The sequence below is a fragment of the Lissotriton vulgaris genome, chromosome 1_1 (assembly GCF_964263255.1).
Source record: "Lissotriton vulgaris chromosome 1_1, aLisVul1.2, whole genome shotgun sequence".
Taxonomy (NCBI): Eukaryota; Metazoa; Chordata; class Amphibia; order Caudata; family Salamandridae; genus Lissotriton; species Lissotriton vulgaris.
The window spans coordinates 1,771,581,525-1,771,653,613 of NC_141685.1; positions in this window are offsets into that span (position 1 = coordinate 1,771,581,525).

Sequence of the window (72,089 nt, forward strand, 5' to 3'; positions counted from 1 at the left end):
CCTTTGTGGCCCCTGGACTCAGAGGGGGCAAACCTTTTCCATTCTCTGTATCCACCCACATTCTCCTTACTCCCAGTTTCTGGGGTCCCCTTTTCGTGTTCTATTTGATTTCTTTCATACTTCCTAGTGTAAGATTTAAGAGCCAGCTCTCTCTGTTGCTATTCTCTGTAAAGCACTCTAACTGTACTGTCATAGAAAAATGTAAACTAAATAAATAAGATGTAGATTTAAGGTTCATGTACATAATGTAGACACATTTTAAATGCATTCGAACATCCAAGACAAGACAATGCAGTTTCATAAAGAATGGGGGTATCATGATAAAACCTTATGTAATTTTCTGAAGGGAGCAGACAGCCCAATGCACTACTAAATGATTATGTCTGAACATAAAGCAGGCCACACAAATCCTCCTTTCACGATTCAAGTTTCACTTTACATCTCGTACAAGAAAAGCATAGGAGGGCAAATGCCCTGCCGATGTATGAAAAGTAAAACACATTAAAACAACAAGGAGTCCATGACTTTTACTCTCTTTCTCTCTCTCTCTTTTCTCTTTCTCTCTCTCTCTCATTATGATGACCGGCCATTGGCCATAATGAAGTTTGTATTTACTGTTCTAACTTCACACGCGCTTTGATAGTAGGGTATTTTGTTTTTCAATTCTTTATTGTTTCTTTAGTTACAAAAGCCTTTACAAATACCGTGCAACAATAAAAAAGGGAAGGACAGCAAGGATTCAAAGTTCGTAATAAAATATACAGTTACAAAGGTTAGTACACTAAACAAAGAAAAACAAACAAGCAAACCAGCTGTTGCACCGCTGACCTCGGGGAATTCAAATGCTACTGTAAACAAATGGAGAGGAAATGAAGAACCATCCAGAAAGCCACCACCAGAAACGTACTAAGGCATTACCACCACCAAATGAGAAAAACAAAATTAGGGGGCCTACTGCTGCAAGTCAAAGCCCTCTCCAACAACTGCTGAGAATTATTCGGAATTGTCAAAAAATTCTCCAACCCCACAGCAGCAACCAACACCATCACCCCTTTGCAAGAACTCTGAAACAACCTCTCTTACTTCTTCTACATCAGAATACCTAAGATTTACAACAACTTTGATCCCTAGCCCCCAACCAGAGGACCTCATCAGCCAGCTGATCATTAAATCCAGCGAATACGAACACCTAACCAACTGGCGCCCACTGATCAACAATGACATAGCCTCTATCATGAAGTCAGTTCTCTCAGGGGCTCTCACTGACTCATGCCCCCACTAAATATACAACGTAGGAGGAACCTCAATTAGCCAAGAACTCTCATCCATCATCAGCTCCTTCATCCAAACCTCAGCCTTCTCAAACAGCTCTGAAAAAGCAGAACTCAACTCCCTCCTTAAGAAACCAACCACTTACCCAAGATAGCTCAGCAACTATCAACCCATCTTGCTGCTACCGTTCATAGGCAAATTCATTGAGAAAGCAATTAACAAGCAACTCTCTATTGTGCAGTGGACAAAGATATATCAAGGTATTGATGTCAGCCTATGAGTGGGGCTACAAGTTTTTCAAAAAAACTGAATGAATATTCACTTCATAGTGAGAAGGATTAGTGGAACACTTTCACCTACGAAAAGCGCTATATAGGTGCAAGTGAACCTGTTGATAAACGAGAGGTCTTTATCTGATACAGAAGAAATACCAGAATTTGGGCAACAGCTAGGAACAGTGTTGGAAGAAATTCTTTCATACTGTATAATATTGTACCCATACCACTTGTTGAAAAGTCAATACTTTGGAAGTTCCTGAGGAAGGTGGTCATCATAAGGCTTATTCCACCAAAACGTGCGTCGACCTACTAGTATGCACCCAGCCCACAACACGGTCATGGAGACCCAGAACTTCTTTGTCCCCTTCTAACCAGGATGTGTATGTGCTTCATGGTTGATTGTTAGTGTGTGTGGTTCTGAGTGAGTACGAATGAGGAGTGGATAGAGTGGATTGAAAATGTGGTACAACATAAAGGGGTTTAGTAAAGACAATCACAATTCATCTATAAAGAAATATAGAAATGTTTGTCTATTAATGAAATTATAAAATATGAAAAAAAGCTTTTTACTTGATGTGTATGGTTTAAAAATTCATTTTTGATATCACAAATGAAAATAAGTATAAATCTTTAAAACAAATCAATAAAAATGTTGTTGAATAAAAAGATGGTGTTGAATATATAATGTCTCATAATATAAATAGACCAGTGGAGCAGATTTAGCCCATGTGGTAAAGAAATAGAGGTCAAGTGGGAGGTTTATACAAAATAAAGTTTGGTGCGCTCATCCCCCTTTTCTTCTACACCTATTGATTGTAGAGGGGGCTCGCTTTTCTAGGACTAACATCACACCTTTTTTTATTTTTTATTTTTTTAAATAATTTTTTATTGAGAATTCATGTAACATAATAACAAAGCAATATGAATAAATTTGACTGAAAAAGACTTGATACAGTATAGGTAAACCACAAAAATTGACAATAAGGAATAAATAAAACATGGTATGTAGAGGTCGGTTAACGAATTACATTGCTAGTATCCGATTGAAGTTGATGGTTGTAAATCATGAAATGTTATTGATATAGATATTGATATTGATATGTGTATGAAAAACATAGTGCTGGCTAACATATACAGAAAAGGAAAAAGTAAATATAGCAAGTAAGAGCATTAAGAACATTGCCGTAGACATAATCCTGAAGATCAATGAATTTGCTACAATCTACTAGTGAACCAAGCAGCCACTGGTGCCCATATCTTCATCCCCAATTCTCTTAATTTTTTACCCTTGAGTTGATTCAAAGCCGCCTCCACATTATGTATACCCAATAATCTGGATAACCACATTTGAAAGGTTGGGGCCTCAGTATCTTTCCAAGCTGCTGAAATTAGAATTCTGAGTACAGCTGTGGAGATAAAAATTGAAGCTTCAGTCTCAGTATTTAATTTCAATTGACTTTGGCATCCTATAATCATGAGTGTCGGAGACAAGGTTATTTGAGCATCCAGCAGTCCTGACCAGAATGATTCAATCTCTATTTTGATTGATTCTAGTTTCTTGCACTGATAAAACATATGGATAATGTCAGCTGGGCCTTTGCAGCATCTGGGACAATTACTGTTCTCCCTCTTGCCCCAATCATAAAGTTTAGAAGGGGTATATTAAAGATAGAATAATATTTTAAAGTGTTGAGCTCTTAAATTGGGCTTAGGAATCTTCTATCCATTTCAAGGGCTCTGTCCAGGTCAATATCCGGATCCTCCAGCTTTGAAGCCCAGCTGCCTCGGTTTTGCCCATGTCGTCCTGGGATTCCTCCAAAAACAGCCTGTAAACACCATTAATTCTAGGTTCACCCACCTTCAGATAGTCCAATATCTTACACCTCTCCCTTAAGATAATTCGGGGCCTTATTGATCTGATTGTACTGACCACCTGAGCATATTTATAATCTTGTATACCCTGGAGGGAGTACCTTTGTCTTAATTCTTCCAGAGTTCTGCACTCATCCCTGACAATAACTTGTCCCAGTGTCAGGATACCTTTTCCCACCCAGTGTCTCCAGGACCCATCATTACTTAAATTAGGAAAGAGACCAGAGTTCCAGAGTGGGGTGTGGTGATTATATTTGGAGATTGCCAGTGCTTTCTGAGCAGCTGCCCAGACCCCCCATATTCCTTCGAGTGTCTTAAATCTCGACTTGCTATAATATTTCCTTTCTGTTCTCCTTAATAATACCCCGGTAGCCTCGCTGCCAAGTAGTAATTCAAAGATAGATGAAATCGCGTCTTGTCTTCTCGGGGAGTTTAAGCTGCTTCCCACTGGTTTAAATAAGATAGCCATCTGCGCAGGTAAACAGGACCAATGATAGTATCTGACGTTTGGCGCTCCCAGACCACCCCTTTCCTGAGGCAGAGACATATATTTCATGGATCTTCTAACCTTACCGTATTGCCACAAGAAGTTCATAAAGATGGATTCTATTTCTTTAATGATTTTCCCCTCTATTTTAAAGGGGATCGACCGAAATTTATATAACACCTTGGGGAACATAGTCATTTTGATAACATTGGTGCAACCAATTATTGAGTTGTAGCGTGTCCATTCTTTTCAGATTCTCCCTCATGGATTTCATGAGAGGAATGAAATTGTCTCTAATTATCAACTCCAGTTGTGCATTACACCACAGAGTCAAAAAATCTGGAGTCTTACTTGCTTATGTTCTTGGAGCAGAGCACCTGTGTCTTACCCACATTTAGGCGATAGCCGGACTAACATCACACCTCACCTCAGGAAACTCTACTGGCTCCCCATCCATACTCACTGCTTTATGAACTGTAAATCCACTTGCCTCTATTCTGAACCTTTCGTTATCTTGCTACATTGTGTTCTTTGCCTCCCTGTTATTAGGGGTACCCAGGCCCATGTAACATGAGATCCACATGCTGACCACACCTAAGTACCCTAGTGTACAGACAGTCGGAATAGGAGGTCGACAAGAGATTTGAATGCTTCTTGTCAAATTGTGATTTACCTATTTGACTGGGAAGAATATAAGAATAATGACTTTTTTTGCTATCTTAGATTTGCTGTATATGCACAAAGCTAGCCAAAGGTATTTTTACTGCTTTTCATTTGTGTCTTTCCCTGACAGTTGAATGGGGATTATTTTTTAGGGCTGCATCTCTTAAAGGTCTTATTACTAACCCTGGGCGTAGTTCATGTAGAGTATCGCTACACGTAGCTACGGGAAGTGCACTTCGCACTACGTGACGTACGTGAACTGCTTAGTGCACTATGCAAAATGCTGTACGCACTGATTGAACAGTGCCGGATTCTTGTCCGCACTGTGCAATCAGTGCAAACTGCATCTTGCACAGTGCAAGTGGACGTTTTCTGCCGCTTGAGTAGATTTCTACTCGAGAGGCAGCTTTCTCAACACGGACTGGTAGTTTATCATCATGAGCGGTCGCAAGCATATGCTACCACTCGCAATGAGAAACCTGACCTCCTCGCGTTGAGAATCTCACCGGGAGGTTTATTTTTCACGTTCGCGATCGGCAACTTGATGTTGCTAATCGCGACCAAGGAAAAAGTCTCACCGGGATGTCATTTTTCTCGCTCGCGGTCGTCAACTTAATGATGAGGACCGGGAGCAAGCAAAAAATGACCGCTACGCGTGTTTGCACTGTGCTACATGCAATTTGCGTAGTGCGAAGTAGCGCAAACTTTGCAAACTACGCAAGCGTAGCGTATTACTTTGCCCAGGGTTATTTATTACTACAGTCAAAGTCTTGTTCCTCTAAAGACACTGCCATATGAGTGACTTCTCTGTTGTCAGTGATCTAGAGTATATAACCAAGTGTTTAGCATTGCCTGTGTATGAAATTGGGTTATTAGTTGAGAGGGGTGAGAGGCCTACTCAAACAATAAAACACAATCCTTGAAAGGGTGAACCACAAAAGTCACTAAATAAACCTGTGCTTAACCCTCTAGAAGCTTGCCACAAAAGCAGTGAGGCTAAACCTAGAGGCAATGTGTAAAGTATTTGTGCAGGACCCAAACAGTGAAAAATTGAAAACACAACAAAAGAAAAATCCCAGACTAATTTAGAAAATTAGACAAAAAGGTAATAAATAAACTGACACTAAACCAGCAAAAATCCAATCAGTAGAACTGAAGTTATCAGTTTTTTAAGTATTAGGTGAAAATGGCATCAAAAACCGCAAAGGACCACTCACGGGTATCTGGTCGTAATGTACCTGGTCAAAGTCACAAGTTCAGTTCGACCATGAATGCATGTGGTCAGATGCAGGGACCAGGTTTATCCCATTTGTAGGGTTGTGTGAGTTTGCAATGACAAAACCCTTTTGGTTCCTGATGGCCTTCGTAGGACTGTGACACAAGTGCTAGAGGGTAGTCTAGTAAATGTAGGTTCGGAACGTTGAGTTTGTGGCTACACGCAGATGAATAAAGACATGTAATACTAAGCTCTGTGTGTAGTGTAGTCATTGGCGGGTACCCAGGCTGGGGAAGACGCTACAACTGGCGTCAAGGTAGGGTATAAGTAACCCGAAGATTGACAGTGCTCTCCCAGGGCATTTGCAGGGCCTCCATCGAAATACGGAATTGCCGTTTGGCATACGTGGAATCTAAGCACAATTCCAGCTGGTGTAAAGCATTTTGCAGCTATTGTAAGCATAATTTCGAAATGTACACATCATTGGCCAAAAACCTGCTGGCAAGGCTGCAAAGGGAGGTACTGCATTACTACGAATCATAGAGCTATACATCATTAAAAGAAATAACTCTAAAGGGCGAATGCGAACAGATACAGAAGGAAGCGCTAGCTGACAGAAAATTTAATGCTAAGGCATACTGTAGTTGCACTTACCAGAGCAACACAACCTCAGCGGTGAGTGAAGAGCACCAAGCAGAAGCACAGGTGTTCTGCTTACTGAGCTGTCCATCACCTGAAGCTGCACAACACCAAAGCTGCTGGGTGGCCGCTCAGCACAGCACCACAAGTCTTCAGAAAGATGAAGGAATCCAAGGTAGACCAATAAAGAGGTCACAGTTCTGCAGACTATCCAAGATGACCCAGAGGCCAGCACATCACCAGACCTTACTAATTGTATGGATGAAGCAGGTCCTAATGGTGAGAACTCCACCCTCAATGTCAGCCACTCGCATATATGGTTACAATGCTGCCGCCTTCTTGAAATCACCACCACCATTCGATACCGCCATTAAGCAGAATATTGGCGACAGATGGACTGCTTGGGTATAGACATTTAAATACTTCATTGATGTCCTTGAAGAACTTGATAACAAGAAGACGATCATATACCTTAAAAATCTTGCAGGTGAAGGTGTAGAATAAAGCCATAACGAAAATGCCACAAGCTGACAAAATTATAGGCCATCAGATCAAAGGCGGTTTGAATTTCAAGTTTAATCCAATGCCAAATGTAGGTTACAAAAGGTACATTTTCAGTCAAGAATGACAGAAAGTTAGTGAAACCATTGAAAAATATGTTGAGAGACTGGATACGCTCATCAAAAACTGTAAGTTCAATGAGTTCAATGATGAGGAAGCAATACATATTATTATTGACGGATGCTTGTCAGATTTATTCAGACGATGAATGCTGAGAGAAACTCCTAGTCTGGAGTGAGTTCTCATGGCTGCCAGAGCTAAAGAGAGCACCGTCCAATAACCTGCTGACATGGAGGATGGAGGTGCCCAGAGGGAGTCAGTGATGAACATTAAAAGTAAGCAGAGGCACAAGGCTGAAGGACACAAAGGGATATGTTCACACGCTTCAGGTGTGGATTTTTGTTTCCACATGAAGGTTATTGTCCCCCCATTGGGCAGACATGCAAAGGCTGTGGGAAAGAGGACCATTTTGTTACGGTTTGTAATGTGAAGGAAAATGTAAGTGCGTCACATTGTGAAGACAAAATGGCTGCCCCAACATTCTAGAAGAGACATTCAACGCTCACTCACGGGCGAAGGGACAACACCAGTTGGGACAAATTGACACCAAATGAAGTTGATCATCATCTAAATCATTGTCAAAGACTTAGTCAGTATCCATATCAAGTGAATTGGAAAAAGATGGTTGCGTGATGTTGATGTTTACCTTAGAAAAATATGCGCACGTCAAACTAGCCTTGTGTGAAGAGAAACATCAGTGACTGACACTGAAAATAAATGGTTTTTCCATACCTTTCATTATTAACAGTGGTGCCTTGATAAAGATAATGACTGAGGAGAAATACTATGAACTGTCTCCATTGCCACAAATTGTGTCATCACAAATTAAGGTGTATACTTGGGCTGCATTGTTGCCAGTAAAAAGTCAAGGTTTTTTCGTAGCAATGATGAAACCGAAGAAAACAAAAGTACAAGCACCCATACATGTGCTTCAAGGTACAGCATCAAGTGTATAGCTACTCAGTTCAGGACAGCTGCAGATATGGCACTGATATCAGTGAACTACAACATGAATGCTCACCACGAAAAAGTAAGTCAGTTTCCTTTGTTGTTTCATGGGTTAGGAAAATTTAAGACTATTAAAGTGCAACTGCAGATTAATACGGATGCCCGTCCTGTAGCTCAAGACACAGACAAGTTGCCTTTCATTTACAAGAGGATGTTGACAAAGAACTCAAATAGTTACTAAAACATGATATGTGAGTATTCTACTGGTCCAACGATATGGGTTTTACCTATAGTGGTAGTACCTAAAAAGGACAGTAAATGAGCTGTACAAATCTGTCTTGACATGTGTCAAGTGAACAAAGCAATTGAAAGAGAATGACATCCAGACCTGCACATTGCCTACATGAAAACACAATCATGAATGAATAAAGGATATCATGAGTTGGAACTCGAAGAGAATTGAAGGCACATTACAACCTTTTCTAAACAGATTGACCTGTTCCAATATAACAGACTAAGTATTGTTGTGTCATCAGCTGCAGAGCTGTTTCAAAATGTCATTTGACGTATCATACAACCTATCATGAATGCTATCAGTTATAGTGGTGAAATTATTGGTTTTCCAGAGCTACCCAGAAGGAGCACGAAAAAGCTCTCAAGAAAGTGTGTCATTTACTTGCTGATGCATAACTTTGAATGCTGTGAAATGTGAATTCCATAAGAACAAGTTGGAATTCATTGGGCATATATTTTCTGATGGGAGTATGACAGCCAATCCAGATAAAGTGCAAGTGTTGCCAACTACCAGCCCCCCACAAGCTGTTTCCATGTTATATTCATTCCTTGGCATGGCCACCTATTTATTTATTTATTTATTTATTTTCTGACACTTATAGAGCGCGAACAATTACCCTTGGGTGTCTCGGCGCTAGACTGCAGTAATGTCATTCCTTAAAGGTGAGGTATACGGTGGGTGTACTAAATTATTGGTTGAATAACCACGTCTTCAAATTTTTTCTAAACTGTAAGAGTGATGGACTGGCTTTGATGTGGTATGGTAGGGTATTCCAGATTTTGGGGGCCGCAACTAGGAAGCGGCGGTCACCCCATGTGACTGTTCTGCTACGTGGGACCACTAATTGATTAAGTGATGAAGATCGTAGCTTTCTGGCTGGACTGTAAGGTATTAGATGATCTTTTAGGAAGCGAGGCCCCTGACCCTGCATTACCTTATAGACTATGCACATAGCTTTAAACTTTATCCTGTTTTGGATAGACAACCAATGGTAGGTCCTCAGAGTATCTGAGAAGGGTGCGAATTTTGTTTTTTTTGGACAGCAGGCGTGCGGCCGCATTCTGTACCGTCTGCAACTTTTTTGTGACTCTGGATTGTGCATTCAGAAAGAGTCCGTTGCAGTAATCTAGTGAACTTAAAACCAATGACGTGACCAGGGTCTTAGCGGCCGTGTCAGGCAGAAAAGGCAAGATTTTCCTTATCATTCTGAGTTTAAAATGGGCCGTGGACGCTACCTTATTGGCTTGAGCCATAAAGTTGAGCTGGTTGTCAAAGGTAACTCCTAGATTTCTCACCTTGGGGGTAGAACAAGGTGGAGTGCCAAATGCTGATGGCCACCAAGTAGTCGGCCAAGATGGCGAGATATTGCCAAAAATGACAACCTCCGTTTTCTCGGAATTGAGCTTCAGGCAGTTTCCTGCCATCCACTCACCGATAGCTGTCATGCCTCTTTGGAACCGTTCTGCCACCTCCTGTCCGTCACCCTTAATGGCTAACACCAACTGTGTGTCATCTGCATATGAGGTTAGGCTCATCCCATGTGCTTTGATTACACTAGCAAGGTCCGATACATAGATGTTAAATAGTGTCGGACTAAGGGATGAGCCTTGAGGAACCCCACACGGCAACGACAGTTTGGCAGATTGGAATGGTCCAAGAGTGACCGCCTGAGTTCTATTAGCCAAGAAGGAGGCAAGCAGGTTTCTCGCAGTGGAGTGGATACCCATTTTTTCGACACGGTCGACAAGGTCTTATGGTCAACCGTGTCGAATGCTGCAGAGAGGTCCAAGAGTACCAGCAAGGCTGTCCCTCCTTGGTCCCGGATGAGTCTAATATCATCCACTGCTTTGATGAGAGCAGTTTCGGCTCCATGGTATTTACGGAACCCAAACTGGGTATCATCAAGCAGATTGTTTCTCTCTATATATTCCGACAGCTGCTGGTTCATGGCTTTCTCTGTCACTTTGGCTAAAAAAGGAAGATTTGCTATAGGCCGGTAGTTTTTCAGATCATTCCTGTCAAGATTTGGTTTTTTAAGCAAAGGCTTAATCAACGTGTTTTTTAAGGAGTCTGGATAGGTCCCAGAGCTCAGTATTATATTGCAAACGTGAGTGATAATGGGAGTAGTTGTGTCTGAAGCCATGGCTAACACCGAAGTGGGGCAAGGGTCCAATGCAGAGCCTGATTTAATGGACCTCAATATGGTTTTTGTTTGATCGGTCGTTAAAGGTTTAAAACTCGTCATGGTATTACTCAGGACTGTCTGCGAGGGAGGGGCAGCATTAGTATTAGGTTCCAAGGTGAAAGCTTGGTATATTTTATTCACCTTCGTGAAGAAGAACTCAGACAGAGCATCACATAGTGATTGTGATGGGGGGGGGGTTTAAGTCTGGTGTGTTACCCGATAGGGTTTTAGCTATGTTATACAGCTGTTTGCTGGAATTTTTAGCTTGTTCTATATGCAGAGAGAAGAAGTGCTTCTTTGCTGTCGTGATCATACTTTTATAGGTGGCTAGAGCTTCTTTATATTTATTCTTACTTTCACTGTCGTAAGTTCGTCGCCAATACCTTTCCCTGTTTCTCGTTAATTGTTTCTGTATTTTTAGCTCTTCTGTGTACCATTGAGCAGTCGCCGTACTTCTATTTCTTGAGTGGGACTTAGTGGGTGCCAGTTGAGACGTGGCGTCACTCAGCCATTCATGAAATTTGGAAGTAGAAATACAGGGATCGTTAGATAGTTCAGGTTTAGTGTTATTTAAAAGTATATTTAGGTTATTGTAATTTATGTCCTTCCACGCCTTGAAAGTGCCTGGCTTGGGGTGGGAAGTCTTCTTCCTGAACGGATCTTTAATGGTCAGCCTACTGAAAATGGCTGAGTGGTCGGTCCACGTCATGGGAAGGATTTCGGTCACCTGAAGGTCTTCCACGTTCGTAAACATGCCATCTAGTGCATGTCCTGCCTGATGGGTTGGGTCCGTGACCAATTGCTTAAGACCTATAGTTTCTAAGTCTGATGTAAGGGTGATAGTATCTTTATCATTATTTTGTTCAAGATAAAAATTTAAATCGCCCATTACAGTAATGGACTCATCTGTGGCTATTGATTCTATTAAGGTGCTTAAGTTTGTTAGGAAAGCTGCTCTAGCCCCAGGAGGTCGATAGAGGAGCACTCCCTTGAAACTAAAAGAAGGTGTGAATTTTATATTAAAATGTAGAGCTTCGCATGGCATGGCAGGGATAGGGGATGTGCGGACCTCAAATTGGTCTCTCACTATGATAGCCAGGCCACCGCCTCTGTTTTTGTCTGTATCCTGCCTATAAATATTATAGCCAGGTGGAACTGCCGTGACCAAGTCGGGTGCAGATGCCTCGTCCATCCACGTTTCCGTAATATACAGGGCATCTAATTTGTAGTCGATGATGAGGTCCGCTATCTCTTGGCAGTGTTTGCCCAGAGAACGCGCATTGATTAGGGCCATGGTGATGTGCTTCTCCTTAACCTGCTTAGAGACCTGAGTGTGGGAGATGCCGTTGTTAAAGGGGACGATGGTATCACAATGAGAGCACTTTACATTGGCGCCCATGGGAGTATGTGTCAGGGCAAATTTGGTACAACGGGAGGTATGGGTTGGGCGAAGCCTCAGCAAAGTACTCCGTTTATACAGGATGGGCCGAGCAGGGGTTGTGGCCCTGGGCCCGGTCCCGGCGCAGACGGGCGCAGACGGGCTCGCCTTTGGCGCGCCTTCGGCGCGCCGCCGCCGCGCCCGCTGCACCCGCCCGCTGCGCGGACGGGTGGGCCTGCTGCTTTTATCCATTACAGAGCAAGGTGGGAGGAGGGTGGGAGGAGCGATCACCTGGGCAGGCAGCCTTGCCCTACCCAAGATGGCGGCCAAAGTGGCTGTGCTCGATCTGAGCGCCTAAAGACAGCAGCGCTAAGAGGGGAGATCCAAAAAGGTCTTGGGCGAAGCTATCTCGCTCCAAGAAAGGTACTTAACAAATTAAAATCGGACAATTAAAATTTATACAAGTTTTTAAAAACGGGTTATTTCACAATCACCTACTGTTCTAGATACATATAAGACTTTGTCAATGTAAGTGCTCCATTGAGAGACCTGACCAAAATGAATGTTTCATTTCATTGGTCACATGAATGCGAGCACAACTTTAAGAGAATCAAATAAGTTATTAAAAGGGTCAGTGAAATGGTATGTTTTAATCCAAAGCTTCATATAGAGGTTGATGTTGATGCTAGCCCAGTTGGGTTAGGCACAATCCTTACACAACATAGTGGACAGTCAAATACCTAAAGGCATACTGTGGCATATACAAGCAGAAGTTTGTCCCAAACAGACCGTTCCAATTCACAATCTGAGAAAGAAAGTTTAGCAGTGGTGTGGACTTGTGAACACTTCCACGTAGTTCTATATGGAAAGCCTTTTACACTTGTAATTGATCATCAAGCTTTATTGACCAAATTTGGCAATCCAAATGCCAAGATGCCTCCTTGCATTGAACACTGGGGTCTGCGGTTACAAGAATACAATTATGCAATTGTGCACCGTCCAGGAAAAGATCATAACCATGCAGACTTCTTTTCAAGAGTACCTTTAACAGGCGGCTGAGGCCTACATACATTTAATTGTGAAATCAAACACATCAGCTGCCATTTTGATAGAATAAATTGTCATTGCAACGAGTCAAGATAGCGACTTTCTAAAGTTAAAATATATTATCACACATCAGTCTTGGAACCAACATGCTCGACCTCTTGCCAATGACAGTGAATACCAAAAAAATTTCAAAACGTTAAAGATAAACTGCCTGTTACACAATAAGTCATTATCCTGAGAGGTTTGAGAATTGTCATTCTGGAAAGTTTATGACAAAAGATAATTGAAGTGACCCATGAAGGACATTATAGAATATTGCCACAAAACGAGTTCTACAAGACCGAGTCTAGTTTCCTCATCTCGGTGAAAGAGTTGAAAGCCTGACACATCTTCAACTGCTTATTACCCAAAACTACTCAACACACCTTAAACATGTCAGAGTTGCCGAAGCATGCATGGAAAAGTATTGCTGTTGACTTCTTTGGTCCTCTTGACAATGAACATCACCTGATGGTGATTCTTGAGGAATACTGCTGTTCATAATTAGTAATAATAATAATAATCCATATCTGTAAAGCGCACAATCACCCGCAAAGGTCTCTAGGCGCTGGGGGCCTTCAGGAAGATTAAGCAAGCTATTGCCGAGAGTCACATGGTGCTGAGCTAATCTACCGCCAGTGCCGGGGATCGAACCGTGATCCCCAGATTCCAGAGTCAGTCGCCCTAGCCGCGACGCCACACCTCTTCCCTAGTAGAAGATCTCTGGTCTATTACTCAGGAAAGGGTCATCAAGAGATTAGATGGCATCTTTGCGACATAAGGTGTTCCTACGATTTAAAAAAATCTGGCAATGGACCACGATACAACAGTAGAGAGTTCAAAGACTTTTTCTATCATCTTTAAGTGAAGCATCACAAAAGCTCACCTCTATGCCCACCAGCCAAGGGCTTGTTGAACGTTTTATGAGTACCTTAAAGAGAACTCTTCTGCGTGCTATACTGGAAAAACTCAACCTTAAAACCATGTTAAATTCTACCTTGCCAGGTTATCGATTCACCCCTCACTCGCCCACAGGTAAAAGCCTGCAACCTTGATGTTCAGGAGAGCAAAGACAACCAAGTTACCTCAATGGATCCACAGAAGTTCAACTACCAAGGAAGAAACCTGCATAAAGGACTTGGTTTGTAAAAGAAAAATGAATGTCTATGCAGATAAGTTATGACATGCGCAAGACATTGTCTTTGATAGAGGAAAACAAGTACTTGCTCTTCAGTTGAGAAAGCGATAGTCTGATGCTCCAATCAATGCTGAGACATTTTATGTAGTGACCACCAAAGGACACATGGTGACTGCCCAACATCCCGGGAAGTCCATTATGCGAGACTCCTTGCATTTCAGACATGTGGCTCAACACTCATCAACTACTGCTGTCAATGTAGAGACTGGTTCTGAATGGAGAAATGATAACTTTTTGGCAGCTGTTGCTCCTCCATTGCCAAAGCAGACCATAGACACTTCTACTGCCTGTTCCCAGTTTCTGAAGACTCGATCAGGACAAGTAATCAGACCACCATGAAGGCTTATCAAAGAGCTATGATTATGTATATGTTTATAATTTGATTTACTTTTTTTATTTAACAGAGTGAGATATATAGTGTCATGTGACTTAACAGTGACAGAAACCATTAGGCTCCCAATAGACTCCATAGGACTGTGATGTAAGTGTTAAGAGTGTTGTCTAGTGAATCCAAGTTTAGAATGTTGAGTTCACTGTTACACGCAAATGAATAAAGACGTGTAATATATAGTCATTGGAGGGTACCAAGGCTGGGGAGGACATTACACCGGTGAAGAGGCTAACTTCTCAAAGTCCAAGTGTACAAGACGAGCCACAGCCAAATATTATTGGGGGATGAAAGGAGATCGTCATTCACATGAAGAGCATGTCATAGGTGGAGCTTCACATTGGTGGGAGAAGCAGGAGGTTGCTGTTTGACACAAGAGCTGGTCGCCATCAGGAATTTGAATTGGTAGGGGACACGGGGACCGGTCCTGACTTGAGAATCCGAGTCACAGTTACAAAGAGCCACACACTTCTTGATTTTCACTTGGAATGAAGATATTTGTAAATTTGAAGCATGAGGCCTACACGCTGATTCCAGCGATGGGTCAAGGACCAGGGGGCACTTCTTAGAGATCAGGACTCATTCCAGCAGAGGCCAGCAGCAGAGCTCAGGTAGGTTAGGTGGTGCTGGTCAGCTGGCAAGTTGACGGAAGGACTTTGGAAGCTAGTTGTGTCCCTGCAGCTCAAAGGATTCAGCAAACTGACCCTTGGAGTCATTTCTGGAGATTCTGGGTTCAAGGCAAGAAGGTCTAATCTTTCATTTTCATACAGCAGGGCAGTCCTTCTTCTAAAACTTCCACAGGACCAGCATTGTTCCGATGGTGCCACAAATTATACCTGTTGCCAGCCTTTGTGCAGGGGGAAATTCCTGGCCTACTTCCAAGCTGTGTATAATCAGTTTGTCTCCTTATTCTGGATTTGACTCCAAACTGTCTAGGGTAACAAAGGCAAGGGAAGGTCTGGTGCCAAGTTCCTTGGTGTGTGCTGCAAGCAGGTTCCTCTCACGGGAGCGGTAGCCTTGCACAATGAAAACCGACGTTAGCAGCTTTTCCTTGTCAGGACATGTCCTACCCGTTAAATGACCTGTACCCTATTCTATGAGTCTTTAGGGCCAATGTTAGGGATAACTTATAAGTCTTAAAAAGGAATGCTTACGCCTAGCAAGTTGATATAGCAGTTTACAACTGTACTACAGGCTGCAATGATAGGTTTAAGATGTGTTTTATAGGGCTACCTAAGTGGGTGGCATAAAGAGTCCTGCTGCTGCCCACGTTCTGGGAAGGACATGGCTTTTGTAGTTCGGACTGGACTGTTCCCATGGGGCACAGGGTCAGAGCTGATTTGCATATCGCCATTGTCTAACCCAGGGTGGTGTGGAGTGCAAAAAAACGATGGATTTGGGCCCAGATCTTTGGACTGGGGTGAGTGTGTGACATTGATCCACATTCGGTCCATCACCTGTTGTGTTTGCATATTCCGCCCTAAGTGCGCTGGGGATGCCCAGACGTGGGTCCCAGGCACTCCACACCAGTGGAGTCAAGCTAGCCGGGCTGATGAGAGGTGTTACCTTGAAACCGGTCCGGTCCATGGATGCTTGATTCCGTTCTGGGAAGGACATGGCTTTTGTAGTTCGGACTGGACTGTTCCCATGGGGCACAGGGTCAGAGCTGATTTGCATATCGCCATTGTCTAACCCAGAGTGGTGTGGAGTGCAAAAAAACGATGGATTTGGGCCCAGATCTTTGGACTGGGGTGAGTGTGTGACATTGATCCACATTCGGTCCATCACCTGTTGTGTTTGCATATTCCGCCCTAAGTGCGCTGGGGATGCCCAGACGTGGGTCCCAGGCACTCCACACCACTGGAGTCAAGCTAGCCGGGCTGATGAGAGGTGTTACCTCGAAACCGGTCCGGTCCTCGGATGCTTGATTCCATTCTGGGAAGGACATGGCTTTTGTAGTTCGGACTGGACTGTTCCCATGGGGCACAGGGTCAGAGCTGATTTGCATATCGCCATTGTCTAACCCAGGGTGGTGTGGAGTGCAAAAAAACGATGGATTTGGGCCCAGATCTTTGGACTGGGGTGAGTGTGTGACATTGATCCACATTCGGTCCATCACCTGTTGTGTTTGCATATTCCGCCCTAAGTGCGCTGGGGATGCCCAGACGTGGGTCCCAGGCACTCCACACCACTGGAGTCAAGCTAGCCGGGCTGATGAGAGGTGTTACCTCAAAACCGGTCCGGTCCTCGGATGCTTGATTCCGTTCTGGGAAGGACATGGCTTTTGTAGTTCGGACTGGACTGTTCCCATGGGGCACAGGGTCAGAGCTGATTTGCATATCGCCATTGTCTAACCCAGGGTGGTGTGGAGTGCAAAAAAACGATGGATTTGGGCCCTGATCTTTGGACTGGGGTGAGTGTGTGACATTGATCCACATTCGGTCCATCACCTGTTGTGTTTGCATATTCCGCCCTAAGTGCGCTGGGGATGCCCAGACGTGGGCCCCAGGCACTCCACACCACTGGAGTCAAGCTAGCCGGGCTGATGAGAGGTGTTACCTCGAAACCGGTCCGGTCCTCGGATGCTTGATTCCGTTCTGGGAAGGACATGGCTTTTGTAGTTCGGACTGGACAGTTCTCATGGGGCACAGGGTCAGAGCTGATTTGCATATCGCCATTGTCTAACCCAGGGTAATGTGGAGTGCAAAAAAACGATGGATTTGGGCCCAGATCTTTGGACTGGGGTGAGTGTGTGACATTGATCCACATTCGGTCCATCACCTGTTGTGTTTGCATATTCCGCCCTAAGTGCGCTGGGGATAACCAGACGTGGGTCCCAGGCACTCCACACCACTGGAGTCAAGCTAGCCGGGCTGATGAGAGGTGTTACCTCGAAACCGGTCCGGTCCTCGGATGCTTGATTCCGTTCTGGGAAGGTCATGGCTTTTGTAGTTCGGACTGGACTGTTCCCATGGGGCACAGGGTCAGAGCTGTTTTGCATATCGCCATTGTCTAACCCAGGGTGGTGTGGAGTGCAAAAAAACGATGGATTTGGGCCCAGATCTTTGGACTGGGGTGAGTGTGTGACATTGATCCACATTCGGTCCATCACCTGTTGTGTTTGCATATTCCGCCCTAAGTGCGCTGGGGATGCCCAGACGTGGGTCCCAGGCACTCCACACCACTGGAGTCAAGCTAGCCGGGCTGATGAGAGGTGTTACCTCGAAACCGGTCCGGTCCTCGGATGCTTGATTCCGTTCTGGGAAGGACATGGCTTTTGTAGTTCGGACTGGACTGTTCCCATGGGGCACAGGGTCAGAGCTGATTTGCATATCGCCATTGTCTAACCCAGGGTGGTGTGGAGTGCAAAAAAACGATGGATTTGGGCCCAGATCTTTGGACTGGGGTGAGTGTGTGACATTGATCCACATTCGGTCCATCACCTGTTGTGTTTGCATATTCCGCCCTAAGTGCGCTGGGGATGCCCAGACGTGGGTCCCAGGCACTCCACACCACTGGAGTCAAGCTAGCCGGGCTGATGAGAGGTGTTACCTCGAAACCGGTCCGGTCCTCGGATGCTTGATTCCGTTCTGGGAAGAACATGGCTTTTGTAGTTCGGACTGGACTGTTCCCATGGGGCACAGGGTCAGAGCTGATTTGCATATCGCCATTGTCTAACCCAGGGTGGTGTGGAGTGCAAAAAAACGATGGATTTGGGCCCAGATCTTTGGACTGGGGTGAGTGTGTGACATTGATCCACATTCGGTCCATCACCTGTTGTGTTTGCATATTCCGCCCTAAGTGCGCTGGGGATGCCCAGACGTGGGTCCCAGGCACTCCACACCACTGGAGTCAAGCTAGCCTGGCTGATGAGAGGTGTTACCTCGAAACCGGTCCGGTCCTCGGATGCTTGATTCCGTTCTGGGAAGGACATGGCTTTTGTAGTTCGGACTGGACTGTTCCCATGGGGCACAGGGTCAGAGCTGATTTGCATATCGCCATTGTCTAACTCAGGGTGGTGTGGAGTGCAAGAAAATGATGGATTTGGGCCCAGATCTTTGGACTGGGGTGAGTGTGTGACATTGATCCACATTCGGTCCATCACCTGTTGTGTTTGCATATGCTGCCCACAAGTAGCATTTAATTTACAGTCCCTGGGTACATGTAGAACCATTTACTGGGGACTTATAAGTAAGTTAAATGTGCCAATTAGGTGTATACCAATTTCACCATGTTTACAGGAGTAAGCATAAGCACTTTACGACTGAGCAGCAGGGGTAAAATGCACAGAGTGCTAAAGTCAACAAAAATAAATTCAGCAAACATTAGCGAGTGAAGGCAAAAAGTCTGGGGAAGAGCAAGTTTAACAGCCTTGCTTTGAGTTTCTCTCAACCAGTGGGTTAGCTGAAGTTGTGACTGGGATTGGTAATCACAGAGTGTATTCATGGCAATAGCGGAGACAAATCCCCATCAGAGTGTGGTCTGTTAAGGGAAATGATACATGTGCTCTGGAGCGATGGTTGTTCCTGGGAGTATGAGCTCCAGGTTACAAATGTGCACTCATGGCCCATATAGCCATGGACATCTCACATGCAAAAATAGTTCATTACCCATCTTCAGCCATAATTTCAAGTGTATTAAAGAACTCTGTGTCATGATAAGAGGCCCACGCTCAGATGTGTATGCTTGTCTGGCAAGGAAACGTGCCTCTCAGAACTACAAAGGAGCTTGTGGGTTCTGTTGCTGAGGAGGTCTAAAGTACGTGCAGAGTGTGCTAGAGGCTATAAGGTTGCAACACCTGCACTTCACAAAACATGCAAGCAGAGCCAGCTTAAATTACATTTCTCAGAGTGTCACAAGACAATCTTAAGACTTGCAAGGGTGGGGGCTATTTTAGATTCACAAAGCATAAGTTTTTCATGATTCCGGCATTATTTACATTACTTACTGTCAGAACCTTTTTAGCAGGAGATTGGAACTCATCACACTTTCATTGAGAGTTATCAATGGCTTGTTGATTTCAGAGACGTATTCTGGATAACAACACTTGAGTGCAAGAATTTAGACTTTAATTTGTACTTATTATTTTTTTTTTATCATGAACCACAAGGGGGAATCAGGGTGATATTGTTCTAGCAGGGTGGGCATCAGACAAACTCTTGAACACAAGTTGATTTCTTCTGGGTTTCTTCTGGGTGTTCCATGTACCAGCAACAGGGCTGGGTATCTCCTGGACAGGCTCTCCTTCTTCAGGGCCAGGAAATCTGCTCCTCACTGAGCAAACAGGTTTCCAGGTGCAAAGCAGATCCAAAGATTCTCCAGCAAGTTGATTAGACTCTAGCTAATGTCCTCTGACCAATGAGAGGCTGTCTGTCAGCCTGACACCCACTTGGATCACAGCACCTATTCAGAGTATTTTGTGGAGCACTTCTTTCTTTTGTCAATACGAAATTGGAACTGGAACAAAGTGGGGGTTGTTTGGATCTCACCTTTAAACACATTTTCCAGACAGGGGATGTTGATCCGTAGTCTAAAGTCCTAGAACTGGTTTATGGTGGTTCCCCCCCTTAAAAATCATATCCTGGCTGTAGTTCAAATACATCCACAGAGCAGGTAGCAATTATGCTGGTTCCAATTTGTACTTATTACTGGAGGTGTCCTTACTAGGATAATGAACTCTACAGTACTGAAATCATCCTTTCAATAATTACAAACCCTATTGTGCTTCTTTACAAGAGGAGCTAGTGAATCATCAATTTGTACAGGCTTTGTTAGGTAGGTTACTGAAATAATGTATGGCATTAAAGTATTGTCTGTGGTGGGGATGTGAATGGGTACTGACAGAAAACAAAGCACAATAATAATTTGTATTCATTATGTTACAATTACTAAACTATGTATGTTGAGAATTATTCAGATCAAAGACTTGATTACAGTTCACTGAACGCAGTTATCTTTATGGGAATGTATAGTACAGTTCAGGTTATTTTGTGCTTTTATTACAAAGGTTTATTCTATTTTTTAATCTCTGAGAAAGTATGTTTTTTTAACAACCATAGAGAGTTGGTCATACAGACATTGTCACAAGATATATGATATGCCATAGTAGACATAGTGAATAACAAAGTAAATAACAAAATACTAAAAGGGTTACATTTTATTATGAATATCAAAGCCTCTGAAAATTATGCAATTACGGTCGTTTGTGTAATTTTGGCAATTTTGGGCAGAATCGCTTGCCTAAGAGCACAAGTATACAGCATGAGCAGCTATTGGCTGCTGCTGTTCCTGATCTGTTGCATTTAGTGCTATTTTCATAGCGCACCGATGCATTCTCTGGTCCACTATGGATGTGAGGGTGTATTTTACGCTAAGAAAATAGCACTAGGGGCGTGGTCTGGCCAGTAGGAAGATGGCCGCCTAACTGTGAGGCTCTGCTCTGGGTCGGCACTCAAATGGATTGAACATCTATTTGCAGGTGTCTAAGGATGTTCTTTTGGCATTTCTGAGTAATCGGAACATTGAAGCTGTCAGCTGTGAAAATTCCATCCTGCTAGACCATCTCTAACTTGCTTTTCTGAAGTGTGGCTTGCTGGGCCTAGCCGAATCCTTGGATCCCCGGTGCTGCTAATTGGGCTGTGACTCCAAAGACACCGGCTGGAGGAAACATTCCTGGTCAAAAACATTTTTTCTTTATGAGGTAAACAGGCCCTTTTTATAATCATCTATAACTCAAGTGTTGTATTCTGAGGAAAAAACAATGTCAAAATTCCCTTTTATTATACAAGACTGCTAATACAACATTTTTAAGCAAGCGGAATACTGCTCCTCTCATTTTATTAAGTTGCCTTTTTAAACATTTTTCAACAGTTTCTTTTCAAGCAAGAAACATTGTTTAATACACTTCTGCCAGGCCCAGCAGTAATTTATGTTCTCTGGGTTAAGGTTAAGCTTTTTTCAACTGCTTGCATGCAGATGCAAAGGGGAGATCATTCTGATGGGGAGATCAAAACGATGGTACACCTGTTCCCTGGAGCATGTTTGACTTGTATTCCAATTGACTCCTGTTAAATGGAATAACAATGGAGCAATGTGAACTTGGATATAAGAAACAATCTTTATTTATGAAAAAATGCAGCTTTACTTTTTGCTAAAAGTATTCGGTGTACCGACATGTTTTAAAAAGGAAGTGACTTGATAGCACATTATATTCACTGCTTACCTGCTAATTGGGCTACAAGTGTTGCAGGTGTCAGTCCGGATGTAATATTCTCGTTCTCATATTTTATATATGATGAATGATGATTCCACTTGAGGCTTAACATAATCAAAGTGCAGAACTGTGCAATCGGCATTTTTTTTCACTCACATGAGGATTGTTACAAAAAGAAAGTGAAGGAAATCATTGTGGCAGTGATTTTTCCGGCATTCCCTGAAAGGTTTAATGCCGTCTGCATGTACATCAATATGCATCAATGCTATTCATATAACGCAAACTCCTCATTTCTTTTTCTCCTCACAACTTAAGTCTTTACAATATTCCATCTAGACATATGTCTATCAGCTTAAGAGCTCATTTTTGTTGGTCATGCTTTTCATGCTCTACCACAATACTCAAATGATATTATAATTTTCATTAAAATTTTTCAGCTGCAGGCTTACTGGTTGCTTACTCTACTAATCTACCTAAAACTACTGCGCTATTTTCCTCAACGCTTTTTGACTGCAATAGAATTTGACTATATCTTGCGTTGTGGTATCTGGCTTATAAGTCATTTAAGTGCTAATTCATTTAATACACTGATAATTTTTTTTTATTCACAACTGAAGATTACTCATCTTGGTGCCTTACATTCGCTCTACTTGAAGGGTTGTGTGTCTGCAGTTTTAAATATTCCCCGACATTTGAAGTTAGAAGTGAATGTCTGCTAACAAGAGTGGAAACAAACCTTCTTACTCACTTTTATTTGCTGATGTATTAAAGCAACCACACAATATGTCTGGGAAAAACTCCACTGCATCAACTTCTAATAAGGCACATAATAATTCCTCGGCGGCAGTGCTGGTCCTAGGCCTTCTGAGGCCCCGGGCGAAAGGGAAGATGTGAGGCCCCTCCAAGTGACATCACAGAAAGTGACTTTGCAGGACTTTTGATCTTAGTTATTTAGCATCAGTGAAGCAAACTAATGTGGATATCAGTAACTTGGACAAAAGAAGAGGGAATGGAAAACAGGTGAGCAAATATCCATGAGTGTAACACTTGCCATCTCCTTGAATGATTAGTTGGACATGCCCCCAAATTCCAAAGGAACCAGAGGGTCAAGAAAACAGCAGCATACATTTCACAGCCGAATCTGAAGGAGGAACAAAACAGGATACATTAAGTTGAACTCTGAAAAATAACACAGTAAAGAGCCCAAGGAGTTCATTCTGACAGGGCAATATTTAATAAGTAAATTTGTTGTGACAAATCAATATCTGTTGTGTGTTTAGCACTACATGCTAAAATGCAAACTTCCTAGCCTTTCTTCTGCTAAAGGCATCAATCATTTCGCTGTAGTCCAATGTTGCTGCAATATCTCCTTCAATTGAAAGAAGGGCCAAACCTAATAGTCGTTCCTGGAACATCATTGAGCGTAAAAAAGTCTTTATCAATTTGAGGCGTGAGAAACTGCGTTCCGCAGATGCTACTGTGACTGGAATTGTAAGCAGAATTCTTAGGGCAACAACACAGTTTGGATAGATGTCCTCCAATCTGTTAAAATAAATATACTGAAGAGCGTCTGATTTCGACAGATGAATACAGACAGAAAACATTTCTTTTCTTGTCTGTATTTATTTTTAAATGTGGATAAAAACAGAAATTGGGTTGCTTTTAGAGTAACTCCAAATACTGTCTGCCATGGCTGCCAGGCCTGTGGATTGATAGGTTATGGGGCTAAAAAAGAAAGTAATTTTAGTAAAGAGCCTTTAACAGAAGTAGATATGCACAAGGTTCATTTTTAAAATAGCATATTTCCGTTTAAGTGCATTGATTTATCTTTTGCAGCCAGTGTTTACAGCATGAAACATGAAAGGCATTCAATTATGACAGCTTATTTACTGGTTAAATAAATGTGGAAATATAGTAATTTCAGCTTCATTTTTCCACAAAACCATAAATCAATATGGATAAAATTGGCCACAAATAAATTTGGATAAATACAGATGGAAATGCCCCAAAAAATAAAAACCATAAAACCGGAAGCCCTATTCATAATGTACCACATCTTACTGTAGAAAAACACACCTCACACCATACAAATTGTATTTGTACCTTTCACTGTAGTTATCAGAATTAAAATACACATCATACCCTGTCAAATAACCATCCATTGCAATATACTTCCTTTGGTGGAAACATCAGAAAGTGGTTACGAGAAAATGAAAGTGGTTCGGATCAAACTTCTGTCACATAAAAGGCTTTTTTGAGAGATTTTGAAAATGTAGTGCCTGGCGAAAAGAAAAAGGAGGGGGAAACTTCACTGATCTTTACAATACCTAAATGGACTTTATTTCTGGTGCTCCTCCCTAGTACAGAAAGAGTGGAATGTTCAGCTCTGCTGGGATTTGCATGAATGTGTATCATTTGTACGATTTTGATTTAGGAACTAGTTAGCATCATCAAAGGAGGAAAGGCCCGGTGCCCCATAAATCCACAGCCCGTCAGAGCTGCTTGATTTACACATTGTCTTCTCAGCATCGATCTTCAGACATTTTAACTTAAGTCAGACTCACGTGGCGTGGCAGAGTTCTTCCTGGGCTAGACATCGGGTAGACAGACAGAAGCAACTACTGGTAAATTTACAAAAGAAGAGGTGTAATTATGTGGTAATATAATCCTAGGGTATGGGTTTAGATTTTTCTGTACAATAAGTGCATAAGTGGGTCATTAGTACTCCAGTGACTCAGTCCCTTTTCCCTCGCCTCGATTCCCAAGTTTATTTCGTTTCCAATTCTCCTGGGTGCAGAAATACTCCAATACAGAAGGCATTCTGACCTGTGCATCTAAAGCCTTCTAATCAAGCACAAAACCAGCTTTGAGATACTTATGCATGCAGATGTATCACGAGCATGAGTGTTATTTATTTGTATTTATTTGGTTCTTGTACAGTGAGATCCTGACCTAGGCCAAGAGTGCTGTACGCAGCGGTTACATGATGTTTATGGACACCAGAGGACATTATACAAGCAGCAAATACAACAACATTTTTTCAAGATCTAGTCATTTTATGGAGGCTCATACCAGTGCCACGGGATCAACGATCACACAGTGTGTCATTGTGAAGGAGGGAGCCATGCGGATTTCGCCTGAGAGGGAGCTGCAGGTTTTGGGGCAGTTCCAGAGGAAGGGCGTTCCATGGTGCTGCTTTTCTTTCATTTTGGGAGGTTAAGTCTTATTAAGTGTATATAATAATATAAATATAATACGATGGATTGAATGAACTGAAGCAGGTCTCTTACCTTAACCACACGGACTCAACGAGGAGGAGGACGGGGCCCCGCGACAATGTCGTCCGACTCCTGCCTGCAGCCCTGCCTGGCCCCTGCCCACGCGGCCCGCCGCCCGATCCGAGTTAGTCAGCCAGTGTGCCAGGTCACGTATGGCGTGTCGTGTGCGCATGCTGAGTGCGTCACACTGAGCGGGGGCTGGCCATAAAATCATGTCCAGGGCCGTCATTGGTAGCGCTTTCGCGCTCAACCAGATTGACGGCCCTGGGACCCACTGTCACCCATGAGGAAGATTCAAGGCCGGCGACGCCGGCGTCACGTCACCACCAGGTCACGCACACCACCACCACCAACCAAGCTAGGTGGTGGGGGGTGCGTGCAGGTGTCTTCTTTGCATGTGTGTGCTGTTGTTACCAGTTCCCTGTATTGTGCAGCCTGCGGCCCGGCCCCTGCGCGACTGCTGTGTTCACTCACTGCACTGGCAGCGCTTTCCCCATCCTCATTTATTTTATTTATCCCCTCAACTGGGGGGCCGGCGGCGGGGCCCCCCTGAGCGCGAGGCCCTGGGCAGTGCCCATACCGCCCATGGCCCATAGGACAGAAACATAACACTGCAAAACATATAAAAATCATGTCACATAAACACCTGCATAGAAAGTTTTATATTGTTGGTGAACAATTCTGATGGGAGCCTTGGGTCTAGGTCTAAATCATATACACTTACATACAATACAGACATTTTTGAAACCATTACTGTCAATTGACATTGTATCTCTGAGCAGTTACATCATAAAAACAAACAGATTGATATATATACATAGAGTAGTTATTTCTATGATAGGCTAGTAAAACTGATATATTCTATCTGAGACAGTTGTAACCAAGACCTGTTTTTATCACCCAACATCTCTACATCTGGATATATTGAACAGATCACTCTAGGCATACCTTTAAAGAACCGTATATGATATAAGTAAAGAAGCTGGTAAAATTAGTAGGGAAAAAAATAGGGAGAAGAATTAAGAAAAAAGAAGAAAGAAGAAAGAATGTAGCTGATTGCTTACGTTATATTTTTAGAGGTGGGTAGAAAATTAAGATTATCAGTTACGTTTACCTTATGAAATTAGGATAGACTTCTAGTATATTTACCTAGTCAAAGATTAGAGGCGAACTTATTAAATTTACTTACAAAGGCAAAGAGTATACACTTATTTTAGAAAATCTCTTGCTGGTCAGTCATCTCGGTAGGGTCGTTCTCTGTACCTTGCTAAATATAAAAAACAAACACTTTTTCTGTAGCAGGCTGTGGTGGAACATATTTTTGGTATTCATAAGCAGCTGAATTATAGTAACTAGGTCAAGAAGTTGCACGTATTTACTCATCAATACGATTAGTTAAAACATTTTTAGTTGTCACAAGTATTCATGTAGTCGGGTAGTCTTTTGTATATATATACTCATTCTTTACCTAGATATCCTTTTTAGTAAACATAGCTGCTTTTGTTTATTTTAGCATTGTTATTAGTTAAAATCTATATATCTCAGTTGACAGACAGTATCGCTCGAACGCTAAATATACCATGTTAGAGTTAAGAGAAAGAATCACATCCATGTAAGGAACCATATTGGTATTGTTTATCATTATCATTACCTTACTAATCTTCTTGTTATTATTGTTATTCATAAGATGTTAGTTCCACTTATAGAGGTATTGAAGACATGTCCATAGATGTACGACACTGCGATCGAAGGAAAGAGATAAGAATGGATATTTACTGATCGCAAGAGAAAAAAATATAAAAATATAAATGTTGTAGTAGGCCTAACTTATACATATACCTTGTTGATTTTTCTTATTCCCTTCGCGAGAAATTGGTTATAAGACGCGATGACATTCCAGGGGTGAAGTTGTTCTGAGCGCAAAGCTTGTATATTGAAAGTGTCTCGGGCGATTTCTGACTGAAAGCGTTCAGGAGATGAAAAAAAATGGAAGTGAGAAGAGCCGGGGAAGCGGTATGATTAAATAAAGGTACAAACGGCGTCTGAATATGGTGAAAAATCTGCACCTTTAAGATACTCAATGCACTGACATTACGTACATGATTAATGTTAGACACTTGACCAGTATTGTGGATATTCAGTTATTTGTAGCTTTCTCTATTCGAAACGCCTATAGCCACATCTTAACCTAAGGGAGAATATGAGTCTTATTAAAGTCTTGCTAATGTTAGTTTCTAGGGGTAACGGCTAGATGAGCTCAGTCGAATTACATACCCAAGTAAAGTCGGGCGTTTTGATACATCGGGATTCTGGAAACGCCTCGAGCCAAGTAGCTGTCTACAAAAGGACATGAATGTGATTAGAGCCTATTGTTAAATTATAAAAAAGAGGCTTGCGTGGCTTAGTCAAAACTACATACCGAAGTGAGGTCGGGCGTTTAGGTTCACCGGGGTTCTGGATGTCCTGCGTCGTCACGTTGAAGGAAACAAATGCAAAGAAGTCTGGCCCTATATATAGCGCTTTTCCGATGTTAAGTGGGAACCGGTGTATTTGATTACCAGAAGGCGTGGTAAAAGAAAAAGATAAATTACTCCCTCGGGGGTATGTATGTGCTTGATCATGTGTACCAATGAGCTACCACTTGTAGTTCAAAATAAGGCACGAGATAATTGTTCTATATGTCATGTGCTGACGAGTAGGCTCGTGTCCCAATAGGCTCCCGTTTGTAGTTCACAAGGTGAGACTATGTAGATTTGTAAACAAGGCTCGCGTTTAATGGTTACCGTGATGGGACATTGATGTTTCTATACGGTTACATTAGTGGTTCAAACAGTAAAACAACAGGTATTTGTTGGCGCGCTTGGCATATCATACACGTGTTACAATAGGATCGTAGTTCAGCAAAATAGAGCTACGTGAAGTGGTAACCGTCTCTTGGCACAAAGTGATAGGGTGATAAATCAGTTCGTGTCTATATGCGCATGCACTCTAGACCAAAAACAGAGGTTTAAAAAATAATAAGTAGTGGAGTAACGGGCATATATTAATTGTGTCTGTTCTGATGGCATGTATACAGTATTTATATATCCGTAGACTCCACCTGGTGGTTCTAAAGATGAATTACATTTCTTAAATGACATAATGTTAAGACAAATGCATATGAGATACTTATATCTATTAAGTTAAGTACATACAGAAGATGTCAGTAGTGACTCAAAGGGCGATATATCACATGATCGCTTGCTCCCATGGGATTTCAGAGTTGAGCCCCATGTTTGCTGTGTTGAGAGAGAAGATCCAATATACCTCTCGCTTTTTTCGAATCTTTTCAGGGCATAACCCAGGTCTGGGTGGTATGTTTTCGAGAATAAACAACCTTAAATCCTCAGGTGTGTGCTCAAATTCCAAGAAATGTGCGACCAATGGGGCATTGATTTTCCTAGAATGTATAGCAGATTTGTGTTCTGTTATTCTTTTATTGATGGCTCTGGAAGTTTCACCCACATAGCCTTTCTGACACGGACATAGTATTAAATATACTACGTTTTGGGTTTTACAATTCGTCATTGTTTTGCAAAAAATTGTAATGTTGTTGAATGTAAGATCTTTTCTTTCAATTGCTTGTGGACAAGTCTTACAAGTGCCACATTTGTAGTTGCCTACTACAGGGTTGTTACTGGTTATACTTCTTTGTATGAAGTTCGGTTTCACTGGCATTCTTGACCTAACGACTAAATCTTTTATGTTTTTATTTCTTTTGTAGGCAATGACCGGTTTGGGTATGTGGTCAACCTTAGATTTGTTCACATTAAGTAAATTCCAATTGGAATAAATGATTTGTCGTATCTTTTCATTCATTAAGGAATGTCTTGTGACCAAAACCAGCTGTTCGTTTTGTTTAGTGCCTCAACTGCGGGGCCGGCGGCGGGGCCCCTCCTGAGCGCGAGGCCCTGGGCAGTGCCCATACCGCCCATGGCTAGGACCGGCCCTGCTCGACGGTCTCCAATGCTGCCATGGATCGTCTTTTCCAAGAAATTTCAACAATCAGCTGTCGGCTAACAGACATGGATATAAACATTTCATCTCTTACCTCAGAAACTAAATCAATCCGAGCTGACATAGCACTATTCCATGCTAAAATGGAGGGTCTTGATCAACGTTTGACAATTGTTGAAAATAAAATCGCTTCAATGCAGTTTAGAGATGAAGAACTTCTTTTTCTGCTAAGTAAGTTAGTGGATTTAGAAGACCGCAGCAGAAGAGACAATATTCGTTATTTCGGATTTCCAGAAAAAAATGAAGGACAGAATACTAGAGCCTTTTTGTTTGATGTACTCCCTAAATTAGTTGGCATTCAGTTCAATCCACCTCTTGAGATCCAGCGAGCATACCGCTTAGGTCCTCCACGGCACGGTAACGACACACGTCCAAAGACCCCTTATTGCTTGTTTTCTAAGGCATGAGCAAGTTCGACAACTACTGATAACTGCACGTACTCAGGGTTCCTACTCTTATGATGGTTATGAAATACGATTGGCAGCTGATTTTCCTGTGACACCAATGAAAAAAGGAAAATGTTTCTCCCCATGAGACCTTAATTGAGGAAATTGGACATTAAGTATGGTTTGTTTGATCCAGCACGCTTTCGAGTCTCTAAGAATGAGGACACCAGAGACTTCTACAATCCAGATGACTTACAACATTTTTTGGTTGGCATGACATCTCAAGACATGGACACGCAGTCTGCTCCTACCCCTCCTCCTTCCCGGAATCCTCAAGTTCTTCCCACATCTGTGGATGACGTGCATCGCAATCTACATGGATCCCGTCACAGAGGCAGAGAATTTGAACGGTCTATTCGCAGTCAAGATGATAAATCTTCCACCTCAAGTTCGGTCTCCACCTTAACTCAGGAACAACGTCGAGATAAGTCCTGTTCTCCTCTAAAGTCTACCTCTAATGAGGAATAATTTTGATGTCATGGCTCCTATATACCTTATTAAGCCATGGGTTGCAGCTACTTTTGCTTATGTCTCTCTAATTGACAGATATGGATGAACTCTGTGCTGTATTACTGGTTACATTATCTTGTCCTCTTGGAATGTTCTATTTATCTTCCTGTATTCATGAATAGATAGTCACAACTCTGTAGCATTTTACATATATTAGTCATCAAAATGTCTCAGTATTAACTTTTCATGTTTATCTTTCATTAGGGCTATTATTTATGTTATGGATTTTGATTATCCACTACTATTATATTTCTTGATGATGTCCTTTATAGGTTATTAGTGCATGATTTAGCTATCACATGCAATATAGTTATTTTATCTATGATGTTGACTATTTGACCTATTCTTAGATATTTATATATTTCAAATCCTATATCTTTATCAATATTTAGTTTACTATGACTTAAATCTTCTAATATAATTCCACAATGTTATATTATAAATGTTATGCTCTCTTAATATGCTATCCTTTAAAGGGCAGATTTTATATCCCTTCATATTCCTTACCAGCTGAGTTCATATTTTCTATTTTTACTTCATTTTCTTCTCTCAGGTTTTTCTTTTCTAGCTTCTCATAGCAATGTTATTGGCCACTTTAATTTTTTTCTCTTTTTTCTCTATTTAAATGTTCTAGCCCTGGATTTTTCCTTATTAATGGAGTACCGGCCCAGAGCGGTGCTCTAGTGCACCCAGACCCGCGGTTAAAAGTCTATTGGTATTCTATTATACTCTTTCTATTATTCTTTTGTAGTCTATAAATCTTTCTTTATTTGCTTTCTATACTTTATCTTTATTTATCTTTCTTATTGGTGGGTTTTTTCCTTTCCTCTTCTATACCAATTTCCATCACATCTTTTTGCAAGTCTGTAATTTAAAAAAAGAAAATTTTCTACCATGGTCCTTGCTCATGATTTATGTGCTATATCCTGAAATGTCAATGGATTAACACACTATATCAAACGGAAGAAGGTTCTTTCCAATTTACAATCTAAAAAGGTGGATGTGGCTCTTCTTCAAGAGACTCGTCTTAATACACTCAAGTCTGAAAAACTTCATAGAGATTGAGTGGGTAAAGTTATCCACAGTAGTATCAGCAATGGGACTTCTTCAGAAGCAGGTCCTACTCGAAAATGTGGGGTAGCAATCCTTATCAGAAAAACATTACCAGTTTGTGTACTTAAAACATGGGAAGACTCACAAGGCAGATATGTTTTTGCAAAAATGTGCATTAGTGATATTCATATATGTGTGGGTTCAGTTTATGCTCCTACTGGTGCTAAAAAAGATTTCTTTCTACGTTTGAATCGTTTGCTGTCGGAGATTGATGCCTCACAATACATCATCGGAGGCGATTAGAAACTGGTGAGAGATCCAGTTTTGGACAAAACTAGACCTCTTAATATAGAATAATGCAGCGGACAGAGCCCTTATGAATGATATCATTGCAGACAACAGCCTTATAGATCATTGGCGCTTATCACACCCAACTGATGTTGAACATACATTCACATCTCCCTCCCATGGCACCTTATCGAGATTGGATTACTTTTTAATTTCTCAGAGAACGGTCCAATCGATCCAAGATTCTTGTATTTTAGAGGCATCCATCTCTGTTCATTCTCCGGTCCTGTTGTGTCTATAGACTGGGACACCCAAACCAGGTCGTAAACCCCGGAGAATGAACATCCAATGTCATAAAACACCCCTTGGTAAAAAACAATTGCAAGAACATCTTCATGATTATCTCTCATTTAATCAAAATTCCGTGGATTCTCACAGGGTCATATGGGCTGCTGCTAAAGCTGATATTTGTGGTAGACTTATGCGAGATGCAGCCCAGTTCAACAAACAAAATATTGCTAAACAAACTCAATTGGAACAGGACATTACCAATTTCACATGTTTATATACTAAGTGCCCTACTTTACAAAATCGAAAATGACTGGAACAATCACGCATGGCATTAAATTCTCTTTTCACCTCTAAGGCGGAATATGCCTTACAAAAAATGAAAAGGAGGCATTATGAACAGGGTGAAAAAGCGGGTAGACTTCTAGCAGCACAATTGAAGCAAAGAGAGGTTGCTATGGCTATCCCTGCTTTACAATCCTCTAAGGGTTCCATGTTAACATATCCTCAGGATATTGCTATGAATTTGCCACATATTATAAATCTTTATACACTCCAGATGCCCATATAGATCAGGGTAAAATTTTGTCTTTTTTAAATGGATTAGAATTACCATCTCTTTCTGATGAAGATAGATCCATACTGGATGAAGACATTAGTAAAGAAGAGATTTCTCATGCTATCCTTAAACTTCCTTATCACAAAGCACCAGGAGAGGATGGTTTTCCAGCAGAATTTTATCGCTGGTCCGTAGATAAAATTATAGACTGTTTGCATGCGGCATTTCAGGAAGCCGAACATACTTCCACCTTAGGTTATATTTCTAATAAAGCAGTAATAGCAGTTTTAACAAAACCAGGAAAAGATCCGCTTCTTTGTAGCAGTTATCGTCCCATTTTACTTATTAATTGTGACATTAAAATTCTAGCTAGTATTCTTGCTTCTCGTCTGCACAGAGTCATTCCATCTCTCATTCATAATACTCAGATGGGATTTCTACCTGGTCGATCTTCCAGAAATCATTTACGCTCCCTAGCTTACACTCTGCATACTTCTAAATCTTTACAGGATGATGCTTTGGCATTATCATTAGACGCCGAAAAGGCATTTGATAGAGTGGAGTGGGATTATTTATTCCTAATCTTAGGAAAATTTGGTTTGGGTGAACAATTTATAAGAAAGATTAAATTGTTATATGAACAACCCACTGCACTGGTCAATTGTGGAGGATTTACTTCTGATACTTTTACTATACAGCAAGGCACATGCCAGGGATGCCCCCTCTCCCCGCTTTTATTTTTATTAGCCATTGATCCTTTAGCTGCCGCTATTCGTCAATCTTCCAAAGTGGTTGGTATTTCCTTACCGGTGGGTGAATCTAAACTTTATCTATATGCGGATGATGTATTGCTCACTATTACTGATTTAAACAGATCTTTTGGAAAGGGGCGACCACTCGGTCCCCCCGAACGTATGGCAGAGTGCCTCGATCCCCCCGGGAAGCCATTTTGGGCGGGAGGTGCGTCTCGGCTGGTATGCCCGAAGCGGCGTAGCCGGGGCGCGCTTTTTCCCGCCCTAGAGTGGGCTGGCCTAGACACTGACGCGGCCGGCCACGCCCTCGGGGCAGGCAGGGGCGGGTTTACGCCCGCCCTGAAGATGGATAAAAAGGGACGCAAGACCAGAAGACATCCTCTTGTTCCTGTGCTCTGAAGCTGCACCTCCTCGCTGCACGTGAGCTCGAGACGGAACGAAGAGCCAATTTTGAGCGTTTTAATCGTTCTTGTTTGTTTTACAGTTACTTTGTTGGAGAATGCCGAAGAAGGTGGGAAAGCGCATGACTACTGACCAGATGCTGCGTGTTCTCATGAAGGAGATGTCCGAGCTAAAGAAGCGGGTGGACAAGAATGAGGAAGGGGGTCCAAAACGTCCTTTGGCGGGAGCAGCCCCGGGAGGGAAAAACAAGAGGCCCAGGAGGGGGGCAGCGGGTGAAGACATCCCGGGTCCCAGTGCTCCGCTCGAGGCTCCAACTCCCGTGCCAGAGGAGGGGAATCCGATTCCCGTTGTGGTCACCCCCGTGTCCGAGGATGATATGCCGCCCGAGCTGGCAGCACAATTGGCAGCGTGGTTGGGTAAAGGTAACGAGGGCGCCACGGCTGTCGATGCGCAGGCGCTGATAAAGCAATTGCGTGAGAAACGGGAAGCAGCCAAGGTGCCCGTGCCGGCTGCAGTAGGGGACAAGACACCAGGGACGATTGCGACCACAGAGGCAGCGTCAGGTGCAGGTAAGCGGCCATTGCCGATCGCGAGGGATGAGTCAACACCCTCTCGGAGAGAAAAGTTGGGGCAACATGTTCCTTTGGCAATTAAGGAAAAGATTTGGGCGGGGGAGTATGTGAACATTTTCTCATTGCTTGTTGATCATTATGAGGTAGAGCATGTAAAGAGTCAGAAGGATCTCATGCATCCGAGTGTTTGGCGCGAAAAAATGGCCGCCTTTAAAGTGAATGAGAATATCGGCAATTGGGGCAATGCTTGGGGAATCTTTACATCAATCTTGGGGGAACGTAGACCTGAGTTGCTTTCCGAGTTCCCAATCTATCAATCACGAATCATGGGGTACTCGACATCGCACCAGGGTAATCATTGGTTCTGTTACGATAATCTGTTCAGAAAGGAAAAGGAGCATAATAAAAGTTTAACCTGGGATTGTTATGATTCCTTGACTTGGGATAAAATGAAGGAGTCAGGAATGTTGAAAATGCCGTTGGTGGGAAGTAATGTTGGCGAATCCTCCCGGCAATATGCGGGGACGCCCTTTCGATCAGGTACGGGTGCCGACGATTACTCGAAACCTGCCGGCAATACCGGAAAAAGGGGTTTCTGCTTTAATTTCAACAGAGGTAAATGTACTTGACCCCAGGGATCGTGTAAATTCAAACATGAATGTAGTGGTTGTGGGTCGTCCCATCCTGAGTCCTCGTGCAGAGCCAGAACGGGTGATAATGGGGGGAGAGGAGGTGCCAAACAGGTCTAATATAGTCCGAGGGGCGCCTTTACCTACCCCGATTGATACCCTGGCGATGATTCCCTGGCTCAGTGAATACCCGGATCGTACTGCTGCTGGGGTGCTGCGGAACGGTTTTTCGTATGGTTTCCGCATCCCGGTAGGGGACTTTCAGGGTGTGGAAAAGTGTAAAAATCAACTTTCCGTCCTGCAGCATACGACCGTAGTACAGGATAAGATCCGGAAAGAGGTGACTCGAGGTCGGGTCGCCGGCCCGTTTAGTGTACCCCCGGTCCAGAATTTTGTTTGTTCTCCCTTAGGGGTAGTCCCCAAGAAAGACCCCGGTGAGTTCCGACTGATTCATAATTTATCAGCTCCACGAGGTCTTTCCGTAAATGATGCAATCGATCCAGAAGTGTGTTCGGTGCGGTACGCATCCTTCGATGAGGCCGTAGCCATTTTAAATCGCCTGGGGCCCGGGGCGCTGATGGCGAAGTCAGATATCGAGTCAGCGTTCCGATTGCTCCCGGTACACCCAGACGACCAGCGTCTCCTAGGATTCAGGTTTCAGGGTTGTTATTACATGGATAGGTGTATGCCAATGGGGTGCTCTATATCCTGTGCTTATTTCGAGAAATTCAGTAGTTTTCTACAATGGGTCTTCACAAAGAAAACAGGTTTCCAAGATGTAATGCACTACCTTGATGATTTTCTGTTTCTTGGGGCAGCCGGGGATCTTGAATGTGGCCGGGCCTTGGCCGAATTTTGTGTGTTAATGAAACAGTTTGGTGTGCCATTGGCGCCGGGTAAAACAGTGGGTCCTACGACTTGCCTCGAGTTTCTGGGGATCGAGTTGGACTCCATTGAAGGGTGTTTCCGTTTGCCAGCTGAGAAAGTGTTGAAGTTCAGGGCTGCGCTGCAAGTGTGTATAAATGCATCAAAAGTTACGCTGCAACAATTACAGCAGTTGGTGGGACAGTTGAATTTTGCCCTGAGGGTAATACCAATGGCCCGCCCCTTTTCCCGTTCAATTGCCCAAGCGATGGTCGGCCTTAAAGAGTGCCATCATCACACGAGACTATCGGCCGAGATCCGACAGGACATGCGTATTTGGTTAGCATTTCTGGCGGACTTCAATGGTAGAATCGTCTGGAATGAACCAGCAGTGTCTTCTGAAGAGCTGGGGCTATGGACAGATTCAGCAGGAAGCATAGGTTTTGGTGCCATCTTCGGCACGAAATGGTCGGCACAAAGATGGCCGACATGGTGGCATGAGAATGGTCTGACGAGTAATATTGCTTTCCTGGAACTGTTTCCCATCTTGGTGGCCTTGAGAACATGGCCCGATGGGTTCAAAGATCACTCTGTCATATTTTGGTCTGACAATATGACCGTGGTCGAGTGCATCAATAGTCAGGCAGCACGTTGTAAACTGATTTTAAGACTGCTTAAGGAAATTGTTTTACTATGTATGCAATTGAACGTGCTATTCAGAGCAAAGGATGTTCCAGGGGTGATGAATCAGGCGGCTGACGCACTGTCTCGTTTTCAAATGCAGGCTTTTTCGGGTTTCCTCCCCTCAGCGGACCCAGAGCCGGCACCCTTTCCCGAAGCTCTCTGGTCTCTCGGTGCCCCGAACTTCGTCACCTCGTGGGAGAGAGTCTAGCACCAAGGACGAGGAAGGCATACGAAGGGGCGTTTCGGGCCTATTTAGCCTTTTTGGGGAGTGATAGAGAGCGACTTTGGGGTCACGAGGAATGGGTAGTGAATTTCCTGATGTCCTTACGTAGGGCTGGGAAATCAGTGGCTACGGCCCAGAGGCATCGTGCTGCCATTTCCTTTGTTGCCAGAGCACACGCTATCCAGGACCCAACAGCGTCTTTCGTTGTACAGAAAGCGTTGCGTGGGTGGCAACGCCTTGAGGGTCGCAGAGTAGATGAAAGGCGCCCGATAGGTTTGGATAGATTGTCCCAGTTGTTGGCCACACTCCCGGCCACATGTTCATCTCAGTTTGAGGCGGTGCTGTTCCGAGCCGCTTTTACGCTAGCATTTCACGGAGCAATGCGGGTAAGCGAACTAGTTGCAAGGAACAAACTGGATGTGGCAGGGGGTTTGTGCCAGGAACACGTTCAGATCAGGGGAGAAACAATGACTGTCTCCTTTGTAAAGTCCAAGACTGATCAAGATGGGATGGGTGACTGCGTCATCATACGCAGGATTCCTGGGTCCTCCATATGTCCGGTAAAGTGTTTAGAGGATTACCTAGCACGAAGGGTGGCATCATGGGGGGGGACTTTGTTAAGACACGCTGACGCCACCCCACTGACGAAATTTCAGTTTCAGCGGGTGCTTGCGATGTCAATTGCCGCTGCGGGCTTGAACCCGGGCGAATTTGGGACCCATTCCTTTCGGATAGGGGCTGCTACGGAAGCTACAGCCAGGGGTCTTAATGTTGAGCAAGTGAAACGAGTGGGGCGTTGGTCCTCCAATTGTTATAAAAGATACGTGCGGTTGCACATGTTGTGAAGCTGTAATAATGTACTCACGCTTCTTGTTTTTGTTTGGTTTTCAGTTACGCAAGCCTACGAGGCGGGGCGGACTATGCAGTCGACCCTACACCGGGCCAGCGGTCAGACATCACCGGCTGTGAAAAAGGAGGTGTGGGTCGTGGGCCACTCATACGTGAGGCGTGCCGCAGACGTATTCAAAGCAGGTGACATGATTCACGTAGCTGGGGAATACGGGTACAGGATGTCCTTCTACGGAAGGGGCGGTCTCTGTATTGACCAGTTTCAAACATTTTTCGAGGGTTTGTTAGGGCGGACAAGGTCACCGCCGTATATAGTTATAGTGCATGTTGGGGGCAATGATTTGGTCACCATCGGTAGACGACTACTCCTGGAGGCAATGCTTTCCACTGTAAGTTGGTTGGCGAGGAGAGTTCCGGGGTGCACGGTTGCATGGTCCCATTTGATTCCACGAAAGGTGTGGCGGGGGGCTATCTCTATTCCTGCTTTGAACCATTCTGTTAGAAAGCTTAACAATAAAGTGAGTAGGTTGTTCCGTTCCAGGACATTGCATTATATTTCTCATAGCTGTATTAATGATGACAGTATGTATTTGGGGGATGGTGTGCATTTGTCTTGGGTGGGGAATGAGTTACTCTTAGGAGACTTCTTAGCATGGTTAAAATCGTTAAAACATGACCTTTAGGTAGGAGTTGTGTGGGGGGTCCGGATAGCCGGTCAACTATCCGGCCTGTGGCGGTAAGGTCATGATCGGTGAGCACTAATTGGAAGATCCCTATGAGTGGGCGTCACCCAACACGGATGGGAGCGCTCGGGGGAGGTGGCCTTTGGCCCCTCAACGGGGAGGCGGTCCCTTCTAAGGATGGGTCGCCGAAAGAAGAGGAAAGGCGGTCAAGGCCCCTTCCTGTGTAGAAGGGGTTACAGCCCCCTCCTGGGGAATTTCCCGGGGCCAGTGACATCTGCGACGGCAGATGCGGTAAGTTGTGTGGGGTTGGGGGGAGGTCTACGATACCTTCTAGATACCTCACACGAGTCTTCGAACGACCTTTAACTGGCGTCGAGTTGATAAGTGCCCCCGTCAAGTCAAGGGAAATTGGTAGTAGTTGCACTTGAGTACGCCTCAGTGCTGTCGCCCCTCCCAAGTGGGGGGGGTATGTCTGGTTAGGGATCTTGACACCGGTTACGACCTTGCCGTTGGCCCTTAAACGTTAGGATGTACAATTTCAATATTTCAAGTAAATGTTTTGTAGGATGTTAGTTCGGCTAGGAGAACCTCTGTATTAGAGAATCTGTTAAGGTTAGCCAAACATCGCAATGTGGTATGAAATTGTACATTAATGTTTAAATGTTTCTAATTTTTTGTTTTAATAAATACGGCCGGGAGGGTCACTCCCTCCCACTTCCAAAAACTTCAAGAACTGTTTCCGGTTTCCCTCCTTTGGGGATTGTGTTGAGAGGGGGTGGCGGGTATCTCAGCCATATGGAAAGGGGCGACCACTCGGTCCCCCCGAACGTATGGCAGAGTGCCTCGATCCCCCCGGGAAGCCATTTTGGGCGGGAGGCGCGTCTCGGCTGGTATGCCCGAAGCGGCGTAGCCGGGGCGCGCTTTTTCCCGCCCTAGAGTGGGCTGGCCTAGACACTGACGCGGCCGGCCACGCCCTCGGGGCAGGCAGGGGCGGGTTTACGCCCGCCCTGAAGATGGATAAAAAGGGACGCAAGACCAGAAGACATCCTCTTGTTCCTGTGCTCTGAAGCTGCACCTCCTCGCTGCACGTGAGCTCGAGACGGAACGAAGAGCCAATTTTGACCCACCCACCAGCCCCTGAGGACAGCCAGTTGTTTTAATAAAATTGATCAATTATTCTATTTCGTTTACAGGTTATTGTAGTGTTGTGTTGATGTTGAATGTGTAATAAAGATTGGTCTAATTTTACAAGTTTGTGATTAAAGAACTTCGGATGTAAGGTCCATTTATAAACAGGCTTTTCGGTCATAGTGGCCAATGTAGTTTCGTTTAGTTAGCATTTGTCGTATTTATTTTGGTCGGGCGGTAAGGTCATGATCGGTGAGCACTAATTGGAAGATCCCTATGAGTGGGCGTCACCCAACACGGATGGGAGCGCTCGGGGGAGGTGGCCTTTGGCCCCTCAACGGGGAGGCGGTCCCTTCTAAGGATGGGTCGCCGAAAGAAGAGGAAAGGCGGTCAAGGCCCCTTCCTGTGTAGGAGGGGTTACAGCCCCCTCCTGGGGAATTTCCCGGGGCCAGTGACATCTGCGACGGCAGATGCGGTAAGTTGTGTGGGGTTGGGGGGAGGTCTACGATACCTTCTAGATACCTCACACGAGTCTTCGAACGACCTTTAACTGGCGTCAAGTTGATAAGTGCCCCCGTCAAGTCAAGGGAAATTGGTAGTAGTTGCACTTGAGTACGCCTCAGTGCTGTCGCCCCTCCCAAGTGGGGGGGGGTATGTCTGGTTAGGGATCTTGACACCGGTTACGACCTTGCCGTTGGCCCTTAAACGTTAGGATGTACAATTTCAATATTTCAAGTAAATGTTTTGTAGGATGTTAGTTCGGCTAGGAGAACCTCTGTATTAGAGAATCTGTTAAGGTTAGCCAAACATCGCAATGTGGTATGAAATTGTACATTAATGTTTAAATGTTTCTAATTTTTTGTTTTAATAAATACGGCCGGGAGGGTCACTCCCTCCCACTTCCAAAAACTTCAAGAACTGTTTCCGGTTTCCCTCCTTTGGGGATTGTGTTGAGAGGGGGTGGCGGGTATCTCAGCCATAACCATCATTACTTCAAAATATAGAGGAATTTTCTTCTTTTTCTGGGTATAAAATAAACTGGGATAAGAGTGAAGCACTTCCCATCTCAGATGCCACCTCAAGGGATGTTATTCAGGGATATCCATTTCATTGGCAACCTTCTCAGTTAAAATATTTAGGTATCTTGGTAAATAAGGGATTGGACGCCATGGTATCAGATAATTTAGGGCCTTTAATCACTCAGATGCAACTGAATTTTGATAAATGGAAAGCGCTGGGTCTGTCTTTATGGGGTAGAGTTCAAACGGTGAAGATGGTTACGTTACTGCGCTTTCTTTATATTCTTGATATGGTTCCTCTTCATGTTCCCTTATCCAGATTGCGCCTTATAGATTCCAAAATTAAATATTTCATATGGGGTTCTCTTAAACCTCGTCTGGCTATACATAAATTAAATGCTCATCATTCCTATGGTGGTCTCAGTCTTCCCTCCATTGAACATTATACCATTGCCTTGCATTTATCTCAGCTCTCATACATGCTCCAAGATAATTTAAATATACTACATTGGATATGGTTCAAGCCGAATAGATCCACGCAACCCCCCTATTGTCTGCAATGCGCAAAATATGGCAAAGAGCGCATCATATCTTGGGAATTAATTCTCGATTACATGTAAAGGCTCCTATATGGAACAACTCCAGAATACGCATTAAAGGTAGAAGCTTTTTATGGTCTCAATGGAAATCGGCAGGCATTCTCACACAAGACCAAATTCTCCATGATGAGGATCTTAAACCTCTATCACAGTTAATGGAGGAATTCAACTTACCCCCGCTGCAGCATGCCAAATACGATCAACGTAGACAATCTCTTCTCAAAGCACTTGGTTCCACACCTTGGTCATTATCTATATCACCAATAGTGTTTTATTTACAAATTTGGGGCAAGCAGAAAGGTGTCATTTCAGGTCTCTATAAAACAATTAAATCTCAATTATTTTCACATCCATTATCCTGCGATCTCCGACATAAATGGCAAACACGTTTACGGACTCCTTTTTCAGATATGGAATGGATGAATATACTAGATGGTTTGGATAAGGGAGCTCGAGAAGCTTGTTTAAAGTTTTGTTTATTTAAAATTCTACAAGACTGGCATTGGTCTCCGGTTAGATTACATAAGGCATGCTTGTTACCGCATTCCAATTGTTGACGATGTAGTGCTTCTGGATGTGATATTGTTCATATTCTTTGCATGTGTCCATTGGTTAAAGATTATTGGTCTTACATAGGTCAGACCTTACATGAGTCTTTATCACTGCATTTACTCCTTTCCACAGCTAATATTATATTACATGATTTCAGAAATGTTCCCACTCTTTCTAAACCACAATCTCGTTTCCTACATACCACGCTTGCAACAGCTAAAATCTGTATATTAAGACAATGGAAATCTTCCACTCTTCCATCTCAAGAGTCCTGGTTATCTGCTATGATTCAAAATGCTTCACATGAAAGGATTATTTATAATATTCAAGATGAACTAGAGTTATTTTCACAGACATGGAATCCTTTTCTACTTTCTTAACATGTTTGTATTTTTATCATTTAGTGTTTAACCCTTGACTGTATATGCTTTTTCAATCTTTCCTTTATATATTGTTATATATATTTATTGTTCTAGATTGCATAATATTAAATATTGTTCTATATATGGATTTACTTTTTAATTTATATCACATGATCCTTACCCTTATTACTTGTATTTGAGTTTTCTTGTTTTTGTTTAATGATTCTGAAATGCTAATAAAAAAATTCAACACAAAAAAAAGAAAATAGCACTAAATGCAGTGTCACGCTCCTCCCGTAAATCTGCATAACCTCATGTAATTTTGCTGTCATTTCACGTAATTACACTACAGCAAATTACATGAGTCATGCCCATCCCTAGATTCAAACATGGCTCCTGTTGATCCTGGGCTGCCTTTTTAATGCAACCTTGACATTCTGTGCCTTACAGTCCTTGTCTTAGCAAAGAAAGACTCTGCAATGTACTGTGGTTGTTTTCTCAGAATTTGTCTTCAGTTTTCTAGCATCGGCTTTGTTTCAACTAGCACTTTGGATGATTTGCAATGCTTGAAAATTCTTAAACATAACTTTCAGTCTTGTTTAGTATGCTCCCTTTCCACTTCTGATGGTTCACCAAATCTGTCAACTATTCTGTAAGAGCTAACCCCACATAAGCAAGAAGATTAATACTATTCTGTTGATAGATAACTCACAAAACACTTTTCGAGTATAAGTAGGATTTGTTCACTTGCCCTATATCAAGAGACTCTCTCTGTGTTTGTGATTTTATTAGTAATATTCCCGGGCTCATACCATGTGTTGATGATAATATGATAGATGAAAATCAGTTGAGAATTATTTCTTGGCAAAAAACTATACATTTGACGGGTAATTACAAGTTAAAACAGCCTTTTGAGAAACTAATAATTTGCATTATTTGAAATATCTATGCTTTATCCTCTAATGTACAAATACTGTTGGCACATGAGGATTTAGGAGTAATTGGAAATAATGGCAAATTTTATAGTTTTTAATTTTAATTTTAAGTTTTATAAGAGCACAATTAAAGATGCTGAGCCACTACTTGATAGGAAGTTCAGTCTTGGATTTCATCTAACATTGTATAGCAGCCAGAAACACTGTAGATCCTATGGCAGTCTGAAAATTCCACCAAGGAATGTCTCTGCATTCCGTAATGCCTTGAGGCCCTAACGATTCCAATTTCCATTCTGCAGGAAGGCATGTCAACTTACAAATAAGAATGCCTTGGGAAAAGTATTGAACATGGGGACAGTAGAGATTCTAAAAATTGATTGCTCCTTCAGTAGCCCACAGTGAAATGGATAGTGCATGAATAGCCAAGAAGGCTATGAAACTATTGGCATGAGGCTATTGGGATACATTTATCTTAGCCACCTTCAATGAAAAATGCATAAATGCTTTGCAGAACACAGGAACTACATTAACATTGGTCACAGTGACTTGGTGGACTTGTAGCAAACAGGGGTAGGGAAGAGAACCAGGAATGTTTTACCTGTGTAATCAATTCTATGAAAGGACCGGAGGCTTCGTATTATGCCTTCTTCCTTCACTTTATTTTTACAGCAGAAAAAACTACTTTTCCCATGAGCACTTGGGAAACAGGAAACTTAAACATAGGTCCTTGTTCAGTCTCTGCACTCCAGCAGCTCCCATCATGCTCCTCTGCTGCTTCCTCGTCCTCTTTCTTCGCTGCTCAGCAGCAAGTTAAGTGGATTTTTCTCTCTCCTGGGTTTTGGGGGCTGTGGAGTTAGCGTTTTTGTATCTAAGGCTAGGGCTGACATATTTATTGATTTCAGAGTCCCCTGTCAATCGCAGGACGCTTTTTGTGCCCCTCACGCGATTTGGTGCCCAGTTGTAGCGCGGTGGGGTCCTCTCACCACTAGGGGGCGAGCTTTTTGCTCTGTGGCCAGCGCGAAGTAAGGGCGCTTTTCAAAGCGTTTTTTTTCTCGTGTTTGCCTCAGGTGCCTGTTTTTTTGCTCCCTGCCACCCGGATCGACACCCCTTTGGGGTCGAAAATTAGGTTGTTAATCTCTGTGGCGCCCTGTGTGGGTTGTACTGTGATCTTTGACACCCTGTGGGGTCGAAATTAGCACCAAGCAGTGTAAAAGAGGTGCAGTGGGACGCTTTTGCCGGGTCGTGCCCTGTAAATTAAAGGGTTGCAGCATCCCCTGAGGCTGACCCCCCTTAAATTGTGTGCCTTTGGTGCCCCCACATTATCTGGGCTCCCTCCCAGTTGGAAACTTGGTGCCCGTGAGGGCCCTTGGTTAATTGCTGTGCCATACCCCTGGTACCCTGCAGAGCCTAATTTACCTCATCATGCAAGGGGACCAAGGCCTGTACCCTGAGGAAGACCCTCTGAACTACGCCCCGTGGGATGATGATTTTTACCAGGCAGTAGATGATAGCATTTACAGGGCAGTTGATCAAGTGATGATTCCCCTAGAACAGCGACTCACAGCACGAATGGATGAGGCGTACGCAAAGCTTGCGGCCCTGATTCTCGCGCCGGCCCCGGCCCCAGCCCTGTCACCCTCTCCCCCTCCTAATAAAAACTGTGTACTGAAGGGGTTGACTCTGAAGCTTTTGCCAGGGTTAAACGCGCCTTTACGGCACATGAAGGGTCCCAGCCCATCCCTGTGCCCCCAGTTGAATTGCCTCCCCCTACCCCACGCACAATGTCCCCAGAGCCACAGGAGGATGGGGATTCTCCGGACACTGACGAAGAGGCCTGTTCCTCTAGGTCGTGGCTTCCATCACAAGCTACTTCATCTGCAGGTCCTTCAGAAATGTTGGACCCGGACGATATTGTCCACCCCCGGTCTTCGGACTGGGTCCCTGGGGAGAAAGTGGCCCTGTATGTGGCAAACTGTTTGCGTTAGCCGGTGGATAAGGACGCCCGCAGTCGCCTTAGAGCGGAGTGTCCTCGCCCCACCTTAGAGGGTAAGGTGGCGATGACCCCGGATATAGACCCCAAGATGGCGACATTTTTGGCTAAATTTGTCAAGGACCCTAGAAAGGGTATAGACCGGTCCTGGCGTACCTGCCAAGACAAGCTGTTAGATGCTGTAGGTCCCATGACCAAGATTTTGGACATGGCCGAAGAGGCCAAGGTCTCAGGGGATCTTATATCCCCGGAGGTCCTTTCAAATTGGGCGCAGCGGGCCATTGTTTTAATTGGCAATGCCAATTGCGCACTCTCTACTGAGAGACAGAGGACACTTTTGATAAAGATTGACCCTAAGCTGGGTGACCTTGCCTCTTCTGAGGCTGGCGCTGTGTCGCAAAGAGAACTATCCGGGGACCCGTTCATCAAAGAGCTTGGCAAATTTGTTGCCACGTTTACTTCTCTGGACCGAGCACAGTCCAATATAAAGAAAGTTTTTGCCCCTCAGGTTTTCGAGAGGGCCGGACGTGGCAGGGGCTGCTCGTTCGGTCGTGGCAACAGCTCCGATTGGGGGCTAGGATCCGGCCGCAGTCAGTTTCAAACCAACGAACGCTTCAATACCTTCTATCCGACGAGGGGTCAGCGATTCCCTGGCCAAGGAGGCCAAAGAGGCCAGCAGCAGGGTGCTGGAAGAGTTGAGTGTGCTGCCCTCAGCGAGTTTGCGGGTAGGGGGGCGCATGGCACAGTTTTTCCCAGTATGGGTTGCCCTAACAAGCGATGCTTGGGTGCTACAGACGGTCCAGGGCTTTCAGATGAAGTTCTATTGTCGTCCCTGTCAGCTTCAGCGTCCCCCCCCATTACTTTCTCAGAGCGAGATGCAGAATTACTGTGCGAAGAGGTTCCCGCCCTCCTCCTCAAAGGGGCGATCCGTTGCCCGTGAGAACATCCCAGCGGTTTCCTCAGCAACCTCTATTTGGTCGACAAGATCGACGGGGGCCGCCGTCCGGTCATCAATTTGAGGGACTTCAACGAGTGGCTGGTGTACCGCCATTTCAAAATGGAGGGGATTCACCGCTTGAGGGATGTTTTGTGTCCATCCGATTGGATGGTCAGGCTCGACTTAAAAGATGCCTATTTGGCAGTCCCGATTTTTCCTCCCCACCGTCGTTTACTCCAGTTCAAGTGGGACGGGCAGGTCTATGAGTTCACCACACTGCCCTTCGGGCTCTCCTCAGCGCCGTGGTGCTTCACAAAGAAGCTGCGTCCGGCGCTGGAGGCCTTGCAGGCGCTGGGCATCAGAATGATCGTGTACCTGGACAACATGCTGTTCATGGACCAGTGTCCGGAACGCTTGGTGTCCAAGCTGCAGGTCGCAGTCGACCTCCTTCAGGGTCTGGGCTTTGTTATCAACGAGAAGAAGTCTCTTCTGGTTCCCGTCCAGTGTGCCGCCTTTTTGGGGTTCAACATAGACGGTGTCTGCCACTTTGAGTCTTCCCGCCAGGAAAATGGCAAACATCAGGCACGAGCTGTGATGGATGCAAAAACCACAGTTGATGATCAATCAATCAATCAATCAATCTATCAAAGCATTTATATAGCGCACTACTCACCCGGAGGGTCTCAAGGCGCTAGGGGAGGGGGGGTCCGCTACTGCTCGAACAGCCAGGTCTTGAGCTGCTTCCTGAAGGCAAGGTGGTCCTGGGTCAGCCGGAGGTAGGTCGGGAGGGAGTTCAAAGTCTTGGCGGCCAGGTAGGAGAAGGACCTTCCTCCTGTGGTGGCTCTTCGGATGCGGGGGATGGAGGCGAGGGCGTGGCCGGTTACTGGAGCTGGCGTGTGGGGGCGTATAAGTTGAGGCGGCTGGTGAGGTATCCTGGGCCTTGGTTGTGTAGGGCTTTGTGTGCGTGGGTGAGGAGACGGAAGGTGATTCTCTTGTTGACCGGGAGCCAGTGCAGATCTCTCAGGTGTCCGGAGATGTGGTTGCGTCAGGGGATGTCCAGGATGAGTCATGCAGAGGCGTTCTGAATCCGCTCGAGTCTCTTCTGGAGTTTGGCGGTGGTTCCGGTGTAGAGGGAGTTGCCGTAGTCCAGACGGCTGGTGATGAGGGCCTGGGTGACCGTCTTCCTGGCCTCGGTGGGGATCCACCGGAAGATCTTACGTAGCATGCGCAGGATGTTGAAGCACGACGAGGAGACAGCGTTGACTTGTCTGGTCATGGAGAGGGAGGAGTCCAGGATGAAGCCCAGGTTGCGTGCGTGGTCTGTTGGTTTGGGTGCGTTGCCCAGGGCGGGGGGCCACCAGGAGTCGTCCCAGGCGGAGGGTGAAGATCCCAGGATGAGGACTTCCGTCTTGTCCGAATTCAGTTTCAGGCGGCTGTTCATCATCCACTTGGCTACGTCTGTCATCCCTTCGTGTAGGTTGGCTCTGGCGGTGGCGGAGTCGTTGGTGAGGGAGAGGATCAGCTGGGTGTCGTCGGTGTAGGAGATGATGTTGAGGTTGTGTTGGCGTGCGATGGCTGCGAGGGGGCTCATGTAGACGTTGAAGAGGGTTGGGCTGAGCGAGGAGCCTTGGGGAATGCCGCAGATGACTTCGGTGGCTTCTGATCTGAACGGGGGGAGACGGACTCTCTGTGTCCTTCCGGCGAGGAACGAGATGATCCATTCCAGTGTCTTCTCCTGGATTCCGACGTTGCTGAGGCGCCGCACTAGGGTACGGTGGCAGACAGTGTCGAAGGCCGCGGAGAGGTCTAGGAGGATGAGGGCCGCTGTTTCTCTGTTGTCGAGCAGGGCTCGGATGTCATCGGTGGCTGCGATCAGGGCGGTCTCGGTGCTGTGGTTGGCCCGGAAGCCAGACTGCGATAGGTCGAGGGATCCGTTCGTCTCGAAGAAGGCGGCCAGCTGCTTGTTGACGGTCTTCTCGATGACTTTTGCAGGAAACTGGAGCAGCAAGATGGGGCGGTAGTTCTTGAGGTCGGTGGGGTCGGCTGATGGCTTCTTTAGTAGAGCGCTGAGTTCGGCGTGCTTCCAGCTATTCAGGAAGGTAGCGGTGTTGAAGGAGGTGTTGATGATGTCCCGTAGGTGGGGTGCGATGACAGCGTCGGCCTTGTTGAAGACGTGAAGAGGGCAGGGGTCGGTCGGAGATCCGGAGTGGATGGAGTTCATCCTGCGGATGGTGTCTTCGGTGCTGATCGGGGTCCAGGCGCGGAGGGTGGTGGTGGGGGGCGGTGGTTCAGTCATGGCGTGCGTCGGTTGAGTGCTGAAGCTGTTGTGTATGTCCGCGATCTTGTTGTGGAAGTAGGAGGCGAGGGAGTTGCAGAGGTCTTGCGAAGGGGTGATGTCGTTGTTTCCGGCGTTGGGGTTGGAGAGCTGAAGAGTTCCTTGCTGTTGTGTGCGTTGTTGTCCAGTCGTTCCTTGAATGCAGTTTTCTTGGTGGCGTGGATCAGTTGGTGGTGTTTTCGGGTGGCGAGCTTGAGGGCAGTCATGTTGTTCGGTGTTGGGTCTCTGCGCCAGGCTTTCTCGAGTGCTCGGCAGTTCTTCTTGGAGCTCTTGAGTTCGTCGGTGAACCATGGGGCTTTCTTGCTGCCGGGTCTGCTAGGCGGGGTCTTCAGAGGAGCGAAGTCGTCTGCGCAGTTACTGATCCACTTCGTGAGGTTGGTGGCCGCCTGGCTTGGGTTAGTTGCGCTGGTGGGAGGGTTCATGCTCAGGGAGTTCGTGAGCTGGTCGGCTGTAATCTTGTTCCAGCTTCTGCGTGCCACCTGTTGTTGGTGGTGGTGGATCGTGGTCCTTCTGAAGCTGAAGTGGATGCAGCTGTGGTCCGTCCAGTGGAGTCCGGTGGCGTGGCTGAAGGTGATGTCCTTGCTGGATGAGAACACAGTGTCGAGTGCTTGTCCGGCGTAGTGGGGGGGGGTGGTCACCAGCTGCTTGAGACCGAGGTTGGCGAGGTTGTCCAGCAGGGTGGTGGTGTTGCGGTCGTGGTTGTTCTCCAGGTGGAAGTTGAGGTCCCCGAGGAGGATGTAGTCAGTGGAGAGGAGGGCGAGCGGGCTTATGAAGTCGGCGATGTCTTCGCTGAATTGTGTGCGTGGTCCTGGGGGTCTGTAGATGAGGGTGCCTCTGAGGGTGGTCTTGGGGTTGATGTGGATCTGGAAGTGCAGGTGTTCGGCGGGTACGAGGGTGTCGTCGGTGTTGGTCGTGATGCGGATGGTGTTCCTGTGGATGATGGCGATGCCTCCTCCTGTCTGGTTGACGCGGTCCCTCCGGATGATCTTGTAGCCGTCCTGGAGGGTGATGGCGATGTCGGGCGCTGAGGAAGCGCTCATCCAGGTTTCCGTGAGGAAGGCGACGTCTGGGGCTGTGGTGTCGAGCAGGTTCCAGAGCTCGACGGCGTGTCTGTGGATGGAGCGGGTGTTGAGCAGGATGCACTTCAGGTGGTTGCTGCTGGTGCTCGGCTTGGTCGGTGCTGGTATAGTGCAGGTCCGGAAGCAGGTGAACTTGCAGGAGTGGCAGCAGAAGGGTCCGTGGGTGCGTCTCGGGTGGCTCAATAGCAGCCCGGGATTCGGCCGTCGTTGAGTGCGTAGAGTTGGGTGGCGTCGTAGGTCCGGCTGGTGGGCTGGTGTCTGCGGGAGACAGGGGTCCTGGCGCTGGGCGCGGGCCAGGCGCGGACGGGCGCAGACGGGCTTGCCTTAGGCGCGCCTTTGGCACGCCAGCAGCGCGCCCGCTGTGCGCGTCCGCTGCGCGGCCTCCATATGAGTGGGAGAGGGAGGGAGGAGCAGCTGGGAGGTGGGAGCGGAGCGGCCAATAGGGTGTGAGGGGGGTAGAGCTAGGGGACGCGGCGGCCAATAGGGTGCGAGGGGGCAGCGCTACGGGACACGGCGGTGGGAAACGGGCGGCGAGGGGGAAACGCGGGGAATGACAGAAGAAAAAAAGGGACGCAATCTGGGCACCAAAGGAAAGGGGAACAATCAAGGCAGAAACATACACAGGTACAGTGGGAGAGAATCACTCTCTCATGGGTACAGAAGAGAAGGAGGGCGCAGTCAATCTTACCGCAGGCAGACACGATGCAGCAGCGGTCAGTGGTCATACAGGGGGCTGCGTGGCGGTGAGGGGAGCGACCTGCCTGGTAAACAGGGTCAGAGGTCGCAGAATGCAGAACAATGTCATACATTCACCCCAGTACAGAGATCTGGGCCTAAATCCATGTTTTTATTGCACTCCACACCACCGCAGTTCAGACATGGCCATATGCAAATCAGTCTGACCCTGTGCCTCATGGGAACAGTCCAGCCCAAACTGCCAAGCCATGCCTTCCCTGGACCGGAAACAAGCTTCCGAGGACCGGTTCCTGGCATTCCAGGCGTCTTCAGCCCGGCTTGCTTGAATCCAGTGGTGTAGAGAGCATGGGACTCACGTCTGAGCATACCCATCCCACTCGGGGTGACAAATGCAAAAACCACAGTTGATGGACAGAATGCAGAACAATGTCATACATTCACCCCAGTACAGAGATCTGGGCCTAAATCCATCGTTTTTTTGCACTCCACACCAACCCAGTTCAGACATGGCCATATGCAAATCAGTCTGACCCTGTGCCTCATGGGAACAGTCCAGCCCGAACTGCCAATCCATGCCTTTCCTGGACCGAAAACAAGCTTCCGAGGACCGGTTTCTGGCATTCCAGCCGTCTTTAGTCCGGCTTGCTTGAATCCAGTGGTCTGGAGAGCATGGGACTCACCTCTGAGCATACCCATCCCACTCGGGGAGACAAATGCAAAAACCACAATTGATGGACAGAATGCAGAACAATGTCATACATTCACCCCAGTACAGAGATGTGAGCCTAAATCCATCGTTTTTTTGCACTCCACACCACCCCAGTTCGGACATGGCCATATGCAAATCAGTCTGACCCTGTGCCTCATGGGAACAGTCCAGCCAGAACTGCCAAGCCATACCTTCCCTGGACCGGAAACTGTGATGGACCCTGGCGAGGCCGCTCTATCCCTGCGCCACTTGGCGCATTTGGTGGGTCTCCTGTCATCCTCGATTCAGGCCATATTACCGGGCCCCCTCCATTATCGAGCGATGCAGCGTCTGAAGAAGTGTCACTTTCGGAAAGGACTGACCTACTCTCAGCTAATTCCTCTATCGGAGGAAGTGAGAGGCGATATGCAATGGTGGTTGTCGCACATGGAGGCCTGGAACGGCCGCGCGATTTTTGGATCAGCCCCGGATATAGTTATCGAGTCCGACGCCAGGCGGTCCGGTTGGGGGGCCAGGTGCGGAGATTTTTCCACTGGTTGCGCCTGGTCTGCCCACGAGCAGTCTTTACATATCAACTGTTTGGAGTTGCTAGCGGGGTCCTTTGCAGTCCAGTGTTGGACAAAGGACAGAGTGCAATCATGTGTCCTGCTACGGGTGGACAACGTGTCAGCGGTCCGATATATCAATCATCTGGGGGGGGGCCAGATCCAAGATGCTGGCGGACCTTGCACGGGACTTTTGGCGCTTCTGCCTGGACCATCAGGTGTCGGTCACGGCGGAGTACCTGCGGGGCCGGCAGAACGAGGTGGCAGATTGGCACTCCCGACACCTGTTGGATGCCAGCGTGTGGAAGCTGGACCCTCAGGTCTTCGCTCTGTTGGTGGCCAAGTGGGGCCCCTCACGGTGGACCTGTTTGCATCTCACCTGGATCATCAACTCCAGAGGTACTTCAGTTGGCGCCAGGATCCGTTAACGGAGGCAACAGACGCGTTCCTCCAGGATTGATCGGGCGAGAAGTGGTACGCATTTCCCCCGTTCTCAATGATAACGCGAGTGTTGGCACTGCTGCGTCGTCAGTTGGCAGAGGCGGTGCTGATCACGCCTTGGTGGAGATCTCAAGTTTGGTTTCCGGTTCTTCTGGAACTTTCTTGGGGTTTTCCAATCCTACTCCGCCTCTCTCTTCACATTCTGCTCAGTCCGGACGGGACTCCCCACCGATTGGTCCAGGAGGGATCGCTGAGGCTGATGGCTTGGAGGATCTCCGGCGTCGCAGGCCTTTCGGGAAAAGCAGAGGATCTGCTCTCCAAGGCATGGGCGGATAGCACGACCAAGAGATACCGATGAGTTACGATCCCGTGGGGGCAGATGTATTGCATGTCCTTAACTTCCTTGCTGGTCTGGCGGAAGATGGTCTGGCCTATCGGTCAATCAATACTTTCCGTTCTGCAATCTCGGCTGCACATGACTTGGTGCAGGGTTCCTCGATTGGGGATCACCCTTTGGTGTGCACCTGAATCACGCCACTCCATCCTGTTGGACGTAAACAGAGTTCTGAATTTATTCCTTTTGTGGCAGCCGAATAGGTTTCTTTCTCGTTAAGAGCTTACGGCTAAATTAGCGATGTTGTTGTGCCTGATATCCTGCAGGTGGGTCTCAGACATACGAGCTCTCGACATCACGGCCAGAGTTTTTTCCCCAGAAGGGGTGTCTTTTACTGTGAGCAGGTGAACCAAGACCCTCACACGGGTTATTTCGTACCCGGCTTTTACAGATTCCCCTAAACTGTGTGTAGTGCAGGGCCTCCGTGCTTATGAAGATATGACCGATAACACTCGCCCTCCGGGCGAAAGACAACTTCTCATTGCCCTACGAAAACCGTACAAGGCTGTTTCTTCCCCAACAATCGCCAGGTGGGTGCGTTGGGTGATGCAGGAGGCGGGGATTGATACCAAACAATTTGGAGCTCATTCGGCAAGAGGAGCTATGGCCTCCAAAGCTTTTGACCTTGGGGCTCGACTAGAGGATCTGACGAGAGCGGCTGATTGGTCCTCATATTCCACGTTCAAGAAGTTCTAATTTAAGCCAGTGCTGGAAGTGGCTCGGCTGGTTGTCGACAAGCTTTGAACTGGCATAATCCGAAGCCTTCGGTCCTGCCATAGAATGAGAATTTGCCTAACCTTAGTGCTGGTAAGTTCCAATTCTATTAAGGACTCGGAGGCGAGGATTATCCCCCCAATGACTTCCATGAAGTGGACCCTCCCCGTATGGAATGTAATTAAGTAATTCACGGAGTTTATGCTGTTATGACTGTTGCTGCTGCACTGTATTCTGTTTCTATGTACATTTTGATAGGATGAAAAGATGGTCAGTATCTGATTGTGTGATTTTTTACAGGGAATGATGGTCCCAAACAGGATGCGTGAGAATGCTGGAACATGGGCTTCACGCGAAGAAAGAGGAAGAGGAAGAAGCAGAGGAGCTTGATGGGAGCTGCTGGAGTGCAGAGACTGACAAAGGACTTATGTTTAAGTTTCCTGTTTCCCAAGTGTTCATGGGAAAAGTAGTTTTTTCTGTGTTTTCTTGCTGCTGTAAAAATTAAGTGAAGGAAGAAGGCATAATCCTCGCCTCCGTGTCCTTAATAGAATTGGAACTTACCAGCACTAAGGCTAGGCAAATTCTCATTCCACTCTTGTCAGGTCCAAATGTTGTCTGCGCGGAAGATAAAACAAAGATGGAGTACTCTAAATGGGAAGGGCTAGAGCAAACTTGAGGCAGATTGCTTTCTTGTTAACCAAGAGAGGTAGAGAAATTACTACCAGTGAAGAATGGTAGCCCTGGGTGTAAAAAGGCTGTAGGATGTGGAAAGTTTCTGAATCCAAATGAACTACAGAAGATGACTTTCCCAGCATTACAGAGGTCTCTAGTAAATGTGCAGCCTGCAGGCATAGGCATGCAAAATTATATATCTGCACTTTCAAAGGATCCTCTGGGATAAACTGGGAGGCAGGATGGCGTCCGTACGAGTGGACGTGTAAGCTCCCTGCTCCTGCCGGACCTTGCAAGCTTTTGGTGGAGGAGACCGGGAGTAAAGAGACTGAGACTGACACATTGCAATTATGCCAAATGGAATATTTAGCCGATAAGCATTGCATAAATACCTTGCTGTGAGGATTCTATCAGCTTCTATCGGCTGTGCAGATATCACCAGACGGATCTTTCTGCTCGCAGCGGGGAGGAGGACGGCCGATGCTAGAGGCATTGCTCGCGCTCGCGGCAGGAATCGCTAGGTGTCGACATACTCGCTGGGCGGCCGCTGCTGCAATTAGGTTGAGGGAGATAGCGATTGTCTCCACCTGGGGTCATTCCAGTGAATGGAATGGAATGGAATTTATAGAGCGCGTGGCTACCCTTGGGCGTCCCAGCGCTATGATTAGAGATTACAGCAGTGGGGAACGGGAGCATTAGGGAAAGAGGAAAGTTTTCAGAAGCTTGCGGAACTTCAGGAGGCTGGGTTCTGTGCGAATATTGAGGGGGAGGGAATTCCATAGTTTTTCCATAGTGTGGAGCCAGTGGCGGAGAAGCCACATTAGATGGGCTTAAACAAATCGGTAATCCTCAGACCCATATACATATCTCTCAGAGGGACGACCAGATACAGACACAATTACAGGACATTGAATCTGGGGATTTTTATTCCCTATCAGAGCAGTCTACTTCATCTTGCGAAGACTTGGAGTTACAATATTCCAAACAGCTGAATATGGGTGGTGGCAGCGCCCATAGCAGCATTTTGCCTGGATGACTCTGTGGATTTCATGGAGGGAAATTCCCACACAGTGCGGAAAAAAAACTGAAATGACTTTAGATAAGAGGGTTGATGAAACAAACTTACTCCAGCGTACTAATTCAGCACAAAAAGAATACACAGATGATGTAATCACTTTATCATTGATATATCAGTCAATTATGTCTTGGGATGAGACACGCGAGGAGAGCCAAAGGGTGCAAAACCTCTGTCGAAAATTTCAGAACTCAGCACGACGGTTGGCTAAATCCCACGCTGATATCGCTTCAAGGGTTAATGAGGCAGAGATAAGAATTTCAAACTTGGAAGATGAACTGACACAGCAGAAGGCAATGACTGAATTGCTACGTACTATTAAGGAGGATACCCAGTGGAAAATGGCTGATTTTGAAAGAAGGGCACAGAGAAATAACTTGAGAGTGATGCAGATTCCCGAAGGGAAAGAAGGACAGGACCCTCGCAAGTTTATTGTTGAACTTTTTTAAAAGGCTTTTTCTGAACTTACTAGATGGGATTGGGATAGAGAGATTGAAAGAGCACACAGGTTTCCTTTTAATATTCGACTTTGCGCAGGGCAGGCCGAGGCTAAGCCTAGAACCTTTTTGATTTCCTTTAACCGCATGCGCGCTACCGGGTTTTCCTCGCTGCGCGCTGAAAATTAAAAAAACCCGCGTTACGTGACAAAGCCAGCTCGTCATGCGCGCAGCACAGGTAACGCCCATGACGAGCTGGCTTTGTCACCAGCATCAAAGGGGTTAACGGCTTTTTAGCCAGAGAGGAAATTTTTGTGTTGGCATGCCCTAACAAGAAAAGAGCAGGGTTGGGGGTTTGAATTCTTTGTCACGCCTGATTTTTGTCGATATGCAATGGAGAATCGCTGGCAGCTCCGTCAGCTTATTATGCATTTTCAGGCCACAGAGGCTCAAACTTACTTAACCCTTTCGATGCTGATGACGAGCTCAGCTCGTCATCACCCACGGGTGTCGTGTGCTGATGACGAGCTGAGCTCGTCATGGTGCCACTAAAATGGCATTTTCCAGCACAGGGGGGGGAAAACGCCCAGCAGCCATGTGGTTAATGAACCCCGAAAAGTTAAAGGTTATTTTTCAGGAGCGTACTCGCTTTTTCACAAATGAGGGGCTTGCTAAGGAGTTCTTGAATTCCATTTAGGGTTATCAGGGTAATGAAGTCTCAGTAGGATGTATCATGATTATATCATATTGCTAATTTACCCCGCTTCTCCTAATATAACTCGTAATGTTTTGAATCTGAATTAATATACTTGTAAGTAAAGGCAGGGGCTTCACGGAAAGCTTGACATCTACAGGACCATAAGTCCTAAAGCCTCGTTAAAGTTAGGGGTGGGGGAAGGGTGGAGCAGAGGCACTGAGGTGGGGTAAAAAGGGGGGAAATCCACAGTTTCAGTAAGGGAGTTGAGTAACAAAACAGATAAACTATCTTTAAGCAGTTATTTATCTCTTTACAAGATGTTAATAGGGTGTCAGTTACAAAATTGTTCTTGGCCTTATAATGGTTTCGAGAGGAATTAAAATATGCTCTTTAAATATCTCTGGTCTCAATAATGTTAATAAAAGGAAGAGGATACCTGCTGAACTTCGCAATATACAACCTGACTTGATATGTCTCCAAGAGACGCATTTACCTTGAAGTCACCGTCATCAATTAGCAGACTCAGGGTATTCTCAAAATTTTGCCTCACAACAAACATCAATGACTCGAGGAGTTGCAATTTTAGCTGAACCTAATGTATGTTTAGTGGGCCTATACCTGGCAGATAAGCTGGGTTGCTGGGCCATAGTAGAATTAGGCTAGGGGGTTGCCAGTTTACACTATGCACTATTTACGGGTCCATTTTAGATGAGGCCTTAATCTTGGAGGACTTAAACTTAGAGCTGGCTTCATGGGTAACTCCGCTGATAGGATGACGAGATATAAATAATAATATAACTACCCAGGAGTTTACAGAAGGACCTCAATATTATTGGGGACGCAAACCACGGGTTTTTAAAGCCCTCTACACTTTGTTAAAATATCATGGTTTTTTTGAGGCATGGGGTAGCTTATTCCCTAAAGATTTAGGGTATACATTTTATTCTTTTCCCCATAAAAAAACTAGTACGATTGGATTCTTTTTTTCTGTGTTCTACTTTTCTAGCTGGGGCGGCCATGCAAATATTTCCTAGGATCTCTTCTGATCATGCTCCTATTGCTTTAGAAATACCAGCTCTTGGGGTTGTTCATAAAATTAGAAATTTTTCCTTCGATCGAAAATTATGTGTAAATGATCAATTTAGAGAATACATGTCGAATTGGATAATGGATTTTTATTATAATAATAAACAATCTGCTCGTATAGACATCATATGGGATTCGTTTAAGGCCTATTTTAGGGGTGAAGTACTGAGCTATGGCCTATATCATCAAAAGAAGCTCAAATTAGAGATGCAGGAACTTTATTCCACTTTAAGGACACTCCCCCTGCGCCGATCACCTCGCTCTGCCCCTGTGAACCCCGCCCCGCTCCCCGCTGCCGTGCTCACGGCCACGCCCCCTTTGCCTTCTGTGCCCTCCCCGCTCCCGCCACCCAGCTGCTCTGCCCTCCCTCCCACTTGGCAATATATGGCGACCGCGCGGCGCAGGTGAGCGGGACCTGTTTTCAGGACACTCCGCGCCGCACGGCCACCAGCTGGAGCGTGTGCTACTCCCTCCCGCTGCCGCCCTCAGCCTCGCTGAGCCCGCCCCGTGGACCCCGCCCCCCCGCTGTATCTCCCGTCCTTCATCGCCTTGCTGCCGTTTTTTCTGTTGTTGTCTGCTGTACTTGTGTGCCCCGTCCTTGGTCTCCTTGTTATTACTGTGTACTGTTAAATATATTTTTTCCTCCCCCTGCGACGATCACCTCGCTCTGCCCCTGTGACCCCCGCCCCGCTCCCCACTTCCCGCTGCCGTGCTCACGGCCACGCCCCCTTTGCCTTCTGTGCCCTCCCCGCTCCCGCCTCCCAGCTACTCCGCCCTCCCTCCCACTTCGCTATATATGGTGACCGCGCATACGCGCAGCATGCACGCGCAGCGGGCGCGCCGATTGTGTGCCAAAGGTAAGCCTGTCTGCGCCCGTCCGTGCCTGGACCGCGCCCAGCGCCCGGACCCCTGTCTCCCGCAGTAACCAGCCCTCCCGCCGGACCTACACCACCACCGAACTCATCGCACTCAACGCCGGCCGATTCCCGGGCTGCTACCGAGCCACCCCGAGACGCACCCACGGACCCTTCTGCTGCAACTCCTGCAAGTTCACCTGCATCCGGACCTGCACCACTCCAGCAGTGCCCAAGACCTCAACGATCAACAGCAGCAGCCACCTGAAGTGCATCCTGCTCAACACCCGCTCCGTCCACAGACACGCGGTCGAGCTCTGGAACCTGCTCGACACCACAGCCCCAGACGTCGCCTTCCTCATGGAAACCTGGATGAACGCCTCCTCAGCGCCCGACATCGCCATCGCCATCCCGGACGGCTACAAGATCATCCGGAGGGACCGCGTCAACCAGACAGGAGGAGGCATCGCCATCATCCACAGGAACTCCATCCGCATCACGACCAACACCGACGACACCCTCGCACCCGCCGAGCACCTGCACTTCCAGATCCACACCAACGCCAAGACCACCCTCAGAGGCACCCTCATCTACAGACCCCCGGGACCACGCACACAATTCAGCGAGGACATCGCCGACTTCGTCAGCCCGCATGCCCTCCCCTCCGTTGACTACATCCTCCTCGGGGACCTCAACTTCCACCTGGAGAGCAACAACGATCGCAACACCACCACCCTGCTGGACAACCTCGCTAACCTCGGACTCAAGCAACTGGTGACCACCCCCACCCACTACGCCGGACACACACTCAACCCCGTCTTCTCATCCAGCAAGGACATCACCTTCAGCCACGCCACCGGACTCCCCTGGACGGACCACAGCTGCATCCACTTCAGCTTCAAAAGGACCACGATCCACCACCAACAGCAACAGGTTGCACGCAGAAGCTGGAACAAGATCACAGCTGACCAGCTCGCGACTTCCCTGAGCAAGAACCCACCCACCAGTGCAACGAACCCCAGCCAAGCGGCCACCAACCTCACGAAGTGGATCAGCAACTGCGCAGACGACCTCGCCCCTCTGAAGACCCCGCCTAGCAGACCCGGCAGCAAGAAAGCCCCATTCATCACCGACGAACTCAAGAGCTCCAAGAAGAACTGCAGAGCCCTTGAGAATGCCTGGCGCAGAGATCCAACACTGGACAACATGACTGCCCTCAAGCTCGCCACCGGAAAGCATCACCAACTGATCCACACCACCAAGAAAACTGCATTCAAGGAACGACTGGACAACAACGCACACAACTGCAAGGAACTCTTCAACATCGTTAAAGAGCTCTCCAACCCCAACGCCGGAAACAACGACATCACCCTCTGCAAGACCTCTGCAACTCCCTCGCCTCCTACTTCCACAACAAGATCGCGGACATACACAACAGCTTCAGCACTCAACCGACACACGCCACGACTGAACCACCGCCCCCCACCACCACCCACCGCGCCTGGACCCCGATCAGCACCGAAAACACCATCCGCACGATGAACTCCATCCACTCCGGATCTCCGACCGACCCTTGCCCTCACCACGTCTTCAACAAAGCCGACGCTGTCATCGCACCCCGCCTGCGGGACATCATCAACACCTCCTTCAACACCGCTACCTTCCCGGAGAGCTGGAAGCACGCCAAACTCAGCGCCCTACTAAAGAAACCATCAGCCGACCCCACCGACCTCAAGAACTACCGACCCATCTCGCTGCTCCCATTTCCCGCAAAATTCATCGAGAAGACCGTCAACAAGCAGCTGGCCGCCTTCATTGAGACGAACAGATCCCTCGACCTTTCGCAGTCTGGCTTCCCGGCCAACCACAGCACCGAGACCGCCCTGATCACAGCAACCGATGACATCCGAGCCCTGCTCGACAACTGAGAAACAGCGGCCCTCATCCTCCTAGACCTCTCCGCGGCCTTCGACAATGTCTGCCACCGTACCCTAGTACAGCGCATCAGCAACGTCGGAATCCAGGAGAAGGCACTGGAGTGGATCATCTCCTTCCTCGCCGGAAAGACACAGAGAGTCCGTCTCCCCCCGTTCAGATCAGAAGCCACCAAAGTCATCTGTGGTGTTCCTCAAGGCTCCTCACTAAGCCCAACCCTCTTCAACGTCTACATGAGTCCCCTCGCAGCCATCGCACGCCAGCACAACCTCAACATCATCTCCTACGCTGACGACACCCAGCTGATCCTCTCCCTCACCAACGACCCCGCCACCGCCAGAGCCAACCTACATGAAGGGATGAAAGAGGTAGCTGAATGGATGAAGAACAGCCGCCTGAAACTGAACTCGGACAAGACGGAAGTCCTCATCCTGGGATCCTCACCCTCCGCCTGGGACGACTCCTGGTGGCTCCCCGCCCTAGGCAGCACACCCGAACCAACAGACCATGCACGCAACCTGGGCTTCATCCTGGACTCCTCGCTCTCCATGACCAGACAAGTCAACGCCGTCTCCTCGTCGTGCTTCAACATCCTACGCATGCTACGCAAGATCTTCCGGTGGATCCCCACCGAGACCAGGAAGACGGTCACCCAGGCCCTCGTCACCAGCCGACTGGACTACGGCAACTCCCTCTACGCCGGAACCACCGCCAAACTCCAGAAGAGACTACAGCGGATCCAGAGCACCTCAGCACGACTCATCCTGGATATCCCACGTCGCAACCACATCTCCGGACACCTGAGAGACCTGCACTGGCTCCCGGTCAACAAGAGAATCACCTTCCGTCTCCTCACCCACGCACACAAAGCCCTGCACAACCAAGGCCCAGGATACCTCAACAGCCGCCTCAACTTCTACGCTCCCAAACGCCAGCTTCGATCGACCGGCCACACCCTCGCCGCCGTCCCCCGCATCCGAAGAGCCACCACAGGGGGAAGGTCCTTCTCCTACCTCGCCGCCAAGACTTGGAACTCCCTCCCGACCCACCTCCGCCTGACCCAGGACCACCTCGCCTTCAGGAATCAGCTCAAGACCTGGCTGTTCGAGCAGTAGCGGACCCGCCCTCCCCCAGCGCCTTGAGACCCTCCGGGTGAGTAGTGCGCTATACAAATGCTTTGATTGATTGATTAAGAGTAGCAGAGGAGAAGTTGACTCAAGGGATAACACAGCAGGTGAATATCTCGGATATGGAGAATATAATTGCTAGGTATCGGGCTAAAATTAATGGGGTTTGTAACATTGCGAATGCGAGGAAATACCTGGTCTATTAAAAGTAATGTCATGAGTATTGGGAAGCAACGGGGAAATGCCTCTCCCTAAGGCTGCGCATGAAAGAAACCTCTCGGCACATTGTAGCGCTAAAGGATAGGTCAGGAGAATTAAACAGTGATCTGCAAAGGATTTTGGCTATTTTTCACCAGTTTTACACAGAGCTTTATACACAGCAGGCACGGGAGGATGGAGCTGATAATGTAATACTTGGGGGATCCTTTAGCTAACTAGATTCCAGTGGGATTGAGTTTTTGGATAGTCCAATCACTATGGAGGAGCTAGAAACTGCAGCTTAGCAATGGGGTAAGCGGCAGGCCTGATAATCTCTAAGGTGAGATTTATAAACTTTTGTTTGGTCAGATGAAGGTGATGCTCACAACTTTTAAAGCAGCACAAGCAGGGCTAGCACCAAAGTCATGGGAAGAGGCCACTAAAGTGTTTTTTAGTAAGAAGGGTAAAGCTCCGGAGCTGCCCCGATCATACCGCCCGATCTCTCTGCTTAACTGTGCTGGTAAAATGTACTCAAAAAATTTAACTAATCGTATATCAAAGGTTATTACTTCATTAGTATCACTAAATCAGCATGGGTTTATTCTGGACAGGGGGACAGTTACACATGTCAATAAAGTTGTGACTCTTTTCGATATTACTCAAGCTGAGAAACGGAAATTGGGGCTAATCATACTGGACGCTGAAAAAGTGTTTGATCGCGTGGAGTGGCATTATTTGTGGAAAGTGATGCACCGGGCGGGCTTTGGGAAAGGCTTTATGACAGCTCTACAGGTGTTAAATGCTTCACCAATCGCTAGAGATGCGGCCATGGGTATGAGATCAGAGGTGGTTAAAATTACAAGAGGCACCAGGCAAGGATGCCCCTGCTCTCCTTTACTTTTTGCTTTATTTATAAATCATTTTGTTGAAATGTTATGTAATAGTCATTTAACCCCTTCCGTGCGGCGCACGTTCAGCGGACGTCGCATGCACTACCTCGGTAATGCTGAGCACGTCCGCTGAATGTTCTGGCCCCGCCCGCACAATAAAACGTTCCGCACCAGAGCAGAACGTTCGGTGCAGCAGAGGGGTTAATTAAACCTTTTTCTGTACAGGGCATTCCTCATTCAGTTTTCGCGTATGCGGATGACATAGCTGTGACTTCCGATGATCCAGTAATGGCTCTTACAGAGATTGAGCGGTTGGCATTTGATTGTGGCCAGGTATCCGGCTATAAACTCAATGTTGCTAAAACGCAAATTTTATTTACTCAAAATAATGCAATACAAGATCCAAGATCAGTAAGTGAAGTTACATACCAGGGTATTAAAATAAGAACGTCAATGAAAGAACTAGTGAATGCAAACTGGGTGATAGTATTACAGACTATAAGAGATTCACTAGACAGATGGGGACGACTTCATTTTACTTTAATAGGCAGAGGCATTATTATAAAGATGAACTTCTTACCAAAGGTATTATGTTTATTTAGATCCATCCCTTTGGAAGTATCGCCAACCCAAATGCAACAGCTGCAATCTCTTTGTTCTAAATTTCTCTGGGCTCCTGGTAACCCCCGACGAGCTATGAGATTTATGACACTCCCAATTAAAAGAGGTGGTTGGGCCATACCAGATTTTGTTTTTTACTACTATGTTTGTTTTCTGCAAAAAATGTGTATATTATTGACTGGGGAGGATGTTGGTAATATAGCGGAGGCGCCATCTATATTCCAGTTAATTTTAGGGACTGGGGCTAGAAAATGTTTATTTAAAGAAATTGATGGTAGTTATTACAAAAGGACTAGGTTTAAAGTCTTGGAAGCTGCATTTAAAGTATGGAGAAAATTACATAAATTATTGGTTTTGGATGGGTTAACTTATTACACACCTACGAATGCATTAAAACTGCTCCCTATATTGTGGGACAGAGTGGCTTTACGTTGGCGGAATAAGGGCATTGTACAGGTGGGAGATTTTTATGAAGCGGGGAGCCTGATTCCACTGTATGAGGAAATCGCAAGGAAGTATGATTTACCTAACTCTCAATTTTTTAAGTATCTCCAAATTCGTGACTCCTCAGCCGGAAGAATATGGCCTTGACACTGAATTCTTTGGTTGAGGCTGTATGATGTCAAGAAAAAATTGGGGGATTATATAAAATAGTACTATCTACCAGACTGGATGATTTGGAGAAACAAAATGCGTATTGGCAGGCAATCTTGGGGGAACAAGATTTATCTATAGTGAATGCTATTGTTAGGTCGAGGGAAGTTCTCCTATCAGCTAATTTAAAAGCTCAGTATTCAACTTGTACTATACCCTGATGCGTATGCTTAAATGGGGAGAGCGACATGATGGTAAATGTTTTCGGTGTGGAAGGGACAAGGCAGATAGTCTTCACATATTTTATAGGTGTGTTAAGTTGACTAGTTATTTGCAGGACATTGAAAAATGTTTGTCAGAAATTCTTGGAGTTATGTTTAAGATTTCTTCGGCTTTAATGTTATTAGGGATAGGCCAAGATGTTTAAAAGGGTAATCCCTTGTATAAATACCGCTTTTTTTTGTTTGTTGCAAAGACTGCTGCACAATTATGTATTGCATCTGATTGGCTCCAACCAGAGCCTCCAGCGTTTGAGTTTTGGCGTGCCAAATAGTATCATTTATGTAACTTAGAATGGAGTTTGTATTCTATAAAGGGGGTAAGAAAGCACAAGCTTGGTATGTATATATGGGGGGCCCTCTATGACCACATGAATGTATGAGGCTTGTTTATTATGTTTGAAGGCTGTAAGCTTGCTCGCTAATTTTTCCTTTTCTCCTTTTTTGTAACTGTGGAATAGTAAAATAAATAAAATTCAAAAAATAAGAAAAATCGAAAGATCCTCTGTGACGGGGTAGTATGAGAGTTATAGACATGATAGGGTGAAGTCTTAATTCAAATATAAAAGGACAGGCATGGTCTAGGGAATGGAACAGGAGATAGACCTCCATCATCTTGTGTGCCAACTGAACAGTGTCAGATTTATAAAAATTGATTAGGAACTGAGTCCCTCATTGGAAGCCCTGAGTTAAGAAAACTTAGAACAGAATGCAAACCTATTCACCCAGTGGTGTTAGATGACACCTGAAAGTGTAGAAATACCAAGAGTAGAGATTGTTGTAAGCTCATCTCCGGAAATGGGCCAAAACACATCCCAGAGGCTTAGAAGAATACAGAGGTGATTAAGGTAATGTCAAAACCTCCTACTCTTCAGTAGACACTCAAGTGGTGGACCCTGAATTATTGTTTTTGCTTTTGTTCATCTTCTCTCAAAAGGCATATCGTTTATTTTCCTCACTCTTAGGGCCTGATTTGACGTAAAGCCTGACTTGTCCGACTCCAATCTGAGTAGGCCCCGTAGCCATCGTTAGACACTGGAGGTTGCCATCTTTAGGCAGTTTAGGTCGCTATGTTAGACAATGGGCGTTGCCATATTTCGACCAATGACATAAATGTAACACCTGATGCGACATCAGTCTGGGTCAAGTATCTGCGTATCATCATGTCAAGGTCAAATAAGAACAAGTACAGACATGTAGCCAAAATAGTGAACTCTGAATTGGCATCCTCTCACCTTATATGTTCATAAGGAATTGTCTGGGACATACATCTTGATGCACATAATATAGGTCAGACGTTCCTAAATTTATGTCAGAAATTCCATTCTCTGATAATATTTAGGTTACAAGGACTCACATTTACCACTTGTCATAAGAGGTCCTTCGTCCAGATTATCTCACGAGATTCTGCCAGAAGACGGTCTTGCCTACTGCCAGTGCACTTCAATGATGTTACATGTTGCCTAGTTCAGATAAAGCTAAGACCCAAAGGAAATCCACTACCGCAGAGCATGTTTGCCTTTTGCAGGGAACACTGCCTTCATGTCTCCACTGATTACAACAGCTCTTGCGGTCAACAAATTATGCGGAGCATCCCTTCTCCCTAAGACACTCTAGACTTCAAGGGCCCGATGTAGGTAAACGCGATTTTCCGATTTCAAAATACCGAGGCGGGCCGATTCGGTATTCTGAAATCGGAAAACGAGATGTAGGGGAAAAAAAGCGAATGAATACCGAATCGGTCGGCATCGGTAATGAGAATCGGTACGTTCCGATTCGGCACGGTCCGAATCGGAAAGTACCGAATCGGCTAACAACGATTCGGAAATTACCGATTCGGCTACCACCGAATCGGATAGTCCCGAATCGGCGAATACCGATTCGGTAAAAGCCGATTCGGTAAAATCCGATTCGGCAATCATAGATTCGAAGCCATGAAAACACACCCATGGCGAAAAAGCCCATAGGAATGCATTGAAGGAACCGATTCGGCTTTTACCGAATCGGATAATACCGAATCGGATTTTACCGATTCGGCTATTACCGAATCGGTAAAAGCCGATTCTGCAAAAGCCGATTCAGCCAATGAGGTGGCTCCCCCTCCCCCACCCAAACAGGGAGTGGCAACCCTGGCAGGTGCAGCTAATTAAGAAGTTTCTGGAGAGCCAGCCTGAGCTCAACACTCACAGTTAGCAGCAGTGGGAGTAGGAGGTTGCCAACTGAACTGGAGAACATGGCAGAGCAGTCAGGAAGCCAGAAGTCCTCCCAGAAGAGGAAGCCGAAGTTCACCACTACCGAACTTCAGGTGCTGGTCGAGGAGGTGGTGAGGGTGCACCGCCAGCTGTTTGGCAAGCTGTCCCTCAACGTGCCAGACAGCACAAAGAGGAGGATCTGGGCCGACATCGCCCAGAAGGTGAATGCTGCGGGTGTCACCCCCAGGTCCATAGAAGAACTGAAAAAGAGATTCTATGACATCCGCAGCCTCACGAAGAGAAAGATGGCTGACATACAGAGGCAGGCTGGACTCACTGGAGGAGGCAACAACCCGGCACCACCCCTCACCGAGCTGGAGGACCTGGTCTCCAGCACCATTGAGAGGGAGAGTGTCAGTGGAATCGGGACCCTGGACAGCTCTGCAAGAGCTACAGCTACAGGTAAGAAGCATGCGCATCATGACACACCCTACCAGACACCTCCCCATTAGACACAATGCATAGGCAAACCCCAGCACAGTACTGTCACCAACATACAAGAGACAAGCATCATGGTACATGTAGTCAGCAGAAGTTAGCTAAATATGGCAGTGCAGAATCACAAGACAGGAAACAGTGTGACACAGTGTAAGGAGATGCAAGGACATGTGGAATGCTATAATTGTACTGACTGTAATACATCGGCACTCAGTTTACAAATGCTTCTTTGTACCTACGGGCCCCATCAGGCGGAACAACAGTGACAGCAGAGGGAGCAGCACCGTCCGACACTGCAGTCGCAGGGCCGAGCACCAGCCAGGGTGGCCAGGAGGAGGAGGAGGAAGGAGACACCACAGGGCTAGGTATGGAGGGAGTCCTGGTCATTGACTACGATGCACTGCACTCCCCAGTAATGGCCAGCACACCCCCCTTGCAGTTCTCCCCAGAGAACTCCCCTACAAGGGACACCATTCCGCCTACACCAGCTCTTGCCACAACCGTGGCCTTGCCACCTGTTCAACCTGTCCTGGGAGCAGGGGCTCAGGGACCGGCCAGCTTCACACCCCCACCAGTGGCACCCCAGCCCACTCAGCAGGCCGGAAGCAGCAGTGCCCGGCGCCGTACCATCACCACCACTGCTGCACCAGCACGGGAGGGCAGTGTATTCCTGGGCCTGGAGGGACAGATGGTGAAAATTCAGAGGCAACAAGCAAGATCCACTATGGCCTGCCAACGCCAGCTCCTGCAGCACAACATGCAGATGGGAGAGTTGGTCAAGGGATTCCAGGCCGTAGTGGAATCGAACAAGGAGGTGGCAGCAGGGTTAGGCAGGCTAACCACTGCCATCACCCACTCATCAAGCAGACAGGAGGAGCATGAGCTGGTGCGCAGGCGGGATGCCCGGGTTTTGAACCGCGCCATGGGCCGCCTTACAGCGGCGACGGCACAACTGTGCCATCGCAGCGCCAACCAGGAATCTGTCCTTAGTCAGCATACGGCTGAGCTTACTAGGGGGATGGCCCGGATCACCACTGCCATGGAGGCCATGATAATTTCAAACACCGCCTCCAATCCGGCCCTGGACCTGGGTGATGCTGGGGACAGCAGCAGCCGCAGCAGCCCGGCCAGCGCTGCGTCTGAGCCACGGAGGAGCACCAGGCGCTCCGCTGATGCTGCTGGGCATTCAGAGGGGGCTGAGGGACACCCCAGTGGGTCTGGCAAGCGGGCAAAGAAATAGCCTGGCAAGGGCGGGTGAGGCAACCAGTACCTTGGACTTTATTTTATTTACCATACTCCATTTTTTGTTGCACATCAGTGCTGTAACTGTGGTGCAACACTATTAAAATTTGTTTTTTCCAAGCAACATTTAGCTGTCTTTGCATCTGTACTCAGTCAGAAATAGTTCTCAGTGATCTCCTCACGTCTGTATCTGCCATCACTTGGCGTACACACCCCAGCTGGCTGTGTCAGTGGCACAGCTTCGTCGTCGTCATGGTCCTCGTAGTCAGACAACTCCACCTCAGTGCCCTTCTTCACCACAAGGTTGTGTAACATTGCACATACAGCTATGATCTTGCAGCAGGTGATGGGGGTATACTGCCTTGCACCTCCACTCTTGTGCAGGCATCTGAATCTACTTTTCCAGATGCCAAAGGTCCGTTCGACAACATTCCTTGTGCGTATGTGGGCCCGGTTATACCTCCTTTGGCTGGGTGTGGAGGGGTTGAGGTAGGGGGTGAGTATGAATGAGCGGAGGGCATATGCACTGTCGCCTGGAAGAGAAAGGGGTCACATTAGACACATGCATACATGTATTCCACCTACCTACTATGTGTTATGGGGGTCTGATGATGTGTCTCACCTAGGAGGTATCCTTCTCCAAATTCGCCAGCCATCAGCCGTGCATATATGCCGCTCTGTTGGAAAATATAGGAGTCATGGGTACTCCCTGGAAATTTTGCTACCAGGTCTGTGATGGTGCACTTTGCATTGCAGATCACCTGCACGTTGATGGTGTGTGTAGACTTGCGATTGCGGTATATGTATTCGGTGTCCGCTGGTGGGCAAATCGGAATGTGCGTGCCATCTATGCAACCGATGATTTGGGGAAATTGTGCCATCTGGTAGAAGTCAGCTTTGGTTTGTAGCAGTTCTGCGTGGGTTGCAGGGAAAGAGATGTATTGGTCCATCCTGTGTATCATGGCGTCAAGGAATGTTTGGAAGAACCTTGACAGGCTGCTCTGGCTCACCCCTCCTGCTGCTGCTACACCACTTTGATAGCTGCCAGACGCTAGCAGGTGTAGGCTGCATAGCACCTGGATGTGCGCAGGGATGGCGTGTGCCCTTGGGGTGTGGTGGTCCAAGAATGGCTTGAGATCCCTGATGAGCTCAAGTATGGTGTCAGAGTCCAGCCTGTATCTCTGTAGTATCTCTGCCTCTGTGAGCATGAACAGGGTTATCCTCTGTCTGTAGACCTGTTCATTTCTTAGCCATTCCCTCTGTCCTTCCTGCTGTAGCCGTAGCCGCCTCGCAATGACATAGAAAGCTGCCATCCTGCAAGTTGCAATGCATTTTGGGACTGTTTATATGGGTTAGAGGTGGTTACCACCTGATTGCAATCCATGGTAAATACCGAGTGAATTCTACCGATTTTGAGCCGATTTCGGTGTTTCTGTGCCTCCCTACATCTCCCCAACTGTCGGAATCGGGGAATTTCCCGATCGGCGATTCCTACGAATCGGCATGTTTTCCGATTCGGCTCATGTCCGAATCGGTCTTTTTACCGAATCGGTACATGGACCGAATCGGTGATTTTCCGAATCGGTGTCACTAACGATTCGGTACATGGACCGAATCGGTGATTTTCAGAATCGGTGTCACTAACGATTCGGTACATGGACCGAATCGGTGATTTTCCGAATCGGTGTCACTAACGATTCGGTACATGGACCGAATCGGTGATTTTCCGAATCGGTGTCACTAACGATTCGGTACATGGACCGAATCGGTGATTTTCCGAATCGGTGTCACTAACGATTCGGTACATGGACCGAATCGGTGATTTTCCGATTCGGTGTCACTAACGAATCGGTACATGGACCGAATCGGTCTTTGCATCCGAATCGGTGTTTTTCCGAATCGTTACATATCCGATTTTCGGTATGTACGTATCGGATTCTTTCCCATTCAGTACTCATTCCGATTCGGTTTTCACTCCGATTCTTTATGTTTTTTGTTCCCTACATCTCGATGGCTGTTTACCGATCGGTAAGGGCCAAAAATCGGTATTTTCGGCCGTTACCGATCGGTAACGCCCTACCTACATCGGGCCCCAAGTTTCTCTGTTTTCCATGCGCTCTCGGTGTAGCACATAGAACTAGATTTTAGGTGACATTCAAAACATGTTAATTTCATTCTTGTTGCTTACAACGTGCCTTCTTGCTGTTTCTATGATTTCCCTATGTTATATTTTAGGCGTCCTGCGAAACAGTTTATTCCTGTCGTACTAAATGGTTTTAATTTAAAAGTGTCTATTCTTCTTATTGCAGTGTGTATGTGCTTGTGTGATATTGTGAATAACAAAATAGGCTTGCTCTGAATTCCTTATAGGGATTGTTGGTAACCCAAAAGAAATACCTCTACTTCAACAAATATTTCTCTGTGCCTTAAAGTACGGCCCATCGAAGTATTTGAATTGCTATAGAGCGTGCCCACTTGGGCAAGACTTGTTATGCAAATGCACGGTGGAGGACAGAAATTATGGAATTCCTCCTGGCACATGACAAAGTTATATGGACAGAATTGTATGTTTCTGAGTGGCGTGCACAAATGTATTAACCACAAATGAGTTGGGATGATGTAGCCTGCCGAAAATTCTAATTTGCACTGGCACTTTGTACCTAGATTACCAAGGGTGAATTTTTCTGTAAGCAATTAATTGCGAAAGAATTGCATTTGTCAGGGAGCTGGTTCTATTATAAATGGATACCGCGGTAATTGACGGATGAATTATGTATGCATTGTCTGGTTTGGCAATTTACATTGGAACATCACAGATGACCACTTTTTTACAGAGTTGTATTTATCGTATCATTATGAAATGGGCTTTGTACGAAATATTTACATTGAATAGTGAAGAGGATGAAACGCCATCACAAGATGGTGCCTGCTAACTTGTTACAAACACTGGCATGGTCCACTTTCTATGTTAATTACACCAGTATGTAAACAAAAGTTGAACAACGCTTGCTTTAGCGTGACCAAGCCGTAATTGGTGAAACACGTCAGTAGGAGGCTTTAGAAAATGCATTAAATAAGCATTAAGCATCTTGGAATGTCCGGCACTGTTTTTTCTAGAAGAAGAAAATACGCTGTTTGTTATTACGTGGGTAGCCGGTACCCGCGCAGGACCACCGTGTGCTTGAAGCCCCGCACTACTGGACAACTGTGTTTTATATATATATATATATATATATATATATACAAACATATGCAAAAACAATAAAAAACTTGAATAAACTGCAAAATATGTAAAAAAAGTTGACAAATGAATTATACATAAAAAGTAAACAATAGAAAAATATATTTTTCACCACAACTATCTTAAACATTACAAAAATTTCTATATATAAAAAATATCAAATGAAATACACAAACACATAATAATAATAATAATAATAATAGTAATAATAATAATAATAACAATAATAATAATAATCATAATCATAATCATAATCATAATAATAATATATATTTAAACAATATTAACAAACTATTGAATTCTGGGAATAATAAATATACTAGTTCCACTCCAGTCTCTGCAACAGTAGAGAAAGGGTTAGGTACTGGAGGGGAAAATTTACTATTTCCATTCCAGTCTGTGCACCAGTAGGGAAAGTTTTGGAATACAGAGAGGTAAAATATATTATTCCCACTCCAGTCTGTGCAACAGAAGGGAATGCTTTGGACTAAGGAGAGGTCAAATTTACTATACCCACTCCAGTCCGTGCAACAATAGGGAAAGTATTGCATTAAGGAGGGTTAACATTTACTAATCCCACGCAGCAGTAGAGAAAGTACTTCACTTCAAACACATACTATATTTTAATAACTGTATTAATTGAACACAAATATAAAACTCTTGACATAAAAATTATATATACACATTTAAAAAATAATTAAACAATTTACATAATTATAATGTATTTTAATTAATTATTATAAACATTATATATTTATTATTCATTTAAATTAACACACTATACTCCCACATACCTAGCAGCCCACAAATGAAATATAATCAAAATAAAAAAGTTTAACACAATTAACATATTAAATAATAACTGAAATAATTAATAATACATGAATAACTAATTGTTAATTAACTATGCGTTAAATAACTTCCTACCCTATATCTCTATAAACACAACAACCCACACCTAATATATAACATACAAATATATTTATTAAACAATTTACATAATTATAAAACAATTACATAGTTTAATTAAAATGAATAATTGCCATTTAATATTTACTTAATTACCTTCCCACCCTATACCGCAACAAATACTACTCACTAACTTAAAGAATATAATATTTACACAATTTACATAATTCATTATCAATTAAATATTTAATACAATATTTAAAATTAATTGTCAATAAATGATTACTTAACTTCCTACTCTTTTCCCCTACAAACCCAACAACCTACGCATAAAATATAAGTTAAGAAATAATATAATATATTAACCCAATTTACATAATTATCAATTAAATAATAAATAACACTTCAATAATTATTCAATTATTACTTAATTAACTTCCTAACGTACACCACTACAAACCCAACAATTTGCACCTAAAATATAACCTAAACATTATAATAATTACACAATTTATATGATAGCTAAGTAATTAATAGTAATTAAAAATGAATTAATAATTAATTATACATAATTAACTTCCCACCCTGTACCTCTCCAAACCTCACAGCCTAGTAAAACACTATAAATTGCTATCAACACTTAAATTAAAATTATAAATACCTTAAAATTACAAACTATATTTAAAAACATTTACAAGAATTATACAAAATATATATATAACATATACAATTAAAATATGAATTAAAACACATAATAATAATTAAAAACTGTAATTTTAGCAACTATATAAATAAAATAGATATTAACAACCCAAATGTTTTTGAAAACAATATTACTTACCTAATAAAATTGATATTTTCTTCAACGATATTTCTGCATCATGATATTTATGTGCCACAATATGAAAAAATTGATATTAATGTCGGCATTTCAGACTCAATATTTTGTCTGAATACCTCCTGACTGGGTCCAGGGGGGCGGTCCCTCCATGTACTTTGTTGGGGCCCCCACAAGTTTTGTTACGCCAATGTGCATTAGTGTTAGCTAAACATCGATATCTGTTCTACCCGGTGTAGTAAACTTCACCTCTAATCTGATAATGCAAAATCAAACAAGCTAAAATCTAACTTGTTTCCAGGTGGAAAATGATCTACCCTTCCTCAAACTATTCTCAAGTGTTAATTCATGAAATGGAGACATTTTCTTACACAAGTTAACAAAAAAAGTACTAA